The sequence below is a fragment of the Vicia villosa genome, linkage group LG3, assembly GCF_029867415.1.
Source record: "Vicia villosa cultivar HV-30 ecotype Madison, WI linkage group LG3, Vvil1.0, whole genome shotgun sequence".
NCBI lineage: Eukaryota > Viridiplantae > Streptophyta > Magnoliopsida > Fabales > Fabaceae > Vicia > Vicia villosa.
The window spans coordinates 216,983,132-217,055,220 of NC_081182.1; the positions used below are offsets into that span (position 1 = coordinate 216,983,132).

General features: G+C 32.1%; 3 protein-coding genes across 10 annotated transcripts; 2 read left to right on the top strand and 1 right to left on the bottom strand.

The window, feature by feature from the left end:
- Positions 1-11,542: 11,542 nt before the first annotated feature.
- Positions 11,543-31,514, top strand: LOC131593578 (cysteine-rich receptor-like protein kinase 10). 2 transcript variants are annotated; one of them, XM_058866143.1, is made up of 8 exons: positions 11,543-11,969; positions 18,051-18,442; positions 25,786-25,911; positions 26,160-26,329; positions 26,833-27,043; positions 30,285-30,522; positions 30,637-30,787; positions 31,091-31,514. In XM_058866143.1, exons 1-8 carry the CDS (start codon positions 11,608-11,610, stop codon positions 31,397-31,399), a joined length of 1,959 nt encoding a protein of 652 aa, XP_058722126.1. In that variant the 5' UTR covers positions 11,543-11,607; the 3' UTR covers positions 31,400-31,514. The 2 variants fall into 2 exon arrangements, with proteins under 2 accessions (XP_058722126.1, XP_058722127.1); XM_058866144.1 differs by lacking the exons at positions 11,543-11,969; positions 18,051-18,442; positions 25,786-25,911; positions 26,160-26,329; positions 30,285-30,522 and having other exon boundaries at positions 26,957-27,043.
- Positions 31,515-31,845: 331 nt separating this feature from the next.
- LOC131659949 (uncharacterized) lies at positions 31,846-33,249 on the top strand. The gene is made up of 3 exons (XM_058929058.1): positions 31,846-31,959; positions 32,480-32,869; positions 33,064-33,249. The coding sequence occupies exons 1-3, from the start codon at positions 31,846-31,848 to the stop codon at positions 33,118-33,120; spliced, it is 561 nt and encodes a 186-aa protein (XP_058785041.1). The 3' UTR covers positions 33,121-33,249.
- A 21,788-nt stretch (positions 33,250-55,037) lies between these two features.
- On the bottom strand, positions 55,038-60,154 carry LOC131593579 (protein argonaute 5-like). Of its 7 annotated transcripts, none has more exons than XR_009281013.1 (8): positions 59,620-60,151; positions 59,366-59,502; positions 59,158-59,270; positions 58,968-59,075; positions 57,314-57,390; positions 57,108-57,217; positions 56,959-57,040; positions 55,038-55,823 (listed from the first exon to the last, which is right to left on the bottom strand). XR_009281013.1 is itself a non-coding variant. In XM_058866147.1 (7 exons), exons 1-5 carry the CDS (start codon positions 59,622-59,624, stop codon positions 57,587-57,589), a joined length of 429 nt encoding a protein of 142 aa, XP_058722130.1. In that variant the 5' UTR covers positions 59,625-60,151; the 3' UTR covers positions 56,324-57,040; positions 57,108-57,217; positions 57,314-57,586. The 7 variants fall into 7 exon arrangements, 3 of the variants coding, with proteins under 3 accessions (XP_058722130.1, XP_058722131.1, XP_058722128.1); XR_009281010.1 differs by having other exon boundaries at positions 56,905-57,040; positions 59,620-60,150; XR_009281012.1 differs by lacking the exon at positions 55,038-55,823 and adding an exon at positions 57,489-57,652 and having other exon boundaries at positions 56,324-57,040; positions 59,620-60,153.
- Positions 60,155-72,089: the final 11,935 nt, after the last annotated feature.

A 72,089-nucleotide genomic window follows, 5' to 3' on the forward strand; every position in this document is an offset into this window, starting at 1 on the left:
CTAATGCCCCAAATATTTAATGTATAATCAGAGTAAATAAGCATGCATATAAACAAAGGGCGTCACAACGACGTTTTCAAAAACTAAAAGCTTTTAAAAACCAACATCATTCGTCATCAAATATACAATTACTCCTAGTCATCAAGGTAACGCCTTTCAATTGTCATAATTCATCAAGAATATGCATTCACAACGGAAAATAATAAATACTCATGAATTTCATAAATGATCATGTCTCATACCATAATCATATCTCAATAATAATCCACAAGATAATATAACGTCATATCCAAGATATTCAGCATTATGGCCTCTCAACAACAAATCATAAACATACATGTTCACGAGATAGTATCATTAATCCAAAATAAAACATGAGTTCAATACTATGCAATGAATGAAAATAGGATGAGCACGTTCTCAGCTAAGGGGGGCCCACATGGAAAAATGGGGACTAATGCAGTTAGGGTAAGGAAAGGAATGAGGAAACGTGTGACTAGTTAAAGGTTGAGGGACTACGTGCACACAGGAGCCAATATTTAAGGAATAATAAAAGCATTTACTATTATGCAAGTTGTGAGAATTATCTCTATTCTTTTCTCACAACTTGCATAATAGTAACTGCTTTCATTACTCCTTAAATATTGGCTCATGTGTGCACGTTCCTTGGTTCCAGATGATGCAGCGTTCTCACCCATTTCATTCTTGGGTGGAGTTCACGCTAGCTTTAGAACTTGATTTCGGCCCATCAATTTACGAGTGTCCCAGAGCAACGTTATTCAAATTAAGTCAAATAGGAACTGTGGCTGATTATTACATGCAATTTACTTCATTAGCTAACAGAGTTTACGGCTTGAGTAATGATGCATTGATTGATTGTTTCATTAGTGGCTTAACTCCTGAGATCAGACGGGATGTGATGATTCACACACCAATTTCTATTGTCAAAGTTGTGTCCCTTGCTAAAGTATATGAAGAAAAATATACCTCAACCAATAAACCACAAAAATCCATACCATCAAATTCATACAACCACAGAGCACCCTTCAATTCAAATGAACCAGAAACTACACAAAAAGCAAACCATACTCCTCACCTTCAAACCCCACCAACAAGACCCATGAATCCCAATCAAAGAAACCCAAACATCAAAAGAATCTCCCCAGCTGAAATGCAATTGAGAAGAGAAAAATGTCTATGTTATTGGTGTGATGACCAATTTTATCTAAACCATAAATGTTCAAACCGTCAAGTCATGATGCTGCAATTTGACGACACTGAAATAAACAAAGAACCTGAACCACAAAAAGCCCTGCAAGATATGACTGACCCTGAGCCTCAACCAACCACAAATGACCACCATTTATCTCTGAATGCAATGAAAGGGACCAACAGCATGGGTATTCTGCGATTCATAGGCCATATTGGACAAATTAGTGTGTAAGTATTAATCAATGGAGGAAGTTCCGACAATTTCTTACAACCTAGAATTGTCGAATTTCTCAAATTACCAGTTGAACCAGACCAGGCTTCAAAGTGTTGGTGGGTAATGGCCAAACTATGAATGCTGAGGGAGTGGTTCCTAACTTTTGTGACATTACAAGGAGAGAGGGGAACACCACCTAAACTAGCTCAGTTTAATCACTGTAGAAGACTGCAAAATACTAATGCTATTGCTGAAACTTTTGCAGTTCAACTACTTCAATTTCACACAGAAGATGATGCTTTGAAAGAACTGCCACAAGACACCGCTCATGAGATTGCTCTGATGTTACGCACATATAGATCATTTTTCAAACTCCAACATCTCTACCACCCCCTCAAAGTCAGAATCATGCGATCCCACTGCTGGAAGGCTAAGCCTGTAAAACTCAAACCTTACAGATACCCCCATAGTCAGAAGGAACAAATTGAGAAAATGGTGCATGAAATGCTTGATCAAGGTATTATACAACCTAGTACTAGTCCTTTTTCCTCACTAATTTTACTTGTGAAAAAGAAAGATGGTACTTGGAGATTTTGTACTGATTATAGGGCCTTAAATACGGTGACCATAAAGGATAGTTTTCCTATGCCAACTGTAGACGAACTATTAGATGAGCTATTTGGTGCAAAGTTTTTTTCAAAATTAGACTTAAGGTTAGGATATCATCAGATTCTGGTGCAACCAGAGGATAGGCATAAAACAGCTTTTAGAACACATCATGGACATTATGAATGGTTAGTCATGCCTTTTCGATTAACAAATGCTCCTGCAACTTTTCAGAATTTGATGAATCAAATTTTTCACGATGCTTTGAGAAAATATGTGCTAGTTTTTTTTGATGATATACTCATTTATAACTCCACTTGGAATAAACACTTGACACATTTAGAAAATGTTTTAAGAGTCATTCAACAACATCTACTGTTTGTGAATCTCTCGAAGTGTTCATTTGGAGTATTGGAAATTGAATACTTGAGTCACATAGTTTCTGGCCAAGGAGTATCTATGGATAATAGCAAGGTTCAGGCGATCCTTCAGTGGCCAACACCAAATAATGTGAAACAACTGAGAGGGTTTTTGGGTCTCATAGGCTACTACAGACGTTTTATCAAAGCATATGTCAGGATCGCTGCTCCTTTAACTGAATTACTTAAGAAAGATGGTTATTCATGGACTGAGGAAACAACAATAGCATTCCTAAGACTTAAGGAAGCTATTATGTCAGCACCTGTTCTTGGCTTACCTAATTTCCAACAGCCATTTATCGTAGAAACTGATGCATCTGGAGTGGGTATAGGTGCAGTGTTGCATCAAAATGGCCACCCAATTGCGTATTTTTCCAAGAAACTTGCACCATGCACACAAAAGAAGTCAGCTTATTTTAGAGAGATGTTGGCCATAGCTGAAGCAATTGCAAAGTTCCGACATTATCTATTAGGCCATAGATTTATTATCAGAACTGATCAGAAGAGTTTGCGAAGCTTGATGGATCAAAGTTTGCAAACACCGGAATAACAAGAATGGCTGCATAAATTTTTGGGATATGATTTCACAATAGAGTATAAGCCGGGGAAAGACCATTTGGCAGCTGATGCACTTTCTAGAGTAATGACTTTATCATGGTCTGAGCCCAAGAATTCGATTGTTCTGAAGTTGAAAGAAGCACTGCGGAAAGATTCCAAGTTACAAGTTATCATGCAACAATGTATTGAGCAACCACTATTGCACCCGAATTACTCAGTGAAGGGCGACTTGTTATACCGGAGAAATAGAATTGTGGTACCTATGGATGTTGATCTTATACAGCACCTCTTACAAGAATTCCATAATTCACCAATTGGGGGACATTCAGGGATAACAAGAACGTTGGCAAGGGTGACAGAACAATTCTACTGGCCAGATATGAAGCAGGATGTGCGAAAATTTGTTCAATCTTGTGTAATTTGTCAACAAGCAAAAACTTTGCATACTAAACCTGCTGGATTGCTACAACCACTGCCTATACCGGCCCAAGTATGGGAGGACATATCAATGGATTTTATAATAGGACTACCTAATTCTTATGGTTTCAATACTATAATGGTAGTAGTAGACCGTTTGTCAAAATATGGTCATTTCATAGCACTCAAGGGGGACTACACAAGCAAGTCTGTTGCTGAGTTATTCATGACACATATTGTCAAGTTACATGGCATGCCTAAGTCAATAGTGTCTGACAGGGATAAGGTTTTTACCAACAATTTTTGGAAAAATTTGTTTCAACTACAGGGTACCACATTAGCCATGAGTTCAGCATATCATCCTCAATCTGATGGCCAGTCAGAGGTAGTGAACAAGTGTTTGGAAATGTTTCTTCGATGTTTCACTTTTAACAATCCAAAGGCTTGGTACAAGGCTTTGAGCTGGGCCGAATTTTGGCACAACACATCATTCCATACAAGTATTGGCATGACACCCTTTAAAGCAGTATATGGGAGAGATCCACCGACATTGATTCGATACACTCCAGAAGCAACAAACCCTTTCACTCTGCAGGAACAGCTGATCAATCAGGATCGAATTTTGCAGTAGTTGAAACAAAAATTGGAAAGAGCTCAAGTTTACATGAAAAATCAAGCTGACAAGAAGCGAATTGATGTGTCATTTGAAGTGGGAGATCTGGTATTAGTAAAGCTCCAGCCTTATAGGCAGCACTCTGTCACATTAAGCAGAAACCAGAAGCTAGGAATGCGATATTTTGGACCATTTCCTGTTATGGCCAAAGTAGGTAATGTGGCTTACAAGTTAAACCTACCAAATGAAGCCAAGATACATCCAGTTTTTCACATCTCCCAACTGAAGCCATTCAAAGGAGTCCCGCAGGATCAATACATGCCATTGCCACTCACAACAACAGATATCGGTCCGATAATAGTACCAGAGGCCATTCTGAAAACCAGGTCCATCAAACAAGGCTCATCCATTATACCATAGGTGCTTGTTCAATGGGAAAACACTACACCCGCTGAAGCTACTTGGGAGAATGTCAATAAGATGTTAGACAGTTTTCCTAATCTCAACCTTGAGGACAAGGTTGTCATAAATGGGGATGGTATTGCAATGAATGAAAATAGGATGAGCACGTTCTCAGCTAAGGGGGACCCACATGGAAAAATGGGGACTAATGCAGTTAGGGTAAGGAAAGGAATGAGGAAACGTGTGACTAGTTCAAGGTTAAGGGGCTACGTGCACACATGAGCCAATATTTAAGGAATAATGAAAGCAGTTACTATTATGCAAGTTGTGAGAATTATCTCTATTCTTTTCTCTCTTTTTTTCTTGTTCTCTGTAATTTGCATCAGTGGATTTTTTTCCTTCTAGAATCTATCTGAAAGTGGTCCTTTATACAATCAATTCCAGTTCTATTTTCCCCTCCACTATTATTATCCATTACATACTACTAATCCCAACTCAGTGTTACATGACCATAGCATTGACTCACTACCTAATCACACAACCAACTCGGACGCTCTCGGCTAACCTCGCACGAGCTACTAAGCGTTTGAACCTGCATGTTACCGACAAAGGGCGGCATTCAAACAGAAGGGTGAGAATTCAAATCATTATGAAGAAAGTATAATAAAGTACAATGATTTAATTAACAATCTTAGGAATTCATCACACCTCGCATAATCATGTAAATAAAATTATCCAATATATTTTACATGTTCAAGTATGTAACAAAGTTCAATAGTATAATATTCAAAAGGATTCAATACTATTATTCCAAATATGTACACAAACCATTATTTTCACATATTCACATTTATCACCAAATTATATATCCAAACATCACCAAATTCAATTATCACATCTCATACACACATAACAATCACATAAATGCAAATATTCAAACATCACATAACATCAAATGTGACTCAATGCAAGACATGTGACTCTATGCATGTGGTACCAAATATGAACCCAATGTTTCACTGTTTTCCGATTCAATATCTAGAATCCAAGCCACACTTCCGATCCGGACAAGATCAAAGCCAATACGCCTATCTCCAATTAAGGATCACGTCTACTACGACTATTGAAGGATAGAAAAACACTTAGAAAGGGGGGGTTTGAATAAGTGTAGCTTTAAAAACTTGACAGATAAAAATAAATTGCACAGTTATTTTTATCCTGGTTCGTTGTTAACTAAACTACTCCAGTCCACCCCCGCAGAGATGATTTACCTCAACTGAGGATTTAATCCACTAATCGCACGGATTACAATGGTTTTCCACTTAGTCAGCAACTAAGTCTTCCAGAGTCTTCTGATCACACACTGATCACTCCAGGAACAACTGCTTAGATACCCTCTAAGACTTTTCTAGAGTATTCTGATCCACACGATCACTCTAGTTACAACCTGCTTAGATAACCTCTAAGACTTCCTAGAGTATTCTGATCCACACGATCACTCTAGTTCCTTACAACTTAATGTAATCAATTCTAAGAGTATTACAATTGCTTCTTAAAAGCTAGAATCACAAACTGTGATATTTCTCTTAACGTTTAAGCTTAATCTCACTAATATATTACAACAGCAATGTAGTGAGCTTTGATGAAGATGAAGATTCTGAGCTTTGAATAGAACAGAGTTTCAGCAAGTTAATATGAGTTGTTTTGGTGCAGAATCGTTAGAATCATTAACCTTGCTTCTCATCAGAACTTCATATTTATAGGCGTTGGAGAAGATGACCGTTGAGTGCATTTAATGCTTTGCGTGTTCCGTACAGCATCGCATTTAATGTTATACGCTTTTGTCAACTACCTCGAGCCTTGTTCACGCTGTGTCTACTGACGTTGCCTATAGTAGCTTTTAACGTTCCTTTTGTCAGTCAGCGTAGCTTGCCACTTGTACTTCCTTCTGATCTGATGTTTGTGAATACAACGTTTGAATATCATCAGAGTCAAACAGCTTGGTGCAAAGCATCTTCTGATCTTCTGACCTTGAAGTGCTTCTGAGCGTGATACCATCAGAACTTCAGTGCTTCTGATCTCTTGTTCTTCTGATGCTTCCATAGACCCATGTTCTGATTCTGCTTCGACCATCTTCTGATGTCTTGCCAGACCATGTTCTGATGTTGCATGCTGAACCCTTTGAGACAAAGCTTCTGAGCGCTGAATTATGCATACTCTTTATATATTTCCTGAAAAGGAAATTGCATTGGATTAGAGTACCATATTATCTTAAGCAAAATTCATATTATTGTTATCATCAAAACTAAGATAATTGATCAGAACAAATTTTGTTCTAACAACTATTTCCATTCAAGAGTCAACGTCTCTTACCATGTGAACCCACATTTTCACCGCTTCAACAATAAAGTAGATCATGCTATGAATGTATGTACAAATACCAATAATATATGCAATTAAGATTATCTCATCAATCTTAACTTACCACATACCACGATAATCCAACGCTATGAATTATCCACTAATTATACACAATATTCACAACATATATATATATATATATATATATATATATATATATATATATATACATACATACATATAAAGGCCAATAATCAATTACGATTCACAGAATCCAATTAACACTAGTAATCATACTATCTCATGTTAATTCATATTTGTCAATATATATGAATACACACTTTCACAATCAATCAACGTTAGGATTCATGCCATACGGCTACCCACAAAGAAACATTCTCAAAACAACATCATTGGCATCGCAATATATTATTTTCAACATAAATATTCAACCAAAACACAATTACGGTCAAACTCTCAAAATACCAAAATTCACCGATAAATCGAATTATTTATCCAATTCCAAGTATATTCCAATCAATTAGACTCATTAAAATTAATTCAACTATTAATTTAACCAACCAATTAATATCACACTATATTAATTTCAATTCATTTATATTTCTATTTCATTTTCAATTTCTAGCATCCTTTATTTCTATTATTTTTCATCTCATAATTAAGTTTATTTCCAATGTATCATATCATTTTATAATTATGCTTCATTACCATTGCATCATACCATTTCATTATATATGTGTTCATGAAGCAACAATAGGAAACATAAAAAAATTAACATAACACAATATGAAACATAAATGAAAATAAAGTAACAGAACCACAATGGAAATAGTATGAAAACGCAGATATAGTGGCTTAATGGGGTGTTTCTTTTTCATTATATTATACTATTATGTATATTATATATATGTTCATTAGGTAATATTATGAAACAATGAAGCAGAACAATACATGTATATGAAACAACAAGGCATACAAAAGAAACAACATACATTGTATATGAAACAACAAGGCATACTAAATTACTATAAAACCAGAAATGGTTGCCCAAAATGTTACAAGTCATGGCTTCAAAACTAACTTACTAATTATAATGGCTTAAATATTATGAGTCATTGAAGACTCCAAAAAATTTAAAAAGTGGCTGCAAGTATAAGAGTAAAAATGGTTTAGTATCTCAGAAAATGGCAGTCTCTTTTAAAAGAATCAACATTCAGTCATAATAACAATCTTTCATAGTAATAATAATAATCAACATGGTTGAGAAAATCCAACAACCAACAACTTTATAGTTACATTAAATCACAAAAATATGTTTGAGATTGATTGAGAAAACATAAAATAACAAAATATGTGACAAACATCATGTGCAGAAATTATTTTACAAACATCCTGCTCATAAACTGTCATACAAACACTAACAGCCAGAACTTATCAAACAGACAGGCCTTTAATAAAACATATAATTTATGAACAGCCAGAACCTTTGATAAAACATACAAATCACTGAACATGAAAACATACAAGCTTATTTTAGAGTACAGTAGAAGACAATGAAAACCTTTGTCGTGTTCTACAACTTCTAACATGCCATTCACAAATCTCACACCAACACACAAATAATAATAAGCTTAATCATAAATACCTTAAACCATTCCAAGCAAGCTAGCACTTCCACTTCCAACTCCTTGCAAGCTACCTTCGACTGCTCTTTGCAAGTTCACTTCTTCAACTCCTTGCAAGTTCTCTTTTCCATGTTCCATCTTTCCAATAAAATAAAGAATAATGGGATTAGCATAGCAAGAGATAAAGAGACATATCGAAAGATAGCAAGAGAGAAAGATGGAAAGAGACATATCGAAAGAGATAAAGAGAGAAAGAGAGAAATATAGAAAGAGAGAAAAGGAGAAACTTACAGTTCGATAATGGCGGTATATTCTCAAACAGCGGCGACACTTGAAGATCGGAAATGATTATCGAAACCCCAGCGGAGAGAGAGTCCCCTAGATGTTGTTGTGAGTGATAGAAATCAGAAAGTGAAACAAAACCCTATATTAGTAAGTAAAAATTGCAAAATATCTTCTGACTTCAATAGTGTTTTTTTCTAAGCCTTACGTTTCCACTTCCATAGTCTTCTATTACGGTCGGGTATGGGTTATGTTGGGTCCAATATCAACACCCTAAACCGACCTACATAAACCAATTGAATTCATTTATGCCACAATCGGTTATCCGACTACCCGGTTGACCCGACCCGTTTGCTATCAGGCCCCTTGGGTAGGTCGATTTGGGTTGGATCGTAAAATTCTATCCACCCCTAAATTGTATCACACCGGCCAAATAGTACAACCTATAAAATGTAGCTCTGACTGTCAAATGCGACTATTCTCACAAGTGATGTGTGTGTTCTTGCATGTTATTAAGTATATGTGGCATCCCACATTTGTCTTTACTTTTCCTTGTTTCATTGTGTTCCTATTTTTTACACATTATTTTCCACTTTGATCATGCTCTCGAAAAATAACCATTTTTTCGAAAAAATAATTGTTACATTCTTTGAGCAAACATCATGGAATACAAATCTTTGCAGTTGAACTGTGAATTTAATGTATCTTCTATTGACTTTTTACACTCCCATGACTTTTGAGAAACTCTTTATAGAAAAAATTACTTTACCTATATGTAAATGCTTTTACTTTGATTACCATGTCATTCATATCATTTGACAAGAGTTAAGCTTGATTTGATTGTTGTCCATTTTTACATATTTTTTGTTATATATATATATATATATATATATATATATATATATATATATATATATATATATATATATATATATATATATATATATATATATATACACTAGAGTTAAATATGGTTATAGTCTTCATAAGTATTTTAAAATTCGTTTTTAGTCCTTTAAAATATTTTTTAAACATAATAATTCTTTTAAAAAATTTCATTAACAATTTTGATTTGTTATGCTATTTAGTAGCGAGCAGCGATCAATGTTTTAAAAATTAAACCGGAGATCGAACCAGTGAAGTTTTGAGTTTAAGGTTTAATTGGTTAAACCTATGGTCGAGTCATTTATTGAATAAACTTATGAAACTAAATTTTAATAGATATGTCACACATAATCATATATTCACAACTTAATAAAATAAATATTTTAAAAATCAATTATAAACTTAATACAACAATATCGATAGTATATAATAACACAACATAGTTGTACACTTTATTTCAACTTTCATTTAAGAATAATATGAACAAATTAAAAAATTACAATAAAATAAATTATACTAATTCAAACCAAGGTAAAATAATATAAGATAATAATTAAAATAAAGTTCAAATAATTAAAAATACATAAATTAAAAGATAGATTATAAAAACTAAACAATACAATACACTTAACTAAACAACAAAAAGCAAATTCCAGTTGAACTACGATAAATATATGATGGAGTGTGGCTTAAAGAAAAACGATAACGGAGTGACAAAACTTAAAAATTTGTATGTTTGTAATAAAAACACGAAATTCTTTTTTGTGATTGGAGAATGTATGTTAAGTTTTTATATTTACATATTAAACTTTTTTAAAAAATAAAAAAGGTCAATTTGATACATTTTTTTTTATTAGGCGGTTTTACAAAATTGACTCTGGTTCTTTGGTTTGAATGGTTTTAGACGGTTCATTCTGTTTTTCTGATTCTACTTCGGTTTTGACCCAATAGCGGTTTTGAAAGGTTGGTCCAACCAGATTCATCTCCAACTCAAAGTCCAACCGGTTGAACCGGTCAGTTCGGTCCAATTTTTAAAACATTGACAGCAACTTATTATTTAATGATTGAATTAACGATAATTTTAGCAACTACTTATTATTTAACGATTGAATTAGCAACAATTTTATATTATTAAACAAAAATATGGATGCAAATTTTTAAAATAACCATTTTAAAAAAAATATTTAGAGAAACTAAAACTGAAATTTAATATAATTAGAAGAATCACAAGCTTACCCAATATATTATATTTATGATACCACAAACACAGTAAAATATAACTTAATAAGTGAAGACACAAGCATATTTTAAGTTTTGTTCAACCCATAAGAATCACAAGCATATTAAATTTGTTCAATATTAGAGGTACTCTATCCCAAATAATAAAAAACAGAGCCATATATCGACTCAAATCATCAATTCTACCCTAAAAATTCATATATATTTAATTTACACATAAGATGAGCTACAACATCCATTCAATGACATTGTTAATTTAATATATTAAATTAAAAAAAAATAATTTAGGTTATTAAAAAATTATGAAAAAAATAAAATAGCAAAGTTGCCGTCTACAATATAATTTATTTTAAATGAAATCAACTTGACAAGATTTCAAACAATATTGATCAAACAATTTGTATATAATTTTCTTAACTCATGTTTAAGAATTATTTTCATTTTAATAAAAGAACCAACTATTTATCAACAAGTGTTCAATCTAGTGAAAGAAGAAGTTTGACTCTCACTATATGACAAATCTAAATATATATAATATATCTATGTTTAATGTCAAACGTTAACATATTTTAAATAAAATTATTTCTCATATTTTTTTAATAAAAATGATTAAAAAACCCTACCACAATTATCATAGTACCCATGTATCAATAAATAGCCTCAATTCTTTCTTGGTGTAAACTTCAACTACCTAGCTAACACGTTATTGCCAACACATTATTGCCAAGCCAATAATTTCATCATACACAAAAAATGGCAACAACAAAACTCATACTCATCTTCATAACCCTTTTCACAAAATCAATAGCTCAATCTCCAAACTATGTAGGAGATGATTGTAAAAACTCAACAGAACAATCTCTTACAACTACATACAAATCAAATCTTAAAAAAGTGCTATCATTGTTATCCTCGGATGCTATTGTGAGCAAAGGATATAATCATACAAGCATAGGAGGGAACACAGTTGATGGTGTGTATGGTCTCTATGATTGTAGGGGTGATGTCACTGGTTCTTTTTGTCAATTTTGTGTCTCTACTGCTGCCTCAGTTATTCTTCAACAATGTCCTAATAGAGCCTCAGCTGTTATATGGTACAATTTTTGCATTCTCAGGTACATACATTAATGAAAACTCTACTAAATTTGGTTAACATGTTTAATATCTTATTGTAAATATTAAATTTTAGCAATGTAAAATTGTAACTAAGATGTGTAATTAAGATGGTTAAGAAAAACTTTCGAATTGAATCGAACCATCGAGCTATATTGAAACTAAAATAATAGAACAATAATGTTTATTCGAATCATGTTAAACAAATAATTTTTGAACCGAGCCAAATGACAAATAAATCACACTGAAATCAAAACGAATCAAATTTGAAAAGAAAAATATTTAAAATAAATTTAAATTTTTTATTAAAAAATTTTAAAAAAAAGTATAATGATTCGGTTTTTTAAATAATTATTTAGTTTGAAATTTTTTATCTTTAACGGTTTAATACGGGTTCGAATTCCAAATTGATATACTAATTAAACTAATAATTTTAGTTCGGTTCATGATAAATTAAAATGGTTCGATTTAATTTAGGTGATTCGGTTTGATTTTAAGTAAATAAAAACGGTTCGGTTCAAATGATCTTTTATTATAATTTGGTTTAGTTGGATTTTAATAAATTGAAATGATTTGTTTGGAGTGACCTTTTATTATAATTTTACTAAAATTCAGTTCAAAATTTTAATTTAACTGTACCATAAACAATCTTATATACATTCTATATTTAAAAAATTTATTCTGCCACTCACCCTGATAGGAAGATTTTCCTATCAAGATTATAAAATTAGGGTTTTCTAACTAAAAGGGGAAGAACACTAAAAGTAAAGGAAATTAAAATAAAATATAACTTTGATTTCATTGATTGATTCATAATGTCTCAATGAGACTACATTATATAATAATTCTAATGGATAGTAAGTTTAAAGGCCCAACTATTAATAAGAGCCCACTAAATAAAAATACATAAAAATAACAATATAAATTCTAAATTAACTTAAATATTAATAATTCTACTCTCTATCATTACTATTCGGTCCAAATAAAACCTTGTCCTCAAGGTTTGTAATAGATTGAAAATGCTACAAGAGTGTTGAAAGACGCATGTTGTAATTGAATTGGAGGAAATTTTGTTGAAATTAAATAAAACTAGATTGCTGGCCCGTGCTTCGCACGTGTATATTAGAAATAAAATTACATATTCTTAATAACAATTGATATTTAATTTTTTATCTGCATATAAATTTATTTTGTAAGCCATTTAGATTATGCTTGCAATTATATTATTAATTTTTTAATATGAAAGACAATAAATTAGAAAAAAAATACTTTTTAGTCAATAACATGTGAGATTAAATTACACCTATTTATATTATATTTACTTACATAGACATATTATCTAGACCTTTATTTCTATACAAATTTAATTTATAGTATTTTGAGGCTATGTATATAACTTGTGTGTTGCATAGGTTTTATTATAATATACTTATTTGAACTTTTTTGTTCGATGAAAAAATATAAATAAAAATTGATGACATTAATGTATGGTTGTATATAAATGTTTTTTCTCATTTATTTAATTTCTTTTTATCTTTTTTATTATTTTGATTTTACTTTTTCCAAATATTGTATTTTGATCCTTACTTTAATTATATTTCAAAGAAAATAATAATTATATACAAAAGAGCATAAATTAAGAGATAATTTAGATGGTCGAATTAAATTTCTTACAAATTATTTTAGTTGTTTTTATAACATGTAATATAATTTTTTAATCATGAACTTTATTATTAATTGTCCACCTTAACTGAATGTATGTGATCATACTATCAATTTGATCAAATGTTTCTACATAGAAGGGAAATAAAAAAAATGTAATCTCAATTAAAATCGCAATAAAATAATCATTTTTTTTAAACTCAAGCTTAGATATTTTAATCAAGAGGTGGATAAATTTAAGAGATGACGTAGGTAAGATCATACAAAATCATAAGATAAATTTTTTATTAACATATTTATTTTATTTTTTAAAATAATAATTTAAAAAAATTTTAAAATCAATTAGATACATATTTTAATAATAATAAAAAATTCATTTTTATCAATCTCATTATATCAAGTGAATCACAAATACCTTTTTCTCAATAAAATATTGACAAAAGATACATTTTTTGTATTATTAGATTCTTTACTTTTTTTATTGAAGATCTCCAATAATTAAATAAATAAATTTAAATCAAATACACATTTCTCTTAAAGATTACATGAGCTGCAATTTTTCTCATGATTTTCAAGTAATAAGGATGCAAAAATAATATGAGTTTTCTTTATCCTCTTCTTTTCGTTCACATAGCAAAAATAATTAGATTCAAATTAACAATAAAAAGAAGAGAAAATCATAACAGTAGATAGGGAGGGAAATATTATATTGGCGCTCAAAACAAATTATTACAAAACATCATAGATAAAATATTTAAATAATTGATAGGATAAATAAAGTTGAGTCTTCAACCAATAACATACATCAAATTTATTAGTCTGCAACGTAAATTAAAAAAATAGTTAAAACTTAAAAGAGAGCTCAGAAAAAGTAATCGAAATATGATATAAAAGGAAAAGTAGATCTTGTGACAACAAAAATAAACAAAAAGTGATAGGTTAGGTGGTAGATGTTTTGTAACCTATTTATATTGAATACAAATTCTATATTAAAGAAAATGAAAAGATAAAAAAAAAACATCACAATAAAAACATTTAAAGGTACCATTTATTTTCTATAGGAAATATACTTAATAGTTGTGAATTAATGGTCTGTTATAAATGTAATATTAAATTATATTGATTATATTTATAAATTTTAAAAGTTACACATAAAGTAATTAGTTATAATGATTTAAAATGAATTAGTTATAATGCGATAAAATAAATTAGTTATAATTAGTTATAATAATTTAAAAACGTTACATATTAAATTAATTAGTTATAATAATTTAAACATGTTACATATTAAATTAATTAGTTATAATAACTTAAATAAAATATAATTCAAATTATTGATTTATATAAATTGTATGAAATTTTTTAAAAAATTGTTAAAATATAAGAGAGAGCTCTGAAAAAGTAATCTAAATATCAATACAAAAAGAAAAGTAGAGCTTGTAATAAAAAAAAAAAAGAAGGAAAAATAGATCTCATTTCTATATGAGTTGGGTGGTAGATGTAACATATTTATATTGAATAAAAAATTGATATTGAAGAAATTGAAATAGATAAAATATTTAAATAATTTATAGGATAAATAAAGTTTATATATATATATATATATATATATATATATATATATATATATATATATATATATATATATATATATATATATATATATATATATATATATATATATAATTTAAATACTTATATTTTGAGGTTTTTCTATTATTTATAGGAGTATTCTTAAACCTTAAATTATAAATACTTATTTTTAAAATATATTCTAAAAGTATATAGAAAATTTAAATAATTATTTTTTGAGGTTTTTTTATTATTTGTTGGAGAATTGAATTCTTGATTTTTGAAATTATTATAAATTTTAAATTTCCAAAATTGCACGAATTAGATTATTATTAATTTTATTGAGGTTAATATGGTTATATAAATATATTTATAATTAATTATTAATTGACTATATAATTTTAGAAATAAGAGATTTTTAATGTAGAGATATCTCAATTAATAATAATAATTTAAATTAATATTAGAAATTCTAAGAGGGAAATACCCACAATAAATGCAAGGGAAATTAAGACAACAAATAAATTACATCAAAATTTATTATCATTTATATTATATTAATAATTTAACTATTTATTTCAAAATATTATAATACAAATAGTTAATTAATATTAGAAATTTTAAGAAATTAACACGTCAGCATTAGTATTATATGGGAATGACACATCATTCTTAGGTTTAGGGTTGTTGCAATATGAGTTGGGTGGTAGATGTAACATATTTATATTGAATAAAAAATTGATATTGAAGAAATTGAAATAGATAAAATATTTAAATAATTTATAGGATAAATAAAGTTTATATATATATATATATATATATATATATATATATATATATAATTTAAATACTTATATTTTGAGGTTTTTCTATTATTTATAGGAGTATTCTTAAACCTTAAATTATAAATACTTATTTTTAAAATATATTCTAAAAGTATATAGAAAATTTAAATAATTATTTTTTGAGGTTTTTTTATTATTTGTTGGAGAATTGAATTCTTGATTTTTGAAATTATTATAAATTTTAAATTTCCAAAATTGCACGAATTAGATTATTATTAATTTTATTGAGGTTAATATGGTTATATAAATATATTTATAATTAATTATTAATTGACTATATAATTTTAGAAATAAGAGATTTTTAATGTAGAGATATCTCAATTAATAATAATAATTTAAATTAATATTAGAAATTCTAAGAGGGAAATACCCACAATAAATGCAAGGGAAATTAAGACAACAAATAAATTACATCAAAATTTATTATCATTTATATTATATTAATAATTTAACTATTTATTTCAAAATATTATAATACAAATAGTTAATTAATATTAGAAATTTTAAGAAATTAACACGTCAGCATTAGTATTATATGGGAATGACACATCATTCTTAGGTTTAGGGTTGTTGCAAAAGTTGTCATCATGACAACCTTGCATTTAGATTAAGTAGATGTAACGTTGGAATGAAAATATATGAGTGGTGAAAGGCAAAAGAAGAATGTGACTTATACTGATATTTTGACAAATAAAGGACAATAATTATCCACTTTATTGTCTAGTACTATAATATAACAGTGGGATGGTTTGCACTGTGGACAAAACTTACTGCATCATTTCTATCGTCCACTTTATTTGGCAGTTAGTGAAATACACTAACTATATTTTTCTTTCTCTCTCTTTCCTCTTTCTTCATTTCTTTTTCATTCTTCTTCTTTCTCTCTTTCTGCAGAAAATATTGCATTTGTTTCTTTTTTTTTTTAACAAAACTAAATAAAAAATTGAAAGTGGAAGGTAGTTGAAAATGGAGGTGGTTCAGGTGGTGGTTTGAGTGGCGGATCTGGTGGTTTTGGTGGCAGTGTCGGGGCCGGAAGTTTAAAAAATACCAATTTTTTGTTATTAAGAAGTGATTTCAAATGTAAAGCTCTCACCTTTATACATTCAATAGTAGATTGAAACATACTAAGTGGATTTAATTGTGGAGACGATGGCTTTGATGGTTTTGGTTGCAGATCTGGTGGTTTCGCCGGAGTAGTCACCTGGGTTATCGCCGGAATGCTTGTCGGAGAAGCCGTCGGGGTTGTCGTCGGAGCCAGCAACGTCACCGGTGTTGCTATTTTTTCTTCTTTTTCTAAAGGTTTTTCAGTAGTTTTCAGCCCAACATATTTTTGTTTCCATTCTTCTTGTGTTTTTTTGAATGTATCTGAAAGATTCTGGATTTGTTCTTTCAACTCCTCTCTAGATCTGTTTGAGATTTCATGAGTCTCTGTTATATAATATTTTAGAATTTCTAACTGGTGAAGTGTTTCTGGTTGTGAAAAGAAATCTGGAGATGAGGGTAGTTGTTGAGATGGAGCAGAAACTATGGGTTGTTGTTGATGGTAAAATTGAGGATATGAGGTTGGATAATAATATCCAAGAAATGGGTTTATGAATGGTGGGGTAGAAATTGACGTTGTAGTGGAATAATGTGACTGAATGCATGGAGGAGAAAATGGATGGTTGTAGTAAGAATATGCCATGGGAGAAGTTGAGTGCAAGAATGAAAGCACCAATTGATAGGAAGCAATTCCTACCAAGGTTCTAAACTAGGGTTTAAACTAGGAAAGAGGAAGAACAATAAAAAGGACTTAAAATAAAAGATAAAAGATAACTTTGATTTTCATTGATTGATTCATAATGTCTCAATGAGACTACATTATATAATAATTCTAATGGATAGTAAATTTAAAGGCCCAACTATTAATAAGAGCCCACTAAATAAAAATACATAAAAATAACAATATAAATTCTAAATTAACTTAAATATTAATAATTCTACTCTCTATCACACCCTGTTTAGGTATTCAAACCATAATTTCTTTGGGAAGCTAACAACAACACCTTCATGGGATATTTTGGGGACAAAAGATATCACTAATCCACAAGAAGTTGATAAAGGTGAAGATAACATGCAAAGTTTAATAAAAGAAGCTACTATGGAGAATGGTAAATTGTATGCAATGAGAGAGTTCAATTTGAGTAATGAGAAAAGGTATGGGTTGGTGCAATGTAGTAGGGACCTTAGTGAAGTTGAGTGTAGTGAATGTTTGGAGGCTATGTTGGAGAAAGTTCCTAAATGTTGTGGGACAAAGATTGGTTGGCAAGTTCTTGCTCCAAGTTGTTTGATTAAGTATGATGATTTTATCTTCTATCAACTTATTTCTCAAACTTCTTCTCCTTTGCATGATTCAGGTATTTTTTACTTTCAATTAAAATTTTGTTTTTTAAATAATATTTTTTATTTAAATTATTGATTTATAAATATCAAACTACTAATTTACTAAATATAAATAAATATTACATGAAATTAAATAGCCAAAAATTTATATTAAAAATGACAAATGAGCATGTTTATCCCATTTAAACTATCTTACAAAAACTCGGAAAAAAAATGAGGCAGGATAATACAGACATATTTATGGATAGAAATCTTAAATTTTGTCTATTCTAAAAAAAATAAGGCGAAACAAGACAAGTCCTTAAAAATATAAAAATTTATATTAATGTCTACATTCACGAAACTCTGCAAAGAAATGGACCAGGATAGACACAATAAAACATACAAACTTAAAATTTTATCGCGTCCAAAAATGTTAGCAAAATAGACATATCTAATTGGTCTGAATCGTTTTGGTGCCACTCATTCATACTCATTTAACTTGTAGTTATGTGCGGACCTACCTTAAGACACACTCTATTCTCCACTCAGTATTTTAAAAATTGCACCGATCATCAAAATGAGAAAATGGGTAATTAGTTTATTGATCAAATTATTTGGTCATCGGTCAAATTGTATGACTAAATCATATTAAATCAGATAATTCAGTTCAAATAACCAATTTCTAAAAAAATCTAGATAGTTATTAAACCGGTCGATTTAGATTATTCGATCTCTAAAAAAATCACGATATCTACCAAATTTAAATTCAATATTTTTTTGGACCAAATTGAATTCAAATTTTAAACATAATAATCACTCAAAAAATAGTACAAAATACAAATTAAAATAAGTTTTAAACAAAGTCTAATTGTAACATAAACTAAATAACAAAATATATGCAATGTCTAATAAATTTAATTTTAAAGAGAAGAAGTTGTTACAAATAAATTTTAAATAAAGTCTACTTATATTTTAATTTTAAAATTAAAAAAAATCAATATGTCGTCATTTTGTTAGAGGAAAAAAAACAAACATTTAATTTGTCGTTTTTTCAAAATTGCCAATTCGTCGGGTTTTACCAGTATTGGTCGATTTCGGTCGACTCTCATTGATTTAATAACTTATTCTATTTAGCAATCAAATAAGCCTAATGACCCTCCTAATTCTTAGTTCGACTTAATTCAATCTAATTTTTAAAACACTGTCCTCAACTTTCAAATTTCTCTCTCCCTCTTATATTTGTTAATCTCTCCTATTTAGTAAACGATTTTCATTTATAAATATATTGTTTCAAAATAATTCCATTCATAATTTTATTTATATTTAACCACACCAATATATAATGTTTAGAATCGCATTTTCTTATAGTTGAATATCCAACCACATTTACTTATTACCTAACTTAATTAACCTCTTTTTCTAAGTTAGGCTTGAATTAAGACAAACTATCACTCTCTAAACCTTAACACACAATGGACTTTTAAAAGATAAAGACAAATATTTTTTGTTTGACTCGTCCTGCCGGCGATAAGCAAATATAAGGACAAAATAGTTTTTACAATTATAATTAGTGTTTTTGTCAACATAATTTTTTATTCTTTTAATAACTTGTTATGGATTCTCATTTCAATTTTCTTCTAAATCATTGGGTCAAAGGTTTTGTGACATTATTTGGTGAGAAACTTTATGGGCTGTCTTCGTATTTATGACACTTGACTTTTCAACATTATTCACTTTTTATTAGGAGAAATTAATATGGAAAATCTCACCTCATTTTCTAGACACCCCCACAAAAGATTTTATGTACCGAATACCGACACTTTCAATTTAATATCATAAAAATACTGGTGTAAAAAACACACCGACATGATTGAAAAAAATGTTGGGATATAATTCTTGATTAGCTGTTGAATAAAATATGAAGCTTAGAGAGATATTAAAGAGATATCACAAGATATTCTAGTGTTCATTAAATGTACAAACTTATGCAAAGCTATCCGATAGTTACAAAGTCAAGAGTTAGTTATTCTAACTAATTTTCCTAACCTCTTCTCATCACCATTCTTACTAACGATCTAACGCTATAATTCTACTTTTAATATTCTTTAATACACCCCCTCGCCTCCAAAGATCATAGTTGGAGGTCGGACAAGGTTGTTGAATAGATGCTTTGTTGTGCAGTCCGATGTTCATGTTAAATTTGAAGTTTGTTCGTTATAACTCTTTCTCGAACAAAATGTATGTCCAATTATTATGGAGGATCGGTTATGAGACAACGTTACAACACTTAAATTGTCACATATACTAGAGTTGGTGCAAGATAGTTGACATGCAACTTGGAGATAAGAGATTCAAGTCATGAGAGCTCAGAGAGGTAGTATGAGTCAAAGCTCTATGCTCTGCTTCAGTACTAGTGTGTACCACTAAGGATTGTTTCTTTGAGTTCTATGAGACTAGGTTGAGACCAAAGTACACACATGATCTTGAAGTTGATCGCATATCATCATAATCACATGCCTAATATAAATCACTGTAGGCCATTGAGAAGAATTTTTACAAAGGACTAACTAGTGAGAGGAGCATGTCATGATGAGATGTACCATTTAAGTATCGAAGAATGTGTTTCACTACACTTCAATGGGATTCCAGAGGGTTTTCCATGAATTGACAGGCTATATTGACATATTAAGCTATTTTAGGTCTAATTAAAGTTACATATTGAAGGGCTTCACCTACTGACCTATATATGGGAGGGGTCAATCAATGTGTCTATTTCGTGTTTGCTTGATTTACAGTGGCTGAACATTGGTGTCCTTGCTCCATTTTCATCAATCTTGTTGGCCTTGGACAATATGTCTTTGATGTACTTGGTTTGTGTTAGCAACATAGCTCCATTGGATTGATGATGCACCTCGATTCTACGAAAATACTTTGGTTTGTCAAATTTATCTAGTGTAAACTTGTTACGAAGCTTTGAGATCAAATTATAAATCATTTTAGGAGATATGGAAGTGAGAATGATGTCATAAACATAAACAAAATGCATATAGAGTGATGTATTCATGCTTATAGGCAAAGAGTGAGTGACCACACTTTCTGGAGGAAAAACCAAACTGAAGTAAAGCTTGATGGAGTTTTTCATACCATGCCTTTGGAGTATGTTTTAGATCATACGCTTCCATCTTTAATTTGCACACAAGAGTTGAGGTTGTGTTGACAAAACCAAGTGGTTATTGCATGTACACTTCTTCTTGAACATCTCCTTTGATAAAAACATTATTGATGTCAATTTGTTAGATTTTCCCTTTGTATGTAAGAGCCAGGGATATGATGATTCTAATGGTGGTAGGCTTCATTATAGGTGAAAAAGTTTCATGGAAATCAAAGCCTTAATGTTGATGAAAGCCTTTTGCTAAAGCCTCTTATTTGTTAATGCTTCTATCTGGGTTTTCTATGACCTTAAAAACCCACTTGCAGCTAATGAATTTTCTTTGTGGTGGGGAGATTAGTAAGAGTCCAAGTGTAATTCTTTAAGGGAGATTTATATTCAATCTGCATTGCTTCGAATCACTCAGGTTAAGATAAGGTCTGCTTTATGGTGGTGGTGGTGGGGGGGGGGGGGGGGTCTGAGTGAACAATGAATACCTTTGGTTTGGATTTTTTACTTTTGGCTCTTGTAAGCATAGTGATTAATCACATGTAGTTATATTTTTGGAGTTTGACTATGAAATGAGGGAGATAATAACTCCGTGGACTGAGACATGTATTGGTAAGAGAAGGAAGTGGCACCTTTTCTTTATTGAAGTGACTTGTTATGTAAGTTATGTGCATACCCAGAAAGATTGTGATTAAGGTCATGACTATGGATATGATTGGATGTACTTTTGTTGGGATGAATATTATTAAGAGTGTTTGATGGTTCAAGAGTGTGCTCAGTTGGTAAAACTTGATTAATGAAGTTGGCTCAGGTTGGGATTGGTGAGGTATAATTAACCTAACCCGAGGGATTGACCCTAGTATGCGAAGTTCATTGATTGTTTCAAGATGTGTGGTAGGATGAGTTTGATCAGTGCATACAAGTTAAGGTTTCTTGCATAAAGCTATAAGTAAGGAAGAGTTATTATAAGGTAGATATAAGTTTTATATGGGAGAGTTATGTGAGATAGACAGTGTCAAGATAGGGAAATTATGTTTCATTGAATATTAGATATTTTGAAATTAAGATTTTTCCTTCCTTGTTCATGCATTTGCAGCCTTTATGTGTAGGTGAGACTCCCTATAACATACACTTTGAGCTTCTAAACTCCAACTTGTGTTTATTTTAAGGTCTTAGGAAAGGATAAATGGCACATCCAAACACCTTTAGATACTTTTATTTAGGTGGCTTGTTATGCAAGGCAAAGAAAGGTAGAGCGAATCTTATCAGAGCTGTTGTAGGTAGTTTGTTGATCAAGTAAACTGTTGTTGTAAAGCTCTGTCCCAATATTCAATTGGTAAATAGGCATGAGCTAGAAAAGTGAGGCCTATTTCCACAATTTTCTATGTTTTCTTTCTATTGATCCATTTTAATGAGAAGCATGTGGACATGTTAACCTATACACAATGTCAAGCTCATTAAGATATTTTGTAAAAGGCTTGAATTCACCATCATAATATGATTAAACTACTTTGATGTTGTCATTAAATTGAGTTCTAACATAGCTTTGGAACAGTTTGACGACATGTAAGGTATCATTTTTTTGTTTTAATAGGTAAATTCAAGTGTATCTTATAAAAGCATTTACAAAAGAAACATAGTAGGAGTAACCCCCACAAGTCAATGTGAATGAGTTTAAATGAATTTGTATACTTAGTCAGAATTAAGGGAGCATATATCCCGTGAGACTTTCTACTCCAACAAGAATTTTAAAAATCACTAGAATTATCATTATTCAAGTGAATGTTACACAATGCAAGTACATTATGAATAACTCTACGACGAGTATGCCCTAGTCTAGAGTGCTAAATGGAAAAATTATTTGGACCAGAAACAACAATATTAGACCTAAGGATAGCAGTTGTATGATTGACAACATAATACATATTTTGAGACTTATTGGATATGAGATTATGAAAGTGTTCTAAAGCTAGATTGTTGAAGCAAAACGATCCCCTTTTATCAAGGAACCATTCAAGCAACGCCAAGCTAGATGATTATGATTTATCATATCATTTGTTAGAAAGAAATTCAAAATACACATTGTTATCTCTGGCGAATTTGGAGACCTATATTAGATTCCTAGTGATGTTGGGAACAAGAAGGAGATTATTCAACTTTAGCATAGAATTTTACACACCTTTGGAACTAAAGTTTGGTAAATCAATAAACTTGACTACTAGGCTATAACCATTTTCAACTAATACCTCATTAGGATAAGCACAAGATTGAACATTTTATAAGTTTCAAGGGCAAGAAGTAATATGATGAGATGCATCCGAGTCTGCAAACTAGTCATAAGATTCTAGACCTTGAGGAACCAGAAGACTATCTCGATGAATTAAAAAAGCAGTTTCCTTAGTAGATATAAAGGCCTGATTTTTCTAATTGTCATGACTCTAACTAGGCCCACTTTATGAAGAAGCATGTGATTGACGCTTCAATGGTAGAGGTTCATAGTATTCATCATATATGTGGCAGCACTCAATAAAAACATGACTTTACATGCTGCAAAGGTGATAGGTTAGTCGATTCCCTGTGATGTTGACTTGTTTACCATGACCCTTACCTTAAAATGAACGAGCTATACCACAAAAAGTTTGATAAGGACCTAGTGCCACACCATTTATGGTAGAAAATTAGTTGATACAACTTGAGCAAGATTAGCAGTTGCATTTGGAGTTGAGTGTTATTTGCAAAATTTATCCAATTGTGCTTTCAAATACTGGATCTCCAACAACTAATAATGAATAAGTTATTGCTCAAATTCAAAGGATGCACTCAGAGATTGATTAATTATCTTTCTTGCTAGTCTTCAAGTTAGATATTAACTTCACTCAGAAAATGAATGATTATCTTCCTTGCAAGTCTTCAACTTAGATATTAACTGATGAACCCGAGTTCTCATATGTGAATGGAAGTGTTCGTGCACCTTGTCCCATAATTCATAGGCATGTTTGCATGAAAGCACACGTAGTAACACAACTTCAGAAATTATAGATATCAACCAATTAAACAATTCATGATCTTGAACAATCCAAGACTAATAATAACATTAGCTAGTATACCATTGTCAATTTTGAACAAAGGAGGAATGTGAAGGGTTACCACCACTTTATGAAGTTTGTGAGATAGAATAATACCTTCTACCTGTTGATTCCATAAAAGAAAATTATTTTCTTAGAGTTTGATGGATAACTTTGGTGCAAATGTGTTAGTCGAACTTGAATTGACAATTTGCGATGAAAAAGCTTGCGATGATCAAACCACATGTTTTGTGTCTTGCAACAATTTTTCTTGTTCTGCCATTGAAGCTTCTCAAAGCTTGATGAAGGATTCGATCAGCAGAAAATATTGAACAAAGGAAGATAACTTCCATGAAAATGAATTGGAAGTGGAAGCGCCCCCTGTTAGGCATATGATACCATATTAAAATTTGAGTTTGACCAAACTCATCTCTACAAAACCGCCTTGTAAAATGAGACATATGACTCTATATAAACTCTTTATAGGCTCTATGTCTAACCAATACGGGACTAGGGATCTTCCAGATACTCTTTTGGGCATGGCAAGTGGTTATGAACAGTGAACGACCTATGGTCTGATCGATAAGCTCAAATATCATATTAAAAGAAATATCAAACATAGACAAAGATATATATAAAAATATCTTCTTGTGTTTAGTAAACTTGGTTTATTTCTTTGTACATGAATGGTAGTAAGCTATATATATATATATATATATACAAGCCTGCAAAGCTATCAAGTTAGTTACAAAACTAAGAGTTAATTAGTCTAACTAATTTCCCCAACTTCTTTTAACCACCATTCTAACTACATATCTAAAGTAATTATTTTACTTTTAGTATTCTCCAATATTAACAAAATGTGGGTAGAATTAATATTAATAAAATATCAACAAAAACTTCTCGACAGGGTGGATTGGATTGAGAAATCATCTAAAAAAATTCTCAAATGAAAGCATAATTAAAGGGCTTAGTTGGAGACTAATTTGATAGAAAAATCATTTGCAAAATTTTATAATATGTTTTATTTTTTATGAAGAAATTACTGATTGTTATCTCTTGATTTATTTTTCTGATTTTAAAGCAGTTAGAAAATATGCCTAAATTCACGAGAAACGTGACAAATTTATCTTTCATATTGTTGCACTTGCAGGTGAGCAAGGAGGTTCAAGTAAGCATAATACGTTAATCATCACCATTGTCATTGTGTTGGTGGTTGCACTTGCTCTCATGAGTTTCTGTATCTACTTCATATGGAGAAAATATCATTCAAATAAAGGTAAGCAACACAATTTATAGAAAAATCTCTAACCACATTTATCATGATTCACAAGGAAAATGTAAAACATAACAATACCCTGAGTTTGAAGTAGATATTGCAGTTAGTTGTCTATATAATTTTGTAGTACTTATTATCATCTTGTCTATCTATAAAAAATATGCAACATTTAACAATTTCTTTAATGTTTTTTTATATAAAAAGTGTTTATTTTAAAATTTAAACTAAAAATAGTTTTCTTATTATAGATGGACTGGTGCCAAAGACAATTACTACATCTCATCATGATGATATTCAAAGAGAGGAATCCTTACATGGTGACCTCCCAATAATCCCTTTAATTTGGATTCGACAAAGTACTAATAATTTTTCACAGTTATGCAAATTAGGAGAAGGTGGTTTTGGCCCTGTTTACAAGGTATGGTTTTTTACTAGTTAAAAAAAACAATGTAACATGCCACCCCTCATATTTGTTTATTCCAAAATTACCCTTCAATAAGTTAGCGGGAGGGGGTGAAGCATGAAATTTCTGGTATATTTTTTTGTAAAAATAAAAATAAAAATTTGTACTACCGGAAATTTCAAATTTTCGGTAGTACAATTTTTTTTTGCAAAAAATATTTCGGAAATTTTGAAAAATTCGGTAATTTTTTCAAAATTTCCGGTATATTTTTGAAATTTTCGGTAAAAACTCACGAAAGTTTCTAAAAATCTGGTATTTTTTTGAAATTTCTGGTAGAAACGCATATTTTTTGAAAATTAGTGACTTTAGGCAAGGGTATAATGGTAAAAGCATACCCCTTGGGGGGTGACATGTTAAATCGTCTTAAGAAAACTAGTAGGATATATACGTGGTTACGCATGGGTTGTGACATTTTTGCCCTCGTCATGTTAATATTTTATTTTGAATATTTATTTTAGGGTAATTTAGTAGATGGCACAGAAGTTGCAATTAAAAGGCTCTCTACAACATCTGGTCAAGGTTCAAAAGAGTTTAAGAATGAAGTAATCTTTATTGCTAAATTGCAACATAGAAACCTTGTGAGACTCTTGGGATGCTGCATTGAGGATAATGAGAAGTTGCTTGTATATGAATACATGCCAAATTCAAGCCTTGACTTTCATCTATTTGGTATGTTTTAAACTAAATACTTAATGCTTTATACCTTTTATGCATTTTATTTTCTTTTTCAGTTTCAATATATTCATGTAAATTTTGTAGAAATTAGCTACTAGTTTTGACCAAATTTGATCAACTATCTTACACATGCAATCAACCAACATATAAGTCACTATTGGATTGTGTTCTGATATATAATTGAGATTTAAAACAACGTTGGCATACTATTAGATAACGATGGTGTTTGGTCGAAATTCTTATCTTCGGCCCCAATATGAGGGAGTGTACCTATAAATATTTTGCCAATCAAATTTGTGACAATCGTATGTATGAGATTTTGGATTTAGAATAGTGTGAACCTAGTCTTAAGAAATACTTAAGATTTTATAGTTAAGGTTCTCAGTCTAGAAGGCTTAGAAGCTTCTTTGAGACAGTTTTCTCCTAGGGCAGTTGTCTTGAGATCTAATGATTATCCCTATTTAACGACTTGTAAAAGGTCGCCTAGTTAGGATTATCTATATCTCTAGGGCTTGTCCATTCTATGGTCCAATTTTTTTCTAAGATTCATATGATCCAAGATATAAGACCCTAAGCCTTTAGCTAATGGAGTTTGGTGATGACTTGAATTCAGTGTTTCCTTGAAGCCATATATGATTGATTATGAGTCTTTTATTGGGAATATCTTTAACTGAATTTTTCATATGACCAGGTTAAATTATGAATAGTTGGCTTTAATGTGTTTTTAAACTCGCGTCAACATCTTGAAGGGCACATGAATCTTGAATGTTGTTTTTTGATATTTATTTTTATGTATGGTGTTATTGACATCCTATTTAAGAACAAGTTATCAGCCAATATGTAAATGTTCTCATCCTTTTTCCTGAAGAAGAGTCCTTTTATAGAGCTCGAGTAATTACTCTCAATGACTTATTATGATTTGGGCATTATAGAGAAGTTAAGGGTTACAGTTCTCATTTAGCCAATCATAGGAGCTTATAGGAAAAAATACGACTAGGTGAACTATGAGGGCCAAAGTTCTCACTCAATCAAGCATTTGATTTTAGAGAAGCAATCTTGCTTGCTGAGATTGATGGTCGAGATTGTCTCTTAACCAAGCATGCGAGCTTAGTTTGACTTATTGAGGCTGAGATTAATATTTTTGCTTAACCAAGCGTGTGAGTTTAGAGTTGGAATCTGTCTTGCTAATGCTCGGGGGCCAAAATTATAGTTCAACCGAGCGTGGGACGTGGGAGATTCGAGGTTAATTCTTGTTTGTTGAGGCTTGCGATTTTAGCTCAACTAAGCATGGGAATTTGGAGGGTGTGTGTGACTTGCAATCTTGCATAACATAAACATGTATTGATTCTAGTTGAAAACGCATTTATATATATATATATATATATATATATATATATATATATATATATATATATATATATATATATATATATACATATATATATATATATATATACATATATATATATATATATATACATATATATATATATATACATATATATATATACATATATATATATATATATATATATATATATATATATATATATATATATATATATATATATATATATATATATATATATATATATATATATATATATATATATATATTAGCTAATAAGAAATTAAATTTATCTCAGTGGAATATATAACTCCTCTGCATTCACATAAGGGCCTTGAGAAATGTCTCTCCTACCATATCACATTTCTCTAAAATATCAAAATCTAAGGTTATCTTTATTAGAAGTGAGAATCTAAGTGATGACCTTAGCTCCCTGAATTTTTCAGTCTCTTATCATCGCAACTGAAGAGCTAAGCTAGAGAACTGACTTTGTTATCACTAAGGTTATTTTTTGTCTTCTTATCCGCAAAACCTTTTATCTAACATAATATATAAGTAGCATTACATATAAAATCAAACACCACCAACTTATCTAGGATATGAATACTATAACTTTTGTATAAATTGACTTTGCAAAAAGTGATTGGTGTGTTAGATATTAATTAGTTAAAAATAAAATATTTGTCACTTATAGTATCTATTAGGCATTTATTTTATTGAAGGTCCAAAGTCATTTCGATAAAGGGGGCTAATGTCATCTCATTCTTGATGAAAGGACAAGTGGGTCTAACATTGTTGAAAGGCCTAAATCATGTCCATAAAGGCCTGAGACCCTTTTATCCTAGCTGAATGGATGGATGAGGTTTGATTTTCCTAAAGACCAAAATCAATTCCATGAAGGGTTGAGGTCATCTCACCCTAGCTGAAATTCCAAGTTGGCCTAACATCGCTAAAGGGCAAGGTTCACTCCTCATATACAAAGGGAAAATAAAGCCTATCTTGCTAAAAGACAAAGTAATTTTCATAAAAGGAAGAGGTTATTTCATCCTACATGAATGGCCAAGCAGGCCTAGCATCACTGAAGGGCCGATGTTCGCTCATCCTTACTGATGGGTTGGATGAAGCATGCCTTTCTTGAAGGAATAAGTCATGTAGATAAAAGGGTGAACTTGGCATTTTATCGATATACCTGTTTAGTTGCCCCGAGTTCTTGTGATTCTCTTTATCTAGTGACTCTTAGAGGGATGCCTAATTTAGAATCTTTATGCCTCTAGGGTGTATACATTATATGGTCTACTTTGTTTTCTAAGATTCGGGTGACCCGAGATGTTGCAGAATAGGCCATGACCTAGTATGAAACATATTAATATCCGATAGTCCATATTTCAAATTTGATATTTAAAATTCTTTGGAAAACAAATAAAAATCTACATTAAAATATCGACCATCTAATTTTCATTAAATATGACCATATTGATTGCGTAAGTAGTTGATATTTGTCTATGAGCAATCAAACTCCATTATTTATAAGGATGAAGTTATAGAAGAATAACTTCAATACCAAAGTTGATATATGTCTAAGAAATATTTATGTCTGTTTATTTTAGAGATGAAACATGTATATCACATGATGAAGCAAAACATGAATACATTATTATTTGACACCCCCCAAAATATCGATACTAACATTATTTATTTAAAAAAATATTAATACATGTAATTAAATGAGATTGCTTGAAAATAAACTTATGAAAGAAAAATAGTGATTATTCCTCAATAAATATTTTCATTAATCACTCAACTTTCATGTACAAGTTTGTTACTTGTTCTATTCTATACTCAATATTTTTGTGTGAAATAACTTTTTCTTTGTCACCTGAATATTAGATGGAGAAAAAAGAAAAGTTCTAGATTGGAAGTTAAGAATGAACATTATTAATGGAATTGCAAAAGGACTCTTGTACCTTCATGAAGACTCTAGACTTAGAGTAATCCATAGAGACCTAAAAGCTAGTAATGTTCTTTTAGATCAAGAGATGAATCCAAAAATATCTGATTTTGGATTAGCTAGGTCATTTGAAAAAGACCAAAGTCAAGAAAATACAAGAAGAGTGGTGGGCACCTAGTATGTGTTATTATTGATGTTGGCAATTCTTTCTATTCAATATGTAATTAATGGTAAAAATATATTATATTGAATGACTTGTTAATTATAATTTTTACTTTTATGTGTTTGCAGTGGATACATGTCGCCAGAATATGCTATGGAAGGATTATATTCTGTGAAATCTGATGTTTTCAGCTTTGGAGTTCTTTTATTAGAAATAGTTTGTGGAAAAAGAAACGGTGGATTTTATCTTGCAGAACATGGTCAAAGTCTTCTAATATATGTGAGTTTTTTTCTTCTTTTACATCATATAGTAATTAACAAGATTAAATATATTTTTTATTCTACCAAAAAAAGTCAATCATTTTTAATCCCTAAAGGATAAATTGTATAATTTTTGTTGAGATAAGTGACCTTCTATGTTTTATAAAATATAAAGAAAAATCAGTTAAGTTTTATTGAACCAAAATCAAATCTTATAATTTATATAAGAATATATGATTATATTAAGTTCAAATAATTGACATTACAAAATAAATTAATGAAGTTTTTTAAGTAGGGCTTCTAATATGAACTATACATGCAGAGTTGGAATCTTTGGTGTGAAGGAAAAAGTTTGGAACTTTTAGATCCAATACTAAAAGAGACATACATAGAAAATGAAGTCATGAAGTGTGTACATATTGGTTTATTGTGTGTACAAGAAGATGCAATTGATAGACCAACCATGTCCAATGTTGTTGTCATGTTGGCAAGTGACACAATGGCACTTCCCACTCCTAATCAACCAGCATTTTCAGTTGGAAGAAAAGCAGTTGAAGATGAATCAACATCAAAAGCTTCCAATAATCTTTCTATAAATGAAGTTACAATATCAAATGTTTTTCCTAGATAGTCAATATCACTATAGTTGTTAAACGGACCCACCATGTTAAAATTAAATATACTAATAGAAAATTAGTTTGTTTTAATAAAAAAATTGTTTAGGAAAAAAATAAGAGGTTGGTAGTCAATAGGTTGTATTTTACTTAAGTATAAGAGTTGTTTAGTTTTAGAAACTATGCAAAATCTCATTTGTACTTGTAATTGGTTGTATGAGTTTAAAGAAGTTGGATACTTTGGTAAATTGTAATTAATAATTATCCCTGTTATTTGAATTTTCTTTTAAGTTTATAAGTGTAAATGTACTATGAATTGTAAATATATCAGAAATAAATGAGATATACATTATATAGAAAAATAATTATTTAACGTATGAGTATTCAAATAGTTAACAGAACCATATGAGTGAATAAAAATATGCATTCATCGGTAAATTTAATAGGTTCACCATCTCTGAATATGGTGGAGTCAAATTACCGAATTGGTGGAGTGATTCTTTATTTCACAACATGGTTTGTTATAGGATATTGTATTGTGAAAATTGTTCAGGCTTGCCATCCCTTAGACAACTATGTAATCTAAAATAAAACTCTTTATTGACATGGAGTCACTGTGGGAGGAATGGAAGACAATTGGTGATATATCTCTAGATCTAGAGACATGATTTGAATTCCAAAATATTTAACACTGTTTCGTATTCATCATGCAGTAACTGTTGTCCTTTTAAACCAACACCTCAACTCTCCATTTGATACTCTTTGTGGTAAAACCAACCTCTGTTGTTACTGAGCAATAACCCTTACTTTCTTAGAAATAATTATGAACTAGGAGTATGTTTGGTTTCCATTTGGAAAACTGAAAAATCATTTTGATCCAAGATAATAGAGTTCCTTTTGGTTATAAACAGAGGTACATTTATAGCTGCAAATCAAACTGCCATTAATTCTCATAGAGCTGCACAATTATCTTTGACACATCATCTGTACAGGAAACATCATTTGTAAAAAAATTCTCATAACATCATTTGTATTTTTAGTTAAAGTGTTATAATTATGGCACATTATCTTTGACACATTCATCTTATGTTGTACAGGAAACATACGCGAGTAGTGTTACACAAGCCACACAAAGTGGTGCTGATGTCGATGGATCAACAAGAATACAAATGTGGAAAGAAGCTGCAGGAGGTAAAACACGGGGGCGGTGTTATGGATCTGCACAATTGGTGCGCAACGTAAGATATGGAGTGAGCTTCTTGACACAGGTGTCAATTACAAACCCCAATAGAGAGGCAGATAACCAAGCCATTGAGGCTGCTAGAGCTGAAGCTGCTGCAGCACGTGAAGAAGCTGCACGAGCTAATGCGAGGACAGATGAATTGGCAAAACAATTTGAAGATCTTAGGAAAATGTTTGATATGTTCCAGTCTCGTCAGGCAGGTCGACCTTCTACTTCGAGTGAACATTCTCATTATGATTATTCGGTACTTTTACTATTCCTTTGATTCTTGCAACACTTTATTGAATATTGTACTCCTTCATTTTGTTGAATTAATGTCAAGTTCTGACTCTATATAATAAAGTTTATTTTGTTAAAATTCAAGTATGGGAATATTAATACTGTTAGATTTTCTTCTCACTCTATTAATTTTACACTGTTTTTTTTTTAATGTTGCAGGAGGAAGAGGAGGATGAGGAAGATGTTGCTGTTGATGGTCATGATCAGGATCAATAGAGTTTATTTATGTCTAGATTGTGTTATGGTTTTCTTATGTCTAGTTTGACTTATAAGTAAACTTATTTTGGTACACCTTGCCATGTATAAGTAAACTCGTATGAGTATAAGATTGTGTTATAAGTAATGTTGAATAGGCTGTTTGTTTTGGTACACCTAATTATGAACAGGATGTATTGTTCTGATGTTGAATAGGCTGTTTGTTTTGGTACACCTAATTATGAACAGGATGTATTGTTCTGATGTTGAATAGGCTGTTTGTTTTGGTACACCTATTTTATGTTATATGGATTTTAGATTACAATTTATTACTTTTATTTCAAAACGATTAAATTATATTATTGTATCATATTTTATAATTTATAGGTGCAATCAAAACTGATTAGACAAAAAAAACAAATTTTTGCAAAAGCTGGGTAGGAAAAAAAAAAAAAAAAGCGTCGGCTTCAGCCGACGCTACTATTAAAACGTAAAACCTCAAATTGGCAACTATCCAATCATATTGAAACACGTGGCATCATGTTGCGACGCCGCAGAGCCGACGCTATAGACAACATGTAATGTTGGTAAAAGGAAACACCACCATATGGTGCCACGTAGCATATATTAGCGATGGTGTGGGCCGACGCTACAGTTTTGGTATAAGCTATGGACAACGAGTAGTGACTGCTTAGCGTTGCTTCAGGCCGACGCTACGGTAGCGACGGCCTTACGCTACTGTTAGCTTCGGGGTGTTTAGCGACGGTCCCGACCCCCACACTAAGCCGACGCTAACAGCTATTAACGTCGGTTTTAAAGATGTTAGCGACGGTTTGAGGCCGACGCTAAAGTGTTGTTTTCTTGTAGTGAGAGTTTCCTTGTCTTACACGTATGTCACTACACAACTTTGATAAACTTAAAAGGAAAATATCGGGGCAATCTTCTAAAGCTTACACTTCTCTAGATGAAATATCGTAATGATAATAATAGCAACAATGGCATTCAAATGATAATAGCAACATTATGATTATAAGGACATCATTGATGGCCTGTCTCAATTCTCTTCGAGAGATAAATAAAAAAAATATTCCATCTCTAACGTCCTTCCCGAGAAACAGTTTGCCTAAAACTATTAGATCTCTCTTTATCCTAGAATATGATAACCTAGAGTTCTCTCCTCGCGAATCCTTACACAGTCACAAACCACTCGAGCGTTTATCCCATAGTTGTAATTCAATGAAATAGTTTACTTTGTGCAGTCCTTAAAAGTCTATATACATTTGCTTCTATAAATATATAAAATAGATATTTGTTACAGAGGAGGTATTTCAACAAAATCTATTATTTTTTATAAACCATTGAAATAGGGAATTGTGATGAACTAGATTCAGTTTAGCTAAGTGGATTTCTCATTCCTAAACTCAATCATTTAAGTATGCATCATTGTAGAAAGCGTTTTTTTATATTAGAACCAATAAGGGCTCTAGCTAGCCTTCAAGTAATGGAAATTGTTGACCTTCCAAATCTATAACTCTTTCTATGGCCTATTTGTCCATCAATTTGCAAAACTTGATTGGTCACAATGTTGGAGGAATTATGTGGAATTCAACTTTAGAACGTCACACTTCTCTTTCAAAGTAGAAAATTATAGATGATAATATAGTGAAAGCGTTGAGGAAAACATGATTTTCTGTTTAAACTTCCCCAATCTCATTTCCTTATATATATATAGGCTAAATTACATTTTTAACCCCCATGTTTTGGTATTTTCACGATTTTGGTCCCCCTATTTTCTTTTTAAACAGTTTTAGTCCCCCATCCCAATTTTGTTCATAAACAGTGCATGATCTGTACATGAATAGTACATGACCGTACATGAACAGTACATGACCGTACATGAACAATTGGTTCAAAATTGGGATGGGGGACCAAAACTGTTTAAAAAGAAAATAGGAGGACCAAAATCGTGAAAATACCAAAACAGGGGGACCAAAACAGTAATTTAGCCATATATATATATATATATATATATATATATATATATATATATATATATATATATATATATGTTTAATACTTTTTCGTCTAATATCATGTATTCAGGATTCATTTTAGTCTGTTAACTTTTAAAAAGGCTATTTGGACCCTTTAACTATACATAATGAACCACTTTAGTCCTTTCTATCGATCTTGTTAGTCAAAGTTAAACAATAAGATTATGTGGCACTAATGTTGAAGCCACGTGGCTTAGACCAACTTTAGTGACCGATTTTGTGACACTAAAATCAGTCACTAAAATTATTTTATGGTTTTTAATTCTATCTGCATCCTCAAGTATTTTTTTTCTAGGTTTTTATCAAATATTTTTTTAATATGATTTTAACAGCGGTATAGAAATCATAAAGGAACAAAACTTTCTCATGCTAAAGGACAAAGTCAAAGTGACAAATACTGAAATACACAAATTCCCTTTCTTATTATTGATGGATAAGCTTACACAAATTCAACACTCTCAAACATCAGTTAAGTAACCCAGAATCAGAAGAACCAATTTCTTTTTCTTCATCTAGTTATTTCTCAATGCAGAAATTAAAAATCAAATAAAATTTAAATTAAATAGAATACAAATAACATACTAAAGGTTTTGGAATTGTCTACATGAACAAGTATCAATAAATAATAAATAATGACTAAATATTATTATTTAGTTAATAATCTCATTTTTTAGGCTATCAATACTCTGTTAAATTCAAAAGCAAAGAATTTTCATTACAAGTTTATCAATATTAAACTGAGGGTGGATGTTGAGGTGAATATACAGGAAAAAGAAATAAATGGTACACAAAAGTAGGAGTGTTTATGGGTACGGGTAGACCCACGAACCCGCTAACCTAAACCGAACCAACACATAAGTTACTTGAACCCGTTTATTTACGGGTATATCCAATCCAACCCGTAACAATTCATATAGTTTTGGTTCGGGTATCGGGTTTGGGTTTTACAATCCGCAGACCCGTTGACCCAACTCATTGATGTTACATTAATAATTTCTTATTTATTATTATTTTAAATAGAAATATAAAATTATTATCTGAGTATTAACCATAATTTTTCCAACAAAACTTTATTCTCCACCAATAATACTACTAAATCAATGAATTTACGTAATTTTAAGACTAGATGTTGTTTCTTATTTCCTTTTATATCATTTATAACTTACGTATTTTATAAAAATAATGTGTCTTGTGGAATTTTATAATATTATCTAGTGTTATGTCATGTTGATGAATATTATATGATGTGCTTCATCCATTTTGTGTGTTAGAAATGAGTATAAATGTATTGAATTGTGTTATAATATTTTTAAATTGAAATTTTTTATTTTATTTTTTAATTTGAAACACAACCCACGAACCTAACATAACCCAACCCATAAATGAACGAGTCGGTTCGAGTTAGTTTTAATAATGAAATTTTGTGGGTTTTACGGCGAACCCAACCAATTGAAGTTTGAACGGATTGGAGAACGGGTTAGGCCAAACCTGGTCCAACCCAACTCATGTACACCCCTACACAAAAGGAACAAGTACAAAAGGTCAATAATCTCATTTTATTGATAAAAAAATCAAAATAAGGAGAATTCAATGAAGATAAAGAGTACCGAATCCAAGCACAAAATACTGATTGATTACAGATTTTGCAATTTCTGAGTGAAAACCTAAAAAGCTTAGGTGTGTTTGTTTAAAGGAATAAATTTACAATTTTTGGAATATTGTTCTTTGGGAATTATATTCTTATCAATGTGTTTGGTAAGTAATTGAATTTTTTTGAAATATTTATAAAATATATTTAATTTTTTTTAGCAATTATACCTGACACCCCCAATTTTATTTATTTCGAAAATGCCCCTAATACTATTTACTCTTAAAAAAAATTACTTTTGTCAATTTTTTTTACTATTGGTGCAGGGGTGAAAAGCGAAATTTTAGTTAAGCAAAACAAAATTTCGGTACCAAACTATGCGCTTATACCAGAAATTGTTTGAGTTTGGAAATTTTTCACTTGCGATTTACTAGAAATTTCAGGGGGATTTATCGGATTTTTCAAATTTTTTGAGGCGATTACAAAAATATTTGAGTAATACCAGAAATTTCCAGAATTTCTGGGAATATTCATACTACAGTAAATTTCTCAATAAGTTGAAATTTCCGGCATGTTTGTAGATGAAATTATGTATCTATGTTGTCCAGTACCGACAACATCTTCTACGGATTCATATACATATTATATAGAGTTCTTCACCACAAATACAATATATTTCGAATTACAATAATGCAATCTTAATTGTTTTCCGTCATTTATGAAATTGAATGATAACGTTTAATAATTATGCGTTACAATTTACATATTTTTAACTCCCGAATATAAGTTTTAGCATGGACATAATCTATTGGTAGAAAACATCTCTTTTTTTTTTTTAACGAGAATCACTTTTTAACATCACTTCTTTTACAAATAACTTTTCTTATTTATAGCATAAACACCATGTCGATCACTTACAATAATATTTTTTTTATAAATAATTTATAATAGAGAAGAAACAAATTTAATTTTAATACGAATAACAAATTTACATGTCTTCTTATTCTTTTTGTATATAATATTTAGAAATAAATAGTTAAAATATTTTTTTGATTTTAAAGTATTATGATTCAATAATTTAATATGTGACTCTCAATAATATAATAGGTAATATTATTTATATTATTAGCTTTTAAATGTTATAATTTTCGTGAAAGTTGTAGAGTCAATACAATTGTCTCTTTTCAAAAAAATTAATATCTTTTTCTCAAAATAAATACGATCTTCGGATTTCTAAATAATTAAAATATTGATAATAATTATATTATGATATTTTCTTAAATGAATAACATATAAATATTTTATATTATTTTTTAGTTATTGTTAGTTATTTTGAAAACATAATTATTTAGTGCATATGTTGAAAATCATTGAAAAATAATCACGATCTTCCACTATTTTCATAAGTTTGACTACAAACATTTTAGTTATAACGAACTATCAAACGATAGTTCTCTATGTTGATGCAAACACTCAACTGTTAATAAAAATAAGAGAGGACAACTCCCAACTTTGTCCGCGGGCAATCTTTCTCTAACTCCACCAAAGATGGAAAAATTCCATCTCCACCTTACGAACAATTGATACTTGACCTCACTAAAGTCTTCCTTGGAGTATTAAGAAACCCGCATCTTGATAGAAGTGAATATCCTTAACAACAGAAAAGGACTAAGGAAGATGACAAACAATTATAAAATATCTCACAATCACTCAAACAATACAAAGTGTTTGTCAAAGTTTTTGATGAATGTGAATGAAGAATGCACACAATGTTCTCTCAAATTTCTGGATAAATGGATCTTGAGTTTGATTGTTATCAAGAGCTTGATTAATCATGAATAATACAACAAGATTAATCAACTTACTCTCTTCAATCCATTCACGCCATCTTTTTCATCTTTCCTAAGGTGAGATATCCATCATAGTGTATGATGTGTGATGCATGTTCCATCTTTCGATTAGGGGAAAATTGTTAGACCATGTTAGAATGATCATAATTGAGGCAGTGAAGCTAATGGTGACCTATTTCGGAGCTGTTTCAGGGGATATCCTGCAGAAGATATAATCCATCTGATGGTGCCATGCTAGGCTTCGATTCCTAAAGAGGTTGTATACATCGCAGTTGCATGCGGCAGAGCAGGCTGTTGGTGATGATGAGCATGTTATGCAACATATACACATTAAGAGCATACTTGTTGTACTTGGTTGACTCGTTCTTTATTTTTTGTGTGGACAAGAATGTCACATTGTAGATATGGTTTACTTCAGATATACTTTAATGACTTGACTTGAATATTTTTAAACAATATTATATTATTTTTTTAAAATGCAATTACTATCTTTAAAATTCAAATTGTATCATGATTAATTAGATTTGATGATCAATTAAAATTGACTTTAAAAATTTGGTTTGATTTAAAATTTGAACAAATTCAAAGAAAAATATAATAAAATTTACGTTATCTTTTTATATGCTAGAATTATTATGGAACCAATGCACGAGGCATTCTTATTACATTTGTTACACTATTTAAATACATAGAGAAAAAAATTATAAATAAATATATGTACTTAGAATAAAAATATAAATATAAAAACAAAACAATAATTTTAAATATTAATATTTTTTATAAATATAATTAATTATTAATTAATTATTTAAATACATAGAAAAAATTATTAATAAATATATATATATATATACTTACAATAAAGATATAAATATAAAAATAAAACAATAATTTTAAATATTAATATGTTTTAGTTTATTAGTAGTAGTAATTTGGATCTTAAAAAAAAGATTTGAGAATACAGACGAGGGTAATATGGTAATATCAGAAAAGGAAGGAGAAATATGCGCGTGCTGAGAGTCGGTTACTTTGGCTATAAAAGCAAACTCTTACCTTTTGTTTTTCTAATTTGTTATAATATCCCATTCAGATCTTTGGGTTTTCTCTCTGATTGCACAGCGGTTTTCTTGCTTCTCCAATTCAAATCCCATGACGATGAAAGTTAGATTCAAAATTTCTAATTCCATGATGAAGAAACTTAAACTTAGTCTTACTCTACCCAAAGACATGCTCAGCGATTTACCCGATTGCGTTATCCTTCACATACTCTCTTTTCTGACTACCAAACATGCAGTTACAACCTGCATTTTATCCTCAAGATGGAAGAACCTCTGGAAATCTCTCCCTGCTCTTAGTTTCAATTATCGAGACTTTCGAACTGCCGATATATTCAACGAATTTGTGTTTAAAGTTTTATCTCTTCGCGATTCTTCTATCTCACTGCACACTCTCAACTTTGATAATAGAATCTGTCGCTTGGAGCCTCGCTTACTTAGATTTGTTGTGGATTCCGCTATTTTACACAATGTTCAACGGTTCGGACTCAGTGCAGCTAGTGGCATTGCTCAAATTCCTCCCGAATTATTTTCATCCAAGATTTTCAAACATCTCACCCTTGCTATTTCCAATTCTCGTCGTGACTTTGAGAACATTTCTCTCAATTTGCCATCATTAACATATCTTAAGCTTTCTATTCATCATGCTATGGAAACACCGTTTCCAAACTCTCTCACTTTGCCAGCATTATCTACCTTGGAATTAGAGAATCTTACATTTTATGTTGGCGATGATGGTTGCGCTGAACCATTTTCGACCTTTAGTAAGTTGATAAGTTTGTCCATTTCCGAATGCACCGTGAAAGGTGCAGGAAGCCTCTGCATATCAAGCGCGAGTCTCGTTAATTTTACTATGTACATTGAGTCAGACGAAGACGACTATTATAAAATTGTTCTTTGCACTCCGAGTCTTTGTACATTTGCTTTTAGTGGATATCCTTATCAGGATATCTATTGGAGCAATGTTTCTTCTCTTGCACATGTAGATATTGACGCGGAAGTGTATTTTAGTAGTTGTGGACCTCCTTTCTTTCTGTTCAAGTGGCTCTTAGAGTTTGCGAATATAAAATCGCTGACAGTTACTGCATCTACTCTTCAGGTACATTAACTTAACATCTTTTGAGGCTGTGTTTTTACTTTCTTGTAAATTTCATACACAATTATTTGACTTGCATTAGACTAATCTGCTTGCATCCCTCGTTGCGTAGGCTCTCTCTTTAATTCCTGGACTGTTGGAGTTTAAGATTCCTTCCTTGGGTAAATTGAAGTCATTGAGAGTGGAAATTGACGAAATTCAATATGGACTCCGCATGGCGTTATGCGAGGACAAATTGCAGAACATCAAGTCAAAGAAAGAAGCTGTTAGGATAGAGAAAGCATTTTATTTAGGATTTGAACCGTCTCCGCTTGTACCTGATGGAATTGTGGACTTCTTGCTTCAAAATTCACCTTGGGCTGAAGTTGACTTTGTTGATGGCAGAAGAAAAAAAAAACCTCTTAGACCAAGACATTTATAATTGGTTTGTTTTAATTTTTCATTCCTTCTGTGTTTATGTTTATAAAGATATCTTTGGTTATAATTATAACTAGTTATTATTAGTGGATGAATCACAAAAGAAAAAAATGTACATATATATATTGACTTGATTGTGTCTAGCCTCAACTTGAGTGAATGTTCTAAAGTAGTAAGGCTTGCATTGTTATGCTGGTATTCAATGTGTCGGCTTGCATTGCTTAATTATCTTCTAATTTATAGGAGGTTCTCATCCTTAGTCACATACAGGGCCGTTTTGATTTAGTATCTAGCAGTCAGCTTTATTGTTGATCATATGATGTATTTGTTAATGCAAATTCAAGAGTTGTGTCAATAAGAGTCATTTGACATATTTTTAATTTGCTTCTTACATTACCTTATTTAACATGGAGGAATCTGCATGGTTGTTATAATTCTTCAGAGTTCAGATACAATACAAGTATGTCCATTATGCGTGTGTTTGGTAAAGCGGTGGTATACCGCTGCCGTGCATCCTGAGCCATTTGCACCGCGATTTTGAGAAACTACAAGTTGTAGCTTTTGTGAAACATGCGGTGTTACCGCAATTTCCTTCAAAAGCCAAACATAGGCTATGTCAAGGGTTATAGACAATAGAAGCAGGGAGTTGTTTGGAAAGTTGGGATAAGCTCTGCTGTTCAGGTGTAACAATATTTAGTATGCAATCTGAGCTTGTGGGTGTTGAGATCAAAGGCTGGCGACATTACTTTTTGAGATAAAACTTGGAAGTTGTTTTCTTCAATATATATAATTTGATGATCATACTATATGTATTGTGCCTATCTGATGCAACAATTTGGATGGTGAGATTGTAAGCCGGAAATATCACCATTTCTTATGTGATTGCCTATAATTCCTTCACATATGTTGATTGACTTTGCATATTCAGATTGATGATTTCCAAAAGTTTAAAGGCATGACCAACCCTTCAAACAATCAGTGTTAATTTCCATAAGTTGTTTTTGTCCTCTCAAAGTTTGATGATAACTAGTACCCAAAAACCAAGTTGAATAAGAAAGAGTGGTATGTGTAATTAATCTAGCTGTTCATTTGCAATTGGAATTAGATTCACAATTATCTTTACGATAGTCAATACAAAAACATCAAATATTCTTTTTGTATAATGCCTTGATCTAACAACCTGAACCTGGACAAGTCATGTTTAATTACGAGATAAAATTTCATAGTCAAGGAACTATAATCCATTATATGCAATGGAAGTGGTGGAGAGGTTTTGCTAGTAAGACTATTAATTGAATGAAATTTATTTCATAGATTTGTTAGAAGGTAAATAAGATTACCTATGTTGATGAAAATTAAAAAGTATATTATATATTCAATAATATGTTAAAAAAAAGGCTCTCTAAGATAGTTTTTTTTTTTATGGATAGGTAATGTATCTTGGCCCAATTGAGTTAATTACAACGATAAATAAATTTAATTTTATATAAAAAATATAAAAATTTATATTAATTTTTGTGTATATTGAATTTTTATCATTATAATTTATTTTATAAAAATTCATAAAAAATGTGTTTTTTTTTTAAAGTTCGAAGACATTGATGGTTTCTTCATAGATCCCTTAAATATCTTCTTAGTTTCAATTTATATAGTTTCAAGATTCCTTATTTGATTCTTCATAGTTTCAGGATTTTATCTAGGACTTGGCTTTTTCTAACTGATGAGGCTTGATAAGCCTTTTTAATAGACACTACCATAAGAAATTGTTTAACCAGAGATCATTAGAGATTCCACTAAACATCACTTGACATTTGATGTTGTTTTTATTGACATTAACTTTGACGTCTTGATCTCATAATTGAAACAACTTGACTATCTTAATATAACATCTTGACATTGATGAATGAAGACTTCACATTACAATGTGGCAGCAGACAGGATACTAACAAACACATAAATCCATGTTTAAATAGTTGATGGATACCACAAGAAAATATTACACTGCTTAACAACATTTTATTCTATATATATTTTATTTGAAATTTATTTGATGTTAACAGGGCCGGTCCCGACACTACAACACGGAAGGGCTTTTAAAGCGCTTTTTATGGGCTTTAAGAGCGCTGTGAAAGCCAGCGCTGGCGTAGGTAACAAAAGCGCTTCAGAAAGCGCTCTGGTAGGCCCCCCTTTAAGAGCGCTTTTTCAAGAAAAGCGCTCTGATACCCCCCCTATGAGAGCGCTTTTTCTGGAAAAAGCGCTCTGATAGCCACCCCTATAAGAGCGCTTTTCCAAAAGCGCTTTCGTATGTTGCGTTTTTTTTTTTTATGCTTTTTATTATTTCTAAACATGCACTTTTGGCAGCAATATTTCAGAACCTGTAATTTACTATTTTTTGGCAGTATTTTTTCATGAACCTATAATTTATCATTTCAATTCGATATATACCATTATAATCGATATCGATTATATACAAAAAAAGTATTATATTATATACCATTAATGTAAATCAAAATACATATATACATATTTCTAAACCAAAACAACTAAACCAATTCACATATTTCTAAACCAAAACAACTAAATGGGAAACAACTTCCGAGTTCTTATGCAACCAATGTACGCTTCCTGTATTATCTGGAGCTATGTTGTATTGATGCTTTAGTGGAGAACCAGTAGTCACCTGAGCTATGTTGTATTGTGTCACAGAATATGAATCAAATAACTGTACCCCGAACGATCCTGCCACAGAAGACTTCGGGGTACATTACTTGATTCATATTCTGTGGAACATAATCGGCAGGGGCACATTGTGTTCTATCCTTTACCAGTCCATCCACTGTTTGAAGCTCAACCTACAATAGAAAAACGTGATTATTTACACAACATTCACATTCTCAATATTTTCTCTATCAACCAAAAATTTCCTCATCTCTGAACAAAAGACAAAATAGTTAATAAAAATAGTGCTATACCAGAACAGAAACCAATTTATAAGAAATCAATTAACAACCACATGCACATAAAAATAGTTTTTGATAAAAGAACAAGTCAATTGAGCCAACAACCAAAAACCCTAAAAAAAATCAGCCGTAGAGCCGTAGAGCCAACAACCAAAAACCCTAAAAAAAATTCTGTTCATCATCTTCGAAAAACCTCTCCAGAAACTGTAAATACATTGTTCATATTCATCCAACAACAATCACAATACACAACCGCAAACACTAACCAAAACCCTAATTGTTCATCTTTCTCATACACGCAAACCATTCATCAGAAACAAAACCATTCACAAATCATCATCAAACATAACCAGACAAACATTCATCAAACCCAAACATTTGTTCATCACTTTCCTAATCAAACAAACCCTTCAGAAATTTGAGAGAGGAAGAGAGAATAAGAAATAAACTCAGAAAGGTCTCACCCGGTTTTGGTTTGTAGATTCAGAATCGAAACTGAACTCAGCAGCAACACGAACCTCAACTCACCATAAACTCGTGTGTTTTGGATCTGAAAGGAAGAAGAACGGCGGAGGTTGCTAGGGTTTCGGAGAGAGGACGGCGGAGCAACGAAGGAAGAAGAAAGATCTGAAACAAAACGCGTGTGTTTGTAAAATATATAATTTTTTAAATGGGCTACCAGAGCGCTTTTCAAAAGCGCTTTAATAACACCCCCTACCAGAGCGCTTTTATCCCAAAAGCGCTTTCGTAGCATCCACCCTATAAGAGCGCTTTTAAAAGCGCTTTCATAACCCCCCTACCAGAGCGCTTTTTAAAAGCGCTCTCATACCCCCCCTACCAGAGCGCTTTTTAAAAGCGCTCTCATAACTCCCCCTACCAGAGCGCTTTTTTTGCATCATTTTTCCTTGTTTATTAATTTTGTTTTTAGCGAGCCCTACGAGAGCGCTTTTGCTAAAAGCGCTTTAGTAGCTGCGCTGCTACAGCTTAAATTTGGCGTAGTGCGACATTTTAGAGGCTCCGGACAAATAATAAAAATAGACCCCAATAAATATCTATTTTAAATCTATTAATCTAATTATATATATTTAATCATAATAATTTAGTTAAAAATAATATTAATATTAAAAAATACTAATTATATATATGACCATGGTTGTTTAGCAAACTATGATTTAATTTTTTATTTATTTTAAATATGACAGTTTTTTTAAAACAATTGAAAATAAAATTACACATAGTACCAGGTGCTAGTTTATGAAAACAAATATACATTTAATTGTACCAAGTATTCGTATTTAAAAACAATTGAAAAAATATTACAAGTTCAAAGGATGGTAGCCGTATTTAAAAACAATTGAAAAAATATTACAAGTTCAAAGGAACGAACAGACCACCTAGTGGTTATACTCAAGGAACACTGCCACCGCGCTACAGTTACATTTGTGTTAATTGTTACGCCACACACACACACATATATATATATATATATATATATATATATATATATATATATATATATATATATATATATATATATATATATATATATATATATATAGGGGACGACTCAAGTGAGAACACTTGGTTATTATGAGAAATGAGAACAATGAATCACGACCATTAAATTTTGATTTTGTTGATTTTAATGGACTGGATTGGTTTCTCTTTCTATGATCCTTAATATTTATTTTAAATCAATATAGAAAGAGAAACCAATCCAGTCCATTAAAATCAACAAAATCAAAATTTAATGGTCGTGATTCATTGTTCTCATTTCTCATAATAACCAAGTGTTCTCACTTGAGTCGTCCCCTATATATATATATATATATATATATATATATATATATATATATATATATATATATATATATATATATATATATATATATATATATATATATATATATATATATATATATATATATATATATATATATATATATATATATATATATATATATATTTAGTTTATAATTTCTTAAGCCCAAACCCATTCACTATGAGGCCCCATTTTTATGAGGCCCTGGGCTGTGGGCCTGCTTGCCCTGGCCCAGGGCTGGCCCTGGATGTTAAGTATGTCAAGATTAATATGTTAAGCACCTATACAACATGATTTTTGACGCAATTCAATAATAAAATGATTTTATATTTTTGAAAACTTAGGTTTAAAATGTATGAATATGACCAACGAAGTATATTTTTTTTGTGAAATGCTATTTTGACACAGAATTTAACACTACACCGTATAAAAAACTGTATTTTAAAATTTTTTAATATTTTATTTGCATCTTAAAATATGTGATTGTATATATTTTAACACACCACTCTTATGATAGGATACGGTGTAGCTACATTGGTGTCAAATTTAGTGTAACTATAGCATGTCTCATATTTTTTAGAGAAAAGCTATGTTTACACTTTTTGTTACATATACACCGTATAAGTATAGTTAACTTATACTAATTTTATTTTTTTATTAATTTATTTAACTTTGATATTTGAGCCATCATCATATTGCTTTATTATAATGTATGGTGTAGATACGGTGTAAAGCAAATGCAGTGTAGGAATAGCACATCTCTATTTTTTAGTACCGATTAACCAAGCAAAAATGTAGTGTGAAAGGAACAAGGTAACAAAGAAAAATTAGGTACTTAACTCCAAAGATTTAAGTTTACTATTCCAAAATATTCTACCCTGGTATAAACCTAATTAAAACCTTGAAATTATGAGTTTAAATATGAATTTGATGGAATTTGATAGAAATTTTGCAAATTTATGGTAAAATACTTTTGTATGTTGATTGTGTGATTACATTATCAATTTGTGTGAAACAGTGAGATGAGATACAAATTGAGTATACAGGGAAATTAGAGAAAACTCTTTGGATTGATCTGAATTTATGTAAGGAATTGAAGTCCTAACTCTGTTATAATTATATTCTGTCACTGGTTTGATATGTGCAAAAATTTAAGGAAAGTCACAAGTATGAATGAGTTTCTCGAGGACAAGAAAATGAACAAGTTTTGAGTTGTAACAACACTATATCATTACCTATTATACGCATTTGTTATTTTATAAAGTATTTTTGAGTTAATTTCCAGAAAATTAGAGAGTAAACAATTGAGATTTGATCAAGTGAATAATAGAGACAAAGAGTGGAAAAACTACAAAAGTTTCAAGAAAAAGCTAATTATCTACTGAAAAATTCATATGAAAATTGTGTGGCTACGATGAGAGCATTGAAAAAGCATTGTATTGTGTGTATGATAGATCACATCGCGTGCACAATAGTGAGTTGGCAGAGAATCATGTACACGGTCTGGAGCATTGTGTGCATGTTGAGTGAATTTTTGCCCACATTGTTAAAAGGAGAAAAAGATCTAATTTTTGGGGATAAGATAAAGTGACAGCCAAGAGAATTTCAATACGAATTTGGAAAATATGAGAGCCATTCGAGACCATATTTCTTCTTGGATTTTCATGTATTCTTCCTATAAACTCATGGTATTTCTTTGTTACACCATGACTAGTTAAATCATTTTGATTAGATTTTAGAGATGAAACCAATTGTATTCTAATAGATCAATGTTAGTTGTTTTTTTGAATGTTTTTATTTTATCATTATTATTCCATTATTCTTGTTGTAATGCTCTTTGTGTGTGTTGATGGACAGGCAAAGTAAAATTAGATGAGTAGAGATTATTAACCTTAAGTTTACCGAATTTAACTAGGATAATTATTCAATTTCGTAGTTAACTAGGGATAAATAATTATAAAACATGGCTATAAAATTAATTAATGTACGTAAATCACCCAATTTTATTTAAAACTTACTCACCTATAAAGCTTGAAAACAAACTCGAAACACCCCCTTTAATGCACATAAATCACATAATTTTATTTTAAACTCACCTATAATGCACGTAAACTCACTTATTTTAAGTCATACTTCTTTTTTGTACCAAAAAAAAAAAAAAGTCATACTTCTTTTAATCACCATCATTATTACCTTTATATTATAAAAATGAGAATTGCATTACTTCTTGGTAATACAACTTTAAAAAAACAATGCAACCTTCGTAAAGTATTTTAGAATTTTGCATTCATAATTACTAATTCACACAACTATTTAGTCTCTCTTAGATAAAAATAGCGGTTATCAGATAAATTAGTTGATATCTTATAATTTATAATTAATAGTTGATAACTGATATCATATAACTTATTGTTAATAGATGATGCTATTTATAGTTGATAAATTATTTAAAATATTTAGTAAAGTTAGCGGCTTAACTAAGTAATAAATTAAAATGACATAAAAATAAATATATAATAATTTTATTTTAAATTAAAATAAATTTTAAAGAATAGTAGTAGATTTTAGTTAAAATAATAAAGACAAATAAGTTATAAATTAATAAAATAAATTATAAATTTATAATAAAAAAACTTTTCCTAAATAATTTTTATATTATAATATGAACTTATAAACTCTAAGTTAGCAGTCTTATTATTATAATATGAACTTATAAACTCTAAGTTAGCAGTCTTATTATTATAATATGAACTTATAAACTCACGGATCTCTTAATTTAGAACAAACAAGGATTTCTTTCACTTTTTTAAACTAGAATTTCATATTCTTACGCTTCTTTGTATGTTCTATTTTACACTTTGAAAAGTCGTACTTTTTACAGGAAAACAACAAGCTATGGCGACAGAAACTTTAGAACCCATAAATTTCATCGATTTATAATTTTAATCTCAAAAAAGGACTTCCCAAATCCAGTTTCCTGTACAGCTTCTGCAACTCAAATCAACAAACTTGCTGGCAAGGTACTTCCTATTTCTCCATTCATTTTTCCTTTTCACCTCAATTTGTCAAATCCACTTTCTACCTTTTTCAATTGATTTTTCCATTACAGTTTAGCAACAAGATATTGATTCATGATTTTTCATCTTCTGCTTAGGTCATGTCTAATTCCGTGACGAAGAAAGTTGAAATCAAGATGGAACGATCTCTGGAAACGTCTTCCCGCTCTTATTTTCCATATATCTGATTTTCGAGGCTTTCGAACTAATAAGATATTCTCCGAATTCGTGTCTAAGGTTTTATCTCTTCGCGATTCCTCTGTCTCACTGCATACTCTCGACTTTGAGAATAGATCTATTCTCTTGGAGGTTCCCATATTTAAATGGATTGTGAATTATGCTATTTCACATCGTGTTCAACGCTTACGACTTAGTGTAAATGGTGGCATTTCACAAATTCCTCTTGCCTTATTTTCATCTCAGACTTTAACACATCTTAGTCTTTCTATTTCTATTTGTCATGGTTGTGAAAACCTGTTTCCGAAATCTCTCAATTTGCCCGCGTTATCTACCTTGGAACTAGAGAATTTTACATTTCCTGTTGGCGATAAGGATTGCGCCGAACCATTTTCGACCTTTAATAGGTTGAATCGTTTGCTCATTTCCCATTGTAACGTGGAAAATTGGGGAACCCTTTGTATATCAAGCGCGACGCTTGTTAATTTTACTATGTACAATGACTCAGATGACTATTATAAAATTGAGCTTTGCACTCCAAGTCTTTGTACATTTTCTTTTCGTGGTGTTCCTTATCACGATATCTCTTGGAGCAATATTTCTTCTCTTAAACATGTTGATATTGACGCACAAGTATTTCCATATAGTTGTTATGGACCTCCGTTGTTTCTGTTCAATTGGCTCTCAGAGTTTGCCAATATCAAATCATTGACCGTCACTGCAACTACTCTTCAGGTAACATTAGCTTACATCTTTTGAGGCTGTGTTTTTGCTTTCTTCATAAGATAAATTTTGTAAAATATTATTTGACTTGCATTAGACTAATTTGCTTGCATCCCTCATTACGTAGGTTCTCTCCTTAATTCCTGGTCTCTTGAAGTTTAAGATCCCTTCCTTGGGTAAACTAAAGTCATTGAAAGTGAAAATTGACGAAATTCAGTGTGGACTCCTGGCGTTGAGCAATGATAAGTTACAGGACATCAAGTCAAAGAAAGAAGCTGCTATGATACAGAAAGCATTTGATTTAGGATTGGAGCTGTCTCCACTTGAACTTGATGGAGTTGTGGACTTCTTGCTTCAAAATTCTCCCTCTGTTAAAGTTGACATAGTTGATTGCGGAAAAAAAACTTCTTAGAAATAAACATTGATGACTGGTTTGTTTTTTTTTTTTTCCTTCTATGTTTTTATTTATCAATATCTCGTTGCTTATAACTAGTAACTAGTTGAATAATTACTAGTCTCTTGGCTAAAGAAAGAAATTCTAGATATGTCCAGACCTGATTGTGTCTAGTCTCAACATGAGTGTGGATGTACTGAAGAAAGGATTATATTGCCAACATTTAAAAAAAGAATTGTGTGCATTTTGAGTCACATATAGGACCATTTTGATTTAGTATCTAGCAGCCAGCTTTATTGTTGATCATACGATTTTTTCTAATATTGGTTCTCAATTAGTGTCAGTGTTATCAAATAGCGGCGTCATGACCGTTGTGGCGGATATACATGGCGATTTTTGGCCCTCTACCATGGACATTCATCCGCCATCGACAATACTGATCAGTGTTCAAGTTGACTGCGTTCCCACTTGAACTTGTAAAACTTTAAATGGAGCTTCTATTACATTTGTTAATGCAAATGCAAGAGTCACAGAGATAATGTAAGTCTCTTTAAGGCTCACTAGACATATTTTTGCTTCTTACATGACCTTATTTGACCTCTGCAGGAACCTGCCTGGTTATTATAATCCTTCAGAGTTCAGATACAATACAAATATGTTCATATTTGGAAAACTCCTAATAGAAGATATTATGTGACCCATTATACAATTTGATAGTTATAGGATTGGACTGTAATATTCATACTCGATGTATTGTGCGTGTGTTTGTATGTATCTGTTGCAACTTGCAACAATTTGAATGATGAGCTTGTTGCCCAATATAGTGTCAAAATTAGGGGTGGCAAAACGGGCCGCCCGCCCGTCCGCCGCCCACTCCGCCTTAAGCCCGCCAAAAAAGAGCGGGGCGGACATGCCCGTCAAGTGAAATGGGCACAAAAATCATGCCCGCCCCCCAAGATGGCGGGTTGGCGGGCGGCGGGCTTGCTCGCCTATTTTTGTTTATTTTTTTATTTTTCATTTTTTTAATAGGTAAATAGGTTTTTTACCTTTTAATCAAATTTTTTACTTATTTTTTAAAATAATTTTTTATAAAAGTAACTTTTTAACAAATTTTACTAAAAAAATATTACATATATTTACAAATAAATATATAAATAAACCATCAAGAATTGAAATGACTAGAATTAACTAAAAAAAAAGAGGGAATTTTGGAGGATGGGCGGGCTTTGGCGGGTGGCGGGCTTTGGCGGGGCGGGCTATGGCGGGCGGCGGGTTTTGGCGGGACGGACTTTGGCGAGCGGCGGGCCTAAAATCCTAACCCAACCCGCCAGTCTAGCGGGTGCGCGGGCCGGCCCGGCGGGCCACGACCCGTTTTGCCACCCCTAGTCAAAATATCACCCAAGAAAACCTAACCTGGGAAAAAGCCAATATTATTGGTTATGTAATTGCATTTTGTAACCTGTAGAAGGAAACACCGTTCTCATCATTCCAAACAAACTATCCTTCTTCTACAATATGGTGAGGGGAAAAATTATAACTGTTTAAGGTTGGAAGAGATGCACCATGCCAACATTGTCATAACCCCATAAATTAAAGCTATCACAATGTGTTATTTCTAAAAATTGTATATTATACTCAAGAACAATGAGGAACAAACAAACCTTCACAAATGCCAAAAGAATCTTCCTCAATACGAACAACAACGGGAGAAATCTATATGCCACCATTAAAATTAAACATACCACCCCGAGGTATGCTTTTATCATTATACCGAAAATTAAACATACCACCCCCGAGCTATGCTTTTTATCAGATTTTTTGAAATTTTTGGTATTTTTTGCAAAAAAAAAAAAAACTGTGATACCATAAATTTAAAATTTCTGGTATGTATCGGAAATTTTAAATTAACTAAAATTTTCGGTATGATGTTCCGGAAATTTTGAAAAAATTATCGGTATTGTTTGTAAAAAAAAACTGTGATACCATAAATTTGAAATTTTTAGTATGTACAGGAATTTCCGGTATTGTTGTTTGACAGTGCATACCAAAAAATTCTTTTGGAAATTTTTTTATCTTAACATTTTTTGATAAGGGTAAAATTGGATTAAAAAATTATAAGGGGTGCCAAGTATAAAAAAGGGAGTGGCATGTAGATTTCTCCAATGAAATTCAATAACATTTTGAACAATTTGGAAACGATGGCCATTTCCTCTTAAATTCAAAAGCATTTCAGAATGAAACCAATGTTTTAAAATTCGTACAGGACCGGACAGGTCGAATGGTTCACTTATAAATCAATAATCAAGACGATTCAGTCTCTTGCCAAACCAAATATGCACTTAACTTGTTTTGACGTCATCAAAACGATTGTTTTAAAATTCGGGCAGGACCGGCCAGTCTAACTGTTTCAATCTTCCTATCAAACCAAATATATTAGAATAATAATGCAAGTGTGAGTAAGTGGAGAAATAGTCTCACATTTGATAGAAATGTGGTGACTTGAACATATATAAGTGAAAGAACCCACTCACCTATCACCTCAAGGTTTTAGGTGGACAAGTGGCGTGTCTCTCATAAAGGTGTGCTTATACACTATGTATCAATGTTTACTAGTGAACTCCCCCAACAAATGGTATCATGAGCTTTGGTTCGAGTAAGGGATATGCATACTTGTATTGAGAGTTTCTCCACATGGTTGAGGGTAAACGTCCCGTATGTTGGTAGAAGTATTCTGTTGAAGAGAGTCAACGACGATACAAAAAAGGAGCATTACGGACTCACACTCACACTTGAGGGAGAGTGTTGTGAATATAACAAATCAAGTGTGAGTAGTAGAGAAATAGTCCCACATTGGATAGGAATGTGGTGACTTGAGCATATATAAGTGGGAAAATTCACCCACCCACCTACCACCTTATGGTTTTAGGTGGACAAGTGGTGTGTTTCCCACAAAGTGTGTTGATCAAAGGTGTCAACCACAATGATATCATAAGCCTTTGGTTCGAGAAAGAGACGGACTTACTTGTATCGAAGAAGAGATGTCGTTATGTTACAAGGTGTCAAGGGCAGTACAAGTGTGAGGGGGAGCATTGTGGACTCACACTTGAGAGAGAGTGTAATTTGTTGTGACGTCATCTAACTGGTATCGAACCAATTAAAATCAAACAAGATAATTCTATTGTATGCAAAACGAAACTAGCAATATCTAGACACGATCACAGGTCCCTTGAATATGACAAAGCAATTGGAGGACAAGGATCATACACAATCACTCGAGCAATACTTGGAGAGAAAGCCTGATCTCGTAACGTGCTTCCTCGAACATACGAGCAGACCTAAAAAGTCATAGCTCCTTTCCAAAGAGCAACGACTCGGGGGGCTCCAGTTCTAGATTGGACCTGCACTCGGCCCAAACATAATACAAGGCCCCACCCAAAGTCACTTGGCATATGGCCCAACAAATCATCTGATGGGGTGTCAGGAAATGATATATCTTTCAGGCAGGATCTAATCCAACCCGATCAATGTACGAGACCATTAGGGTAGTGAGCAACTGCAGCTCCGAGCAGTAGGATCCTCGCACGACCATCCCTCTTCGACCCCCGAGGACCTCACCTCCTCGACGCCAGTGAGGACATCTTCTCCTCGTAGGATTTGTCACACACATCTCTCCTAATATCACATAGTCATCCTGCTCCCGAAAAGACAGCGTCTACCCACATAGACCCTAGTAGTTTTCATTTTGGGCCTGTACTTCTAGCCCAATATGGTGACCTTGGCCCAACACCGGGGACTATAAATACCCTCTCTCACGAGAGGGCCAGATATTCATTATTTATTTCACTCTTGTACTTGTGCTCCTTTTGCCCTCTCTTACTTTGACATTGGAGCTCATACCCACATGATAGTGACAATGAAAGGATGCCCAAATATGAAAATTTTAGAGTAGATTTGCTCAAACTAGGTTATATTTGACAATTTTAAATCATTCAAGACTCTTTGAATCATTTCCTCCCACACATCTTTAGCTTTTCAAATTAAAAAAAAAAATTCAAAACCCTTGGCGTATAAATCTTGTTTTTCTACTAATTTTTTATCTTTTTTCAAAGTTCCTCCTCTAAACTCGTAAAAGAGTATTTTAAATGTTTTTTTAGGAAAGAGATATTAAGCTCAAACTTTATAGGTATGATCTATATGATATTATGTTTCAATCCAACGGTTGAATTTATAAAATATTAATTCGAGATGTAGTTATTGAACGAGTGTAACTCGTGGTGTAACTCTTCGGGTGTAATTTGATCTCTCCTTATATATATATATATATATATATATATATATATATATATATATATATATATATATATATATATATATATATATATATATATATATATATATTTATATATATATTTTTTTTTTTCAAATTTTACTTGTATCTTAGAAAAAAAAATTAATATCATCATTTTCACAAGTTTACATTTATTAATTAATCATTTTTATATCATTTTAGAAATTTCAATTTGTTTAACCGTTAACTTTTTCAAATACTAATACAAATTCAATATGTTATTTAATTTGTCTTAAAACCTTAGCGACCCTAGCTAATTTATTCAATATGTTACTCCCTCCGTCCCAAATTATAAGAGAAATTCTCTTTTTTGATTCATTGAATAATTAATGTATCTGGTTTATATGCAGACCAGATACATTAATTATTCAATGAATCTAAAAAGTGAATTTCTCTTATAATTTGGGACAGAGGGAGTATTTAATTTGTCTTAAAACCTTAGCGACCCTAGCTAATTTGTTATCAGCAGTGTATAAATGTGTGTAATTTATTGCATAAGTAATTGGGACACCACCCTTGTAATAAGTTTTTAACTAAGCACTTTTTTGTGAAATAGGTGGGTACACGTTGTGATCACAATTCACAGAGCTAGCTATGATGGGTGTTTCTCCGACCAATCCAAGAGAATTGTATTTCAGATGTTGCTGTTTAGTTTTTCATAACAAGTTCAAAAAATCATGCAAACAATGAAACAAATTACCAATGTGAAACATGCTACGATAACATGGAAAGGGATTGAAGTGAACAATGTTTTGCTTGTTTCTCATTCTTTTTCTTATCCTGTTTTTCATGGAGGGGACAGGACTCAATGGGATTGGTTCCATGTCTTTATATCTAGTCGTTGAAGATAAACTTCCAGACAAAATTGCAATAAGAAATATCATACTAAGAAATTGCAGTATCCAAAAGTTGTCTAGTAGTTCTCATCCATTTTCAAACAATGGTGAATATCCGAATTTACAAATCTATCCCTGAAGCTTGTACGACAAACCAAGATTAACAGTAAAACATAACGTCTTTAACGTTATCTAACATACCGGCAGAGTCGACACAGAGTTGGTGGTACTCCTATTACCAACTTCGCAGATGTAGGATCTAGCACGGAAACCTAGCAAGTGTGCATAATAAACAGGAGGAACTACACACAAGATCAACATTTTAGTTAAATTATAGTTTTGTACGCCCTGCAAGAAAACAAGCAAAAGAGATTGAGTAACAAACCTATTGAACCAGATCTAGTACACCTAACATAATTGAAAGGAAGAAAAAAAATAGTTTTAGAAAGGTACTAAAATTAAATTAACACAGAAGTAGTTCTGAAAATATATTTTATGACGAGAGAAACAAATAATATGATTACCTGTAACATAAGTTATTGGTTAAACTCTATAGCTGATCTACGAACTGAGGTGACACCAACATTTGAATTTGATTTTTATCTCAGAAGCCATGCTGAAATCTTGTAATAATAGCTATATCTTTTATTATGTCATTGTTTACTATTTGTTGATCAATTGAATTTGAAAGTTCTATGATATTTGCTTATGGACGTCTTCATTTTGCAGCGGACTAGTAAACCAACTTATTATCATGTGCTGTATGATGAAAATGAATTCGCTGTAGATTAGCTATAAAGTTTAACCAATTTGATTAAACTCTGTAACTGATCTACAGTATACAGCACATGATAATAAGTCGGTTTACTAGTCCGCTGCAAAATGAACACGTTCATAAGCAAATATCATAGAACTTTCAAATTCAATTGATCAACAAATAGTACACAATGGCATAATAAAAGATATAACTATTATTACAAGTTTTCCAGCATAACTTCTAAGATAAAAATCAAATTCCCTAGGGTGACAAATGATGGTGTCGATCACAGTTCCTTTGAAAATTTAGAAGAACAAAAATGTTAATATATACCAGTTCCATACGGTCTAGAAATAAATTGAAAAAACCCGTCATAATATTTTCAGTATTATCGGTTTCTTCCTTGTTGACAGGAAACAGACGAGTGTGATGTCTCTTTATGACCACTACAAAAGTAACGGTAAGTCGATGTAGAGGATCTATTGAATGACAAGCCTGATAAATAAATTTATAAATTAAAACATATACAGAATTCAGTAGTGCAATAAAAAGCCAACTTTGAAAAGTCCTAAATTCTGTCTATAAAACATGTCTGCAAGTAGATGTTCACTGTGTACAGCAGTTCTTAAATATTGAAAACAAATAAAAAGTATAAAGTTAGGTATGTCATACATGCTGAATTGCATTCATCTCTTCAAAGTATAACCTGACTGAACTGTCCCTCACCTCCTTCGTCTCTGATAGGCAGTAAAATATAATCCTTTAAGGCTCAAGCTTAGTTAATATCTTGAAAGCAATGTGTGACTGCCTGAAAATTAAAAGAAAAATCAACTATGTCTTATCATGAGGAATCCACAAATCTAACAAGAGATTACCTTATCTGCTTATCATTCCACCATACTTAGGTCTCTTCTAAGGATCCTCTTTTTTTATAAAATGATATTGAATTATCTCCTCGCAAGAATCCTGGGCAGAAACAATACCCCTATATTTTGTGACAACAAACAAACAGACTGAGTTATTCAAGTTATGATTTCATAAAATAGTTACATCATAAAATATGGAAAAAGACAAATCTTACCGCAGCTATAAAAGGACATGAGTCTTCTCCCGGCTTATAATGTGTTACATCAGCACCAAATATTATTGTTGGTTTATCTGTTACAAGATCAATTCTTTTCTCTATTAATGCATCATTCAACACCGTGTTACACCCTCCAGACAATACAGTCAAGAAAAACATGTTTAAAACCTACAAGAAATAAAATCTAGCAGCAAAATAAGTGGGCATTTATTGGATAACTACGCCCTTGACATTAATCTTTAATGCCAAACTTTCAATGTTGCGGAAGAGCTAGCGCTTGTTGATGCCCCTGTTTTGCCTCCTTCGACGGTATAAATAGTTTATGCTTAATAAAATCTGGAAAATCATATGGATGTGTTATATTTAATTTAATTTTGTTTTCTTACCTCAGATTTCAGGGGTCAATGGAATATGATTATGAAGGTGTGAAATGACACGAATGATCTTATTCTTGGGTCTCTACTCTCTATTAATGTATAGATTTTTGTTGTCATTAATTTTTAAGTGTCAACCTCTTATTATGTAGAAATTATATGAAGCTAGTAAATTGAAATTTTGGAGTCGTATTTGCTTTTCAACTGAAGTGAGTCATACTACATTTTGTAACAGATTGGTTGGAATGTGTCGAACCATGGGATTGGTATGTTGTTTGTATCATTTTATGAAATAATTATATATGTGTTTCCTCTAGTTTTTGACAAGTAATTGAAAGTGACATTTTTGAAATTAACGAGAAGTGTAAGGAAGCACTTGATAAAAAAACAGGAGAGAAAACTACAATTATTGATAATAATTTTGTCTAATTTAAAGGAATCATATTCATATGATAAGTTTATTGTCTAGTCTAAATTAAATCATAAGGTATGGTTGTATTATGTTAACCAAATTGTTTTGTATTACAGATATAATAAAGCGTGTATGTAAGACTCAATTAAGAATAATTTCACAATGATGTCAGCCAAAAAAGCCGCAATCCCGGAAACTTACCATATGATTCCTTTAAATCAGGCAAAATTATTATCGACAATTACAGTCTTCCCTCCTGCTTTGTTTTATCAAGTGCTTCCTTACACTTGTTAATTTTAAGATTACTTTCAATTGACTTGCATTCTGTGTGGTTATTGATACTAAAGGATTTGGGTTGAAAGTTTGGCACAGGCTCAAAAATAAAACTTGTAAAAAATTAGAGGAAACATATATATAATTATCTCATAAAATAATACAAACAAACAAGATATCATTCCCTTGCTTCGACACATTTCAACCAATCTAGTACAAAATTTAGTAAGGCTCACTTCATTTGAAAAGCAAATGCAACTCCAAAATTGCACTTCACTAGCTTCATATAATTTCTATAAAACAACAGATTGACACTATTAATGTATAGAGACCACATGACTTTAAAAATTAATGACAACAAAAATCTATACATATATTAAAGTAAAGTATAGAGAGTAGAGACCTAGGAATTAGAACATTCTAGTAATTTCACACCTTCTTAATCAAATTCCATTAACTCATACAAGGGAAAATTTTTTATTTCTCTTCACTTTCATAATATTTAAGTTGCGGTGAGAGAACAAAATTACAATTTACCCACTCAAAATCAAGAAATAACTAAAATAGTCAAAAAAAAAATCAAATCGCTTACGTTAGGACTCCAAGCGGCTCTCTTGAGAGACCGGTCACCTTGCACCTCCTTATTTCCCCACCAAGAGATAGATAGTTTTACCTTAACACCTTTCAAGACTTTCTCAATCTGACTCAAATAAAATATAAACATAGGATGTCAGTCACTTTATTTAATTAAATCATAATATAATTTAAAAAATCACAAATACCTTTACTCGATCTTGATCAGACAGTGCCCTTGGCCTTGACAAATCCAAATTAAAATGTTTGGAAATAAATTCAGTGACAAGAATTGGTTCATAAAAAGCTCTTGAAGCTACATCTGAAACAAAGTAATACTAGTCAAAGACAACAAAATATAGATTTAATAGAATATTACTCGATCAGAAAAATAATAGTAATGTGTAGAGCTAAAACCTATGTTTAAGGAAAACCCCATTTGGGTTGGCCTAATTCTTTGATGAAAACCTCTGTAATATTCCGTCCCACCACCGAGAGGACGTGCCCCAAACTCGGAGAGAAAAAATAGCTCCCAGCCACAAGCCACAATATATCTGAAACACCACTTATAACATCAAATTTAAAATGCATACATAGTGTAACTTAACCAACATAATAATAGAAAGCAAAACATATACAGTTCAAAAAATGTATTAGCATAGTGTACTAACATCATTACAGTATAAATCTTTAGCAGCAACTTCCAATTGAAAATGATTAACACGAGCTTGAAGTTTACTTCCCAGTTTACCGTAATCAGGTCGATTTGGAATCTTATGGAGCCGACTGTAGAGTAGCCTTCTGTTTACGTTCGGCACCCAGCGTCTCGGAAACCGTAGACGCCTCCACCGCGAGAACGACGTCCAACACCACCGCCTGACCCTGAGATGGTTGATCCCGGCAATTTCCGGGAGGGATTCATCCGCGACGAGACATTGAGATGAAAACCGTTACAGGAGAGAGAAAGTGTTTTTGAGTAAAGAGGATTTTTGATGTGGTTGGGAAGAAAATGGGTTGGAGAGTGGTTTTTGAGTAGGAATAGGGATGGAAATAGTACCGTCTCCATAAAGCGAGTTTTGTACTGTTCTACCATTCTTTTGCACAAAAAGTACCATCTTACCGTACTTTTCAACAATAATACCAAAGTACCATCATTTCAAAAAAAAATTGGTTGTTGGTAAAGAGCTTTTACCATGTGAATGGGCGGAAGAGTGTTAAATAAAAGGGGTCTGCCAGTTACTGTTTTAAAAAGAGGAGCATTGGATGGGCGTAAGTAAGAGTGTTAAGCAATTATTTTTTTAAAATTAATTTAATGTTATTATACTTGTTTAATTATATTTAATTAATATAATTATACAATAATTAAATTTAATTGATAAATTAAATAATAATTAAAATAAAAATAAAATACTAATTATAGCAATATTTTTTAATTCAATAAATTACAATAAATGACTTTTAGCAGCGATTTTGGCCGGGTCGTGGTAAACAATGGGCGGGGTTCCACGTGAAGGACCGTAAATTGCCATAAATTCCAGTTTCCATCGCATCGTAAATGGCCTCTAAATTCTCCTACCGTATATCTGTCTAATCAACAGATCAAGTGTCTTTGATAATGTTTGAAGGTCCGTGTGCTCTAGAGTTTGATCTTCCTCAGAGGTTTTATTGTCGAAAAAATAAGTTGAACATCTCTTTTGATGAGTTAAAATGTTGAAAGCGTAATTGAAGACATATTTAATAGTGAAACTAAGAGATGAGTGGTAATTGAGTATCAAATGAGAAAGCAATGCTAAAAAGTAAAAGGCTCCCCCCAATTACAGTGAATAAACTTAAACAATTAAAAATTAGTTACTAAAATATATATTTATTATAATTAAAATCTAATTTATATATATTTATTTATTTTAATATTTACTTATTTTTACTCTTTATTTTAATATATAAAAATATTTTATATTATTTTAAATATTTATTTATTTTAAATATTAAATTAAAAAATGATAAAGCACTGTACCGCGGTTCCAATGGGCGGAAGCTTTATAATATTAAGAGGGTCCGCCCATGGGCGGAGGTTCTTACCTTACCTTTTTTTTCTTGAAAAAAATGGCATTTTGGTATTTAGTGTGCATGTAGATGATATATTGGGATTCCTTTTCTAATAAAGTGGTACATTGGTAAAAAAATTCCCATTAAAAAATATGAAAAAAATCTCCGTACCCTAGCTTAAATATGTGTGGACACTAATGTTTATATCAGTACTTATAAGATATGGATACCTTAATATACCCGTAATCGTTTACTAGTGTTAGTAATTAAATTAAATCAATTAATTATAAAAATCATATAATTTTATTTTTTTAACAATATTAAAAATATTATGGATGTTATTGTTGAGTTAAAAAATAAATAAATGCATTCTTTAAAATGTGTAATTGTTTGATAAATATATATTTTTTAAAAATTGATAAACGTGCATTTTATATATAATAATCCAAATGATATTATATAAATATATAATGCGAGTATGAGGCGGGGTGGATAGTAAAGTACATGCGCTCGCACACAAACCCGTTTATTTTAATGGGTAATTATCTGTGCTCGTACCCGTCTTTATTTTGTGGATTTTTATCCTACTTGTTATAGATATTTCTTAAAGATACCCATATAATATGTGTTGTGAAAAACGATGTCAAGAACAAAGTATAATAGGAATTAGGGAAGATAAGAAGAACACAAGAATTGGTTATAATTGCTATTCTTTCACTTTCTCTTAAAACAAGATTACAAGTTTACAAGAATAACAAATAACCTCTCTCACGCTAAATTAGGATTTGCAATTTAGCAATGATGAGAGACTAGTATGCTATTTATAATAAAACCTAACATACTAACTAATGGACTTTTTCTACAAGGTCCATTACACAAGCCAACTTAATAAACAAGCTAACTTAACAAATTAGGGTTTAAACACTAAAACCTAATTTAACATGCTAACAACCCTAGCATCTTCGACATCTGCATGCTAGACCCATCTTCGACTACATCATGCACACTTCGACACCAGCATGTGAACAACCTTCGACTTCATGCTTAACTTGTCGAACTGTCGAACCAAGAAGCTACCCTTCGACCATACTAGAGTTCGATCCAATATCTCACAATATGCGACAAATTACCATCCATAAGTAGGAATGTGTTAACTCGAGAATGTAACCGTATGATAGTGGAGGGAATAAAGAAAAGGCACTTTAAAATTTTTTTTTATATCTTATTAATTAAGTTGTCAAGTCACTTAACAATCTTAACGTCAAAATTAAGGATAGTATTGTAATTTTCTATTTTTATACTTTTATTTATTATTTATTTTATTAAATTTCCATTTTTTTCTTATAAATAATAAAGTATTATTTATTAGATAATCATTCACTACTTTAATCCACTAATCCTCTTAACTTCTTCCATTACTCATTTCTTCTACTATTTAATCACTAACTATTTTTATATTTATATTTATTTATTTACAAATTATAATTATTTAATTAAATAAATAAAAAAAATAAGACACGTATTAAAAAGCCAAATATTATAAATAATTAATTTTAAAAATATGGGATACGTGTTTAAAAGTATGGTTCACTTCTTTATTTTATTATTATAGTTTCTCTCTTTTTATTTTTTTTTTCTTTCTTTTTCTTTTTTGGTTTATAACCACCACTTTAGTCTGGTTCGGGGGGTCAGTTTGGCGTCAAGTGGTTCTAGCCCCATCGTAGTTGCGAGGAATTATTTCTCTCTTTTTATTTATTTATTTATTTATTTTGGTTTATAACCAGCGGTCTAATCTGATTCGGGGTCAGTTCTGACATAAAGTGGTTCCAGTCTCCTCACGATCGTAATTGCGGGTATCGAACCGTGGTCCTCCCTACCAAGTTCAGCGTCAATCACCACAGAGCCAATTAACTATTGGTTTATTTTTTTCTTTCTTATTTACTCATTTTTATAGATGAATGAATAAGACTCATTTTTTCTTTCTTATTTTTTACTTTCTTATTTTTGTTTTTTTCTTTCTTATTTTTTCCTTTTCAATGTGGCAAAGTATATTTTTCGGTTGAACAAGATTCAAGGACATGTCTTTAATACATGTCTTCTCTTTCGGATTGAGCCGACATACACTAGGATGTCTTTGTAATTTTGTGCACAAATCATGATTATGCAAACCACAAATAACAGAGAATCTCCACTTCTTGCTAGCCAACATGTAACAACGAATATTTAATGGACACTAGCATTTTCTAGTATCTGTGTCGTCTCTTTTAAAATTCTTTAGAGGAGGATGGCATTTACTGCTTCTTTCACACAACATTGTTACAAACAAGTTTTTTCTTGCTGTACCATTATCCGATCTTCCTATTACCACACCAAAACCAAGGTTAGTTGCATTCCTACGAATCCATGTTAGCATGCTTTCACGATCATCAAAGTCTTGCTTGGTACTAAAGTCACCTCCGACATCTACCACCTTTGCGACTACCCCATCAACACTCGTACAAACATCGACTAAAGGAGTTAATTCTCTTGAAGTATTATCAGGGTGCACCATGAAGGATAGAAAAACACTTAGAAAGGGGGGGATTGAATAAGTGTGACTTAAAATCTTGAGCGATAAAAATAAAATGCACAATTATTTTTATCCTGGTTCGCTGTTAATGAAGCTACTCCAGTCCACCCCCGCAGAGATGATTTACCTCAACTGAGGATTTAATCCACTAATCGCACGGATTACAATGGTTTTCCACTTAGCCGCAACTAAGTCTTCCAGAGTCTTCTGATCACAACCTGATCACTCCAGGAACAACTGCTTAGTTCACTCCTAAGACTTTTCTAGAGTCTACTGATCAACACGATCACTCTAGGCTTAGTTCACTCCTAAGACTTTCTGCTCAGCCAACTGCCAAGACTTCCTGCTCAGCCAACTGCCAAGACTTCCTGCTCAGCTAACTGCTAAGACTTCCTAGAGTATACTGATCAACTGATCACTCTAGTTCCTTACAACTTAATGTAATCTATTCAAGAGTTTACAAATGCTTCTTAAAAGCGATAATCACAACTGTGATATTTCTCTTACAATTTAAGCTTAATCTCACTAAGATATTACAACAGCAATGTAGTGAGCTTTGATGAAGATGAAGATTCTGAGTTTTGATTTGAACAGAGTTTCAGCAAGTTAATTTGAATTGTATTGGTGCGAAATCGTTAACCTTGCTTCTCATCAGAACTTCATATTTATAGGCGTTGAGAAGATGACCGTTGAATGCATTTAATGCTTTGCGTGTTCCGTACAGCTTTGCATTTAATGTTATACGCTTTTTTCAACTACCTCGAGCCTTGTTCACGTTGTGTCTACTGACGTAGCCTTTAGTAGCTTTAACGTTCCTTTTGTCAGTCAGCGTAGTCTGCAACGTGTACTTCCTTCTGATCTGATGTTTGTGAATACGACGTTTGAATATCATCAGAGTCAAACAGCTTGGTGCACAGCATCTTCTGATCTTCTGACCTTGAAGTGCTTCTGAGCGTGATACCATCTTCTGATCTTCAGTGCTTCTGATCTCATGTTCTTCTGATGCTTCCATAGACCCATGTTCTGATTCTGCTTCGACCATCTTCTGATGTCTTGCCAGACCATGTTCTGATGTTGCATGCTGAACCATTTGAGACACATCTTCTGAGCGCTGAATTATGCGTACTCTTTATATATATTTCCTGAAAGGGAAATTGCATTGGATTAGAGTACTATATTATCTTAAGCAAAATTCATATTATTGTTATCATCAAAACTAAGATAATTGATAAGAACAAATCTTGTTCTAACAATCTCCCCCTTTTTGATGATGACAAAAACATATATAAATGATATGAATTTGCGATCAGAAAGAGTAGACGGCAAAAGACAAATTACACAGCTATAGCATAAGCATATGAATATGTCTCCCCCTGAGATTAACAATCTCCCCCTGAGATAAATAATCTCCCCCTGAAATAAATACTCGAAGAATTTTAATAAAAGACTTCCCTGATTATTTCGGTAGAGACGATCATATGAGCTTCTGCCTTCAGAGAATCCATAGCTTCTGACTTCTGCTTCCATTGGACAGCTTCAGAACTTGAATTTCTTTGATCTTCAGAACATTCACAGCTTCTGACTTCTGCTTCCATTCAGGACAGCTTCAGAACTTGAATTTCTGGATCTTTTAGAACATTCACATCTTCTGATTTCTGCTTCCCTTCAGGACAGCTTCAGAGCTTTGAATGTCTACCAACATCACTTCATGCTAGATTTGTATCAGAACATTGTTGAATGTACCAGAGCATCATCTGAGCATCTCTACATCCTGAAATGTTACAGAACAAAAACTAAACGACAAAAGTCAGCATGAACGAGTTAGAACATAAAATGTATATTCAAATACATGATATGTATCAGAGCCAAATGTATCAGAGCATTTTAGGCTAAAAACATGTATCAGAGCAAATAATGTATCAGAGCCATAACATTATGTGTATCAGGGCAAATAGAATTTTGTCAGAACAGGATAGACAATGATATTCAAATTCTATTATCAGTGCTTCTGATTCATTCTTCTTTCTTGCTTCTGATCTCTGAAGCTTGACAGCACTCAGCTTGCTTCAGTTTCAATGGTTTTGCTTCTAGTGTTTGCTTTGAAGATTCTCTTCACTTCTTTGTACCTGCAAAACACTTAAACCATATAGAACTTGCAGTTCTTGTTAGTGAATGTGTGGGAGCCTTTACCCAGCAACTGATTTAATCAAATCATTTATCATTTATCTTTCTCCCCCTTTTTGTCATAACATCAAAAAGTATATATAAAAAGATTCAGATGTATAAAACAGAACACATGGAGGAAGAAAATGATTTCATTAAGGTTCAACCAATGGGTACAGAAGTACAAGATGAAAAAATCAGATGCACAGAAACAAAACAGATGCAAAGAAAAGAAAGAAACAACATAGACTCAATCTAAGATGGCCCTAGTCTTGACAAGATCTTGGCCAGCATCTGTTTGACATCATTGTTGTGTTCTTCTTGCCTCTCAATGAAAGCATCATACTTCTCATTGAGTGAACTTTGCTCATCCTGTCTCCTCTGAATCGCTTCTAGAGTCCTTGCAAGACGAGAAGGTTCATCAAGAGAAGTTTCACCGCTTTCAACCACAGGAATGACATGTTGATCTGCAGCTTCCATAGAAGTATCATTTGCTGGGATATCCTCAACAGGGTCTGATTTAGCAACATGATCTTCAGCATCTGCTTCTTGCATAGAAGCATCTCCATACTCTGCAGCAGGAATTTCAGAGTCTCCATTCTCTAGAGCCTGAAGAATGGCAGCTAAATTCCTTGGAGCAGAGGGACCTTCCACTTCTGGTGGGTCAACAACTTCTGGAATGACCAAGCTAGGGTCTTTCTTAGAAGGGTTTTCCCTCAGAAAGTCAAATAAGGTCTTGAAGTCTCCAAGCAGAACAGGATACTCAGGAATCCAGATAACCATGTCCCTGCATGGGTTTGCTTCCATTGCAGCAGCCAGTCTCAATACTTCCAATTCATCCACAAAGGGTTTCTCCTCAGCAGCAACACAATTTCTGAGAGGATGGTAGTAGATACCATTATCTTCCTCCAGAAGGTAACCAGGGTAACCAGGGGCAGCAGCCACTAGTCTTTTCTGAACACCCATTGCTTCTACTTGAAAATCCTTGCGGAATCTTCTCCAGAGATTTCTTGTAGAAACATCATCCAGACCATTTAGGAATGCATCCTTCAGAAGGTCTAGACTGCTAATCACCTCATGTCTGAAGAGTTCCAGGTATGTAGAAGGTTCAGGTTCAGGCGGATTGAAGGTAAATTTGTAGTCTGGATAGAGAAGGCAGTAGGGTTGGGATTTTCTGGTAGGTAATGGATGAGATATAGAAGGTGGAGGTACGGTGGTTGAGGAGGAGGGAATATCTGAGAGAATGATTGATGAGGTTGGAGTGTCAGATGGAATGACTTGAGGAGAGGGTGGAGTATTTGTAAAGGGAATTGGTGAGGGGAAATTATCAGAAGGAGTTGGTGGAAGAATGCTCAACGGTGTGGGGTTTAGAATGGGAGAGAAGGAGGATGATGGAGAAGGATTTGGTAGAGTGAAGTTTACTTTTGGTTCAGATGGAGGTGGTTGGAAAGATGGTTTAGGGACAGAAGGAGGTGGAGTAAGGACATTTCTGAAGATTTGTACAGAAGAAGAGGAAGAAGATCTGGTTCTGCGAAAGGAATCTCTGATCCTTTTATCTCTTCGTTCTTTAGATTCCACCTTGTCAGGATCATAGGTGACCCTCAACTTCTTGGCTCTTTCAGCCTCATCTTCTTCAGCCTTTCTTTTTAACCTTGCCTGTCGTTCCTTCTTATCCTTCTTCAGAATATCCTCTTTGGACGGAAGTACTCTGCCACGGATCCAAGCAGGATCAACATCTGATTGCTTCCTCACGCAATCTTCCAAGTAAAACTTGACAGCTTGATCAAGTTCTTTATGAAACAGAGAGATGAACCCTTTAACAGCAATTCTTCTGGACAAAATGTCAGGAAAGCTTGTGCACATAACAGGTACATTCTTAATGACTTCCAGTCCGAACAGATCAACACCATTGAAGATGGGACCTTGAGTTACTCCAAGAAAATGCGAGGCATTACGATCTCTGATGGAGTCCACCACTTTGCTTTCAATCAGAATGTCTGAAATCATCCTTCCGAAAGGAATGGTTGTTCTTGGAATATGAGGGTACTTCGCCCTTTCGTCTTCTCTTGACTCAAAGATAGAGGTTTTCAGATTCTCAAATAGAATATGAGAGATGTTGATCTCTATCTTTTTGCCAATGCAGAAAAGAGTATACTTGTGAGTCGGGATGATGTAGGAGGAGCAGCGCATCTTTTTTCTATGGTGAAGAGAACCCAGGATAATCTCAGCCCATACTTTATAAAAAGGCTTTAAGTTGCCCGTAAAAGCAGAGTCAGTTCCAGCAACCGTAGAGATTTGTTTTGCAACTAAAGTCCAGTCAACTGTATGGGGTTGAAACTCAGACCAACCTTCTTCATCATTAAGATTGTACAGCTTTCTGATGAGTTTCTCAGTGATAGTCACTTCATGCCCTAGCACGAAAGAAATGATGGCAGTTGGGGTCACTGTTGCATGTACCCAAAAATCCTTTACAAGTTCTGGATAAATTGGACCAACCAATCTATCAAGATATTTAGACCATCCTTGCTCAAGGATTCTTGCATCACACTGAAAGCCATTTGCTTTAAGGTTGTTGATATCCACAGCCGATTCACATAAAACTTCCAGTTCTTTCGTGGGTATTAAGCAAGTTTTCAACGGAGCATCATTTTTGTTTAAACGGTTTTGTGAGGAAGTGATGCTATCTTTAGAGATTGAAGAACGAGAAGATGAATTCATTGTGATAATGCTTTGAGATCAAATCAAGAACTAGGGTTTGAAGAGAGATGTAACGAGATGAATGCACAAAAGAGAAAAAAAAATAGGGAATGAAGATGAAGCGGGTTAAATAAAAGATTTAAAAAAAAATCATTATGCATTTAATGAGAAATGACATTAGGAGAGAGAACACAGTAAATGAAATGATTTAATACAGTTACCTAGGTCGGCGTCTTTTCAACTGCACGCTTTGTACAAACCGTACAGACACGTGTTCATCATTAGATAATAGATGACAGCTGTATTAAGAACAGACTTTACGCCTTCAGATTCTGATCACTGCTTCTGAGTTGATCAAGTTTCACTTCTGGAAATACTCCTTCTGAAGTGTGCAGATATAAGACTGAATGATCTTCTGATCCATTACTTCTGATATACACAGCTTCTGGAGGTTTACTTCTTTGTTCTGCAGCTTCTGATAGGACACAACTGTATCTGCAGAAATTCTTAAGCTCTTTGTTTCATCAGAAACAAGTTTATCATCAAAACAGATGTTTACTGATTTGTCCACAATTAATGTTTCAATGTTTTGTATATTCTGTAGTATCAAGAATGAAACATCAATGCTTCAGAGACAGACAAAAACAGATGGTTCCAAGACTAATAAACTTTCTTTTCTGAATTCCTACAAACAAAGTTTCTTCAACAGATTTAAGAACCAGAACTTGAAAGACAATCTTTCTTCCTTTCAAGTGTTGAGACCAACTTGAATCCAGGTGTCAAGTCATGTTGAATGTTGTCTTCTTTGTTATCAAGAGAATCTGCAAAAGAAATAATCTTTTTCTTTGGTACCCACATCTTCTTGGGTCCTTTTTTGTTAGATTTTCTCAAGTTCTGATTGAACTTGGGTTTAACATTGTAAGCAATAGGAGGAACAGCATGATAATTCTTAATGTGAGTTTCATGATATTTCCTAGGTTGTGTCACATGCTTCTTAGTGTGTGTAATGTGAAAACTTTGTGCATGTGAGGTGTGCCTAATATCATGTGAGTGGCCATACTTGAACTGATCATACAATGGCTTGTATGTAATTTTCATTTCATCAACAGGTTCAAGTTTGTATGGGGTTTCACCCTCATAACCAATGCCAACTCTTTTGTTTCCAGACACAGCATATATCATAGAAGCTAGCTGACTTCTGCCAATACTTCTAGATAAGAACTTTCTGAAACTTAAATCATATTCTTTCAGAATATGGTTCAGACTAGGAGTGGATTTTTCTGAATCAGAAGGAGATCCAACATTATTGGATAGTTTTAAAAGTTTTTCTTTTAATTCAGAATTCTCCAACTCAAGCTTCTTTGTTTCAAATTCAAATTGCTTTTTCAGCTTTTTGTATTTGAGACTGATCTGAGACTTGAGTTCCAGAAGTTCAGTTAGACCGGAAACTAACTCATCTCTAGTAAGTTCAGAAAATACCTCTTCAGAATCTGATTCTGATGTAGATTCTGATCCGTCATCTTCTGTCGCCATCAGCGCACAGTTGGCCTGCTCATCTTCTGAATCATCTTCTGACTCATCCCAGGTTGCCATAAGACCTTTCTTCTTATGAAACTTTTTCTTGGGACTTTCCTTCTGAAGATTTGGACATTCATTCTTGTAGTGTCCAGGCTCATTGCATTCATAGCACATGACCTTCTTCTTGTCAAATCTTCTTTCATCAGAAGATTCTCCACGTTCAAATTTCCTTGAACTTCTGAAGCCTCTGAACTTCCTTTGCTTGGTCTTCCAGAGTTGATTTAGCCTTCTGGAAATCATGGACAGTTCATCTTCTTCTTCAGATTCTGATTCTTCAGGATCTTCTTCTCTAGCCTGAAAAGCGTTAGTGCATTTCTTGATATTAGATTTTAATGCAATAGACTTACCTTTCTTTTGAGGCTCATTTGCGTCCAGCTCAATCTCATGGCTTCTCAAGGCACTGATAAGCTCTTCCAGAGAAACTTCATTCAGATTCTTCGCAATCTTGAATGCAGTCACCATCGGACCCCATCTTCTGGGTAAGCTTCTGATGATCTTCTTTACATGATCAGCCTTGGTGTATCCTTTGTCAAGAACTCTCAATCCAGCAGTCAGAGTTTGAAATCTCGAAAACATCTTTTCAATGTCTTCATCATCCTCCATCTTGAAGGCTTCATACTTCTGGATTAAGGCAAGAGCTTTTGTCTCCTTGACTTGAGCATTTCCTTCATGAGTCATTTTCAAGGACTCATATATGTCATAGGCCGTTTCCCTGTTAGATATCTTCTCATACTCAGTATGAGAGATAGCATTCAGCAAAACAGTTCTACATTTATGATGATTCCTGAAAAGCTTCTTTTGGTCATCATTCATTTCTTGCCTTGACAGCTTCACGCCTCTGGCATTTACTGGATGTTTGTAACCATCCATCAGAAGATCCCATAGATCACCATCTAGACCCAGAAAGTAACTCTCCAGTTTATCTTTCCAGTATTCAAAGTTTTCACCATCAAATACCGGCGGTCTAGTATAACCATTGTTACCGTTGTATTGCTCAGCAGAGCCAGATGTAGATGCAGGTGTAGGTATAGTCCTTTCACTTTCATCAACCATCTTTTAAATGAAGCGTTTTTCTCTTCCTGAATCTTTTCTAAACACGGTTAAGTGCTTGCACCTTAGAACCGGCGCTCTGATGCCAATTGAAGGATAGAAAAACACTTAGAAAGGGGGGGATTGAATAAGTGTGACTTAAAATCTTGAGCGATAAAAATAAAATGCACAATTATTTTTATCCTGGTTCGCTGTTAATGAAGCTACTCCAGTCCACCCCCGCAGAGATGATTTACCTCAACTGAGGATTTAATCCACTAATCGCACGGATTACAATGGTTTTCCACTTAGCCGCAACTAAGTCTTCCAGAGTCTTCTGATCACAACCTGATCACTCCAGGAACAACTGCTTAGTTCACTCCTAAGACTTTTCTAGAGTCTACTGATCAACACGATCACTCTAGGCTTAGTTCACTCCTAAGACTTTCTGCTCAGCCAACTGCCAAGACTTCCTGCTCAGCCAACTGCCAAGACTTCCTGCTCAGCTAACTGCTAAGACTTCCTAGAGTATACTGATCAACTGATCACTCTAGTTCCTTACAACTTAATGTAATCTATTCAAGAGTTTACAAATGCTTCTTAAAAGCGATAATCACAACTGTGATATTTCTCTTACAATTTAAGCTTAATCTCACTAAGATATTACAACAGCAATGTAGTGAGCTTTGATGAAGATGAAGATTCTGAGTTTTGATTTGAACAGAGTTTCAGCAAGTTAATTTGAATTGTATTGGTGCGAAATCGTTAACCTTGCTTCTCATCAGAACTTCATATTTATAGGCGTTGAGAAGATGACCGTTGAATGCATTTAATGCTTTGCGTGTTCCGTACAGCTTTGCATTTAATGTTATACGCTTTTGTCAACTACCTCGAGCCTTGTTCACGCTGTGTCTACTGACGTAGCCTTTAGTAGCTTTAACGTTCCTTTTGTCAGTCAGCGTAGTCTGCCACGTGTACTTCCTTCTGATCTGATGTTTGTGAATACGACGTTTGAATATCATCAGAGTCAAACAGCTTGGTGCACAGCATCTTCTGATC

Coding starts and splice junctions, on each gene's coding strand:
- LOC131659949 (XM_058929058.1), top strand. CDS start 31,846: ATGGTGGAGTCAAATTACCGAATTGGTGGAGTGATTCTTTATTTCACA. Junction 31,960..32,479: donor GCCATCCCTTAGACAACTAT/GTAATCTAAAAT, acceptor TATGTTGTACAG/GAAACATACGCGAGTAGTGT. Junction 32,870..33,063: donor ATTCTCATTATGATTATTCG/GTACTTTTACTA, acceptor TTAATGTTGCAG/GAGGAAGAGGAGGATGAGGA.
- LOC131593578 (XM_058866143.1), top strand. CDS start 11,608: ATGGCAACAACAAAACTCATACTCATCTTCATAACCCTTTTCACAAAA. Junction 25,912..26,159: donor AAAATATCATTCAAATAAAG/GTAAGCAACACA, acceptor TTCTTATTATAG/ATGGACTGGTGCCAAAGACA. Junction 26,330..26,832: donor GTTTTGGCCCTGTTTACAAG/GTATGGTTTTTT, acceptor TATTTATTTTAG/GGTAATTTAGTAGATGGCAC.
- LOC131593579 (XM_058866145.1), bottom strand. Junction 59,271..59,365: donor GGGGTTTTCCTTAAACATAG/GTTTTAGCTCTA, acceptor ACTTTGTTTCAG/ATGTAGCTTCAAGAGCTTTT. Junction 59,076..59,157: donor CTGATCAAGATCGAGTAAAG/GTATTTGTGATT, acceptor TATTTGAGTCAG/ATTGAGAAAGTCTTGAAAGG.